Source organism: Phodopus roborovskii, unplaced genomic scaffold (assembly GCF_943737965.1).
Source record: "Phodopus roborovskii unplaced genomic scaffold, PHOROB, whole genome shotgun sequence".
Classification (NCBI taxonomy): domain Eukaryota; kingdom Metazoa; phylum Chordata; class Mammalia; order Rodentia; family Cricetidae; genus Phodopus; species Phodopus roborovskii.
The window spans coordinates 4,513,823-4,585,467 of record NW_026126583.1 but is presented as its reverse complement, the minus strand read 5'-3'; the positions used below and the strand labels follow the sequence as shown (position 1 = coordinate 4,585,467).

At 45.3% G+C, this 71,645-nt stretch overlaps 1 protein-coding gene across 7 annotated transcripts; it reads left to right on the top strand.

The window, feature by feature from the left end:
* The first annotated feature begins 22,796 nt into the window (after nucleotides 1-22,796).
* Nucleotides 22,797-68,772, top strand: Zcchc2 (zinc finger CCHC-type containing 2). Of its 7 annotated transcripts, none has more exons than XM_051203887.1 (14): nucleotides 22,799-23,906; nucleotides 34,562-34,673; nucleotides 37,936-38,012; nucleotides 39,931-40,002; nucleotides 44,880-44,992; nucleotides 49,089-49,183; nucleotides 51,233-51,316; nucleotides 52,709-52,766; nucleotides 56,444-56,576; nucleotides 57,817-57,881; nucleotides 58,252-58,346; nucleotides 61,926-62,054; nucleotides 64,374-65,843; nucleotides 66,762-68,772. In XM_051203887.1, the coding sequence occupies exons 1-14, from the start codon at nucleotides 22,968-22,970 to the stop codon at nucleotides 66,827-66,829; spliced, it is 3,510 nt and encodes a 1,169-aa protein (XP_051059844.1). In that variant the 5' UTR covers nucleotides 22,799-22,967; the 3' UTR covers nucleotides 66,830-68,772. The 7 variants fall into 7 exon arrangements, with proteins under 7 accessions (XP_051059845.1, XP_051059847.1, XP_051059846.1 ...); XM_051203885.1 differs by having other exon boundaries at nucleotides 61,911-62,054; XM_051203886.1 differs by having other exon boundaries at nucleotides 56,441-56,576.
* Nucleotides 68,773-71,645: the final 2,873 nt, after the last annotated feature.

Genomic DNA, 71,645 nt, shown 5'->3' with positions numbered 1-71,645 from the left:
AAAGATGAGTTCTCATAGACCAAAGATCTAAATCTGGGAACTCCCAAAACATACAACCAATTGCTATTGCCCTTGGTTACCTCCAGAAGTGGAAGGGGAATCCCTATTGTTGAAGATACCATGCACTTCAGACGTAGGTCCCAGAGGCCCCTGAACTGGAAATGGCCCAAAAGCCTTCTTCCTGAGGGCTAGTTTTCACAGTACCAGAAGGCATCATGCAAGCTTCCAAAGGAGGGAAGCAAACCAACAGTCCTACCCCACTATAACACCTAAGAACCACAACAATGGCCAGCATCCCATGATAACCTCAAGGGTACAGTAGCATCACAAATACCTTGGTGGTAACCAACAGCTCTCTAATTGTACTTAAGACCTGCTCAACAAGAGGGAAAACATGCCTGGTACCGGAAGTCTGGCCAACTACCCAGGGCTAGTGAACTCATGGATCTTGAAAGAGAACCTACAAACCACCACTTTACAAAACCAGCATAATCCCTAACAACAATCTCTAAGTATTTGTTCTTATACCCTCAGATAAGTGTAGTCTTCACTCCTCATCCACAAAACTTCCCATTGAAACAGAGACCACTACAGAAAGCCACAGCCAATCAAAATGCAGAGTTGTGGGGCCCATTCCCAATAGATGCATCTACAAAACATTTCTGTACCCGGGGCTCAAGGAATATTGCAGAAGAGGGGCAGAAAAGACTGTCAAAGCCAGAGGACCAGGGTGTGCTGTGTTCATCAACAAGGCAAATGAACAAACGAAATACGGTTTATGAAGTCAATTTCTGGCTTGACGACGGTTTGATAAAACACTGCGTGTGTATACGTACGTGTGGGGGGGAGCAGAGGTCAATGTTGGGTGTCTTCCTCAATTGCTCTCCACCTTATTTTTATTTATTTGTTTGTTTATTGGGTCGAAGTTTCTTAGTGAAACTGGAGTTTGCTGATTTGGCTACACTGGCTGGTCAGCAAGCCCAGGAGTCCTCTGTCTCTCTTTGCATCTCCAGTGCTAGGGTTGCAGATGTCCCACCATGACTGGCTTTTTACATGGGTGCAGAGGAGCTGAGTTTACGTCTTCATGCCTACCGACTTAGGGTTTTAACTCTAGTGTGAAAGCCATATGCACTCATCTGACAGCCTGTGAGGTGGAGTTTGCCTCTTTCCCAGGCTTATGCTCAGGAAGATCATGTCTGAAGCTGCTGGGCAGCAAGTCGCAGTTCCCAGTCAGTCCTTGCTCACTCATGGCGACAGCAGATGCCATGTGACACACCACGTAGTTAAGCTCTGAAGTTATAGACAGTACAAACTTCATCTTCAACTCACACACTTCTCACCTTACAATGGACTCATTGAGACACAGCCAAAATAAAGCTGAGAAGTATATAAGATACATAAATAAACCACAATATATCAGTGCCTCATGCATCACTCGAAATTTGAGGGAACCTCAAAAAACGTGTTAAGGGAAAGAAACCAGATTCAAGATGTCACCTAATGTAGGATTCTATTTAGATGGTCCATCGACAATAGCAAAACCCGTGAAAGCACAAAACCAATTTGAGGTTGGCAGGAAATCAGGCTTGGTGGGACCAGCTCCTGAGTGGGTACAGGTTTCCTTTAGAAGTGATGGCAGTATTTTAGAACAAAGTGTGCATATCACGTTGTTGTACTCCAAAGGGTGTATGCTAAAATGGCACTCAATTGCATATTTTAAATGGTTCCTTTTGTGCTGTGTAATTTTTACCTCTTGTGGTAGTTTGAAAGAAATGGCCCCCAAAGGAAGTGGCACTGTTAGGAGGTGTGGCCTTAGAGTAGGTGTGGTCTTGTTGGAGGAAGTGTGTCACTATGGGGGCAGGCTTTGACTCCTCTTTTCTCACAGTGACAGTTGATTTCCTGCGCACTGCCATGCTCCCTGTCATGATGATTATGGACTGAACCCCTGAAATATAATTAAATGTCACCTTAATTAAATATTTTCTTTGTAAGAGCTGCTGTGGTCATGGTGTTGCTTCACAGCGATAACAACCCAACCTCTGTGAAACAAAACAACAGAAAGAAACCCTGGGGCTATGTGCACCAGGTCCTTGCCCAAGAATTGAGCTTGGGGCTTCAGCCGAGCATGTGGAGTTGCCTGTATAGGCACAGCCCATCATCCCACAAACTCTCAGTGGACTCCTTCAAATATAACCAGTGTCTGCATGTGCAGGATGTCTGGCCTTGGCTTGCTGTTTCTTGTGGCTAAGGAAAGGGTCACACATCTCTCTGTCTCCCTTCTCTCCTCTCCAACCTTCTGTTATAGGTCTTCATATGCAGCACCTGCCTGGGCTATGTAATTTGCAGAGTCCAGTATCAGATGAAGCTGTGTGACTCTCCGTTGAAGTTAATAATTGGCCTGCCAGTTTTTGTGCCTGTACCAACTGTTTTTATTACCACAGCTCTGTAATTTATCTTGAAATCTGGAATAGCCACCCTTCCTGCATTGTTCTTTTTACTGTGATTTGCTCTGCCTATCTGCCATCTTTTGTGGTGCTCTATACATTTTAAGGGTTTTTTGTTCTTGTTCTATTTTCTAGAAATAATGCTGAGAGAGTTTTGATTGGGATTGTATTGAATCTGTACATTGTTTTTGGTAGAATGCTCATTGTCATAGCAATGAGTCTACCAATCCACAAGGATGGATTTCATTTTCTTGTGCCTTTCTCAATCTCTTTCTTCAAACATTTAAAGTTTTCCCTGTAGAGGTCTTTCTCTTCTTAGGTTAGGCTGATTCCTCTTTTACTTTCTTTGAGGCTATTTTGAATGGGAGTGTGTCCACGATCTCTGTCTCAGAATGTGTGCTGTTGGCGTATAGAAAATCTACGGAGTTTTGTAAATTGGTTCAGAAGACCCGAACGTGAGACCCATAACTGTAGCTGTATGATGTTTAACAAAGATGACAAAAATACTGGAGGAAAGGGACAAATGGCGCTGAGGAAACGGAGCGCCAACAAGCAGAAGAATGGAATTATAGCTGCATCTATGATCCTGCCCAAAAATTGACTCCAAATGCATCAAAGAGCTAGCCTGAAACACTGGGCTGCTGGAAGAAAACATATGCTGTGCCCTGCATGCCATAGGTGTGGGGAAGGACTTTCTGAGTAGGAACCCTTTTGCCCAGGAACTAAGGCCAACAACCAACAAATGGGACCTGATGAAACTAAAAAGTTCTGCACTGCCAAGGAAACGAGCAATCAAGTAAAGAGGAAGCCACAGGGTGGGAGAGAATCTTTGTCATCTATGCATCTATAGATGATTAATGTCTTAGTTCAGGTTTCTATTGCTGTGAAGAGACCATGACCACAGCAACTCTGATAAAGGAAAACATTTCATTGAGCAGGCAGCTCAGAGTTTAGAGGTCCAGTCCATTATCATCACGATGGGGAGCACGGTGGTATGCAGGAGGACATGCAGCTGGTCCAGTCCATTATCACGATGGGGAGCACGGTGGTATGCAGGAGGATATGGAGCTGGAGCTGAGAGAGCTACATCTTGCAGGCAACAGGAAGTGGACTGAGTATCACACGGAGCAAAACTTGAGCATATGTGAAACCTCAAAACCTGCCTCCACAGTGACACACTTCCTCCAACAAGGCCATATCTTCTCCTATAATGCCATACCTCCCAATAATGCCATTCCCTTTGGGGGGCCATTTCCTTTCAAACTACCACAATTAATATTCAGGCTGTACAAAGAGCTCAAAAGACAAAGAATCAAGAAAGCAAAGACCCGATTTAAAGACAGACTCTACAGGCATTGCACCGAGACTTGGAACACACAGCTCTAAATGGGATGTCTCCACCAAATCCTTCCCCCTCAGAGTTCAGGGAACCCCTTGGAAGAGGAGGCAGGAAGAGTTTAAGAGCCAGAGTGGGTAGAAGACTGGGCAAACAAGAATCTCTACATAGTGTTTCTCAGCATTCCTGAGATCCTTTAGTACAGTCCCTCATGTTGTGGGGATCCCAATTATAAAATTATTTCATCGGTACTTCATAACTCTAATTTTGCTACTGTTACGAATTGTAATGTAAAAAGGCTGTGTTTTCCCATGGTCTTAGGTGACTCCTGTGAAAGGGTCATGTGATCACAACCCACAGGTTGAGAACCACTGCTCCTTATCAACTGAACAGAGCTGAAAGGGGTCACAGAGATGGAAGCATCAGGCACAGGGCCAGCACGAGTCTGCATGAGGTCTCTGCACACATATTACTGCTTTCCGTTTACTTCCGTGGGATTCCTGAGTGTGTGAACAAATGGGTCTCTGATTCTTGTGCCTTCTCTTGGGACTCTTTTTCTTCTGTTGGTTTGTCTTGTCCAACTCTGATGTGATGGTTTTTTATTTTATCTTAATATATTTCATTTTGCCGTGTTTGGTTGTTATCTCTTAGAAACCTGTTCTCTTCTAATGACAGACAGAAAAGGAATGGATCCAGACTGGGAGGGAGGGGGGACGGTAATCAGGATGTATCATATGAGAAAAGAATCTATTTTTAATAAATGGGGGAAATATAAAAATGAAAAGGGCTATGGATCTGAACAGATAGTTCCCAAAAGAAGAAAGGAAAAGGACTAAGAAGTTTCTTCAAAAGGGCTTACCGTCCTCAGTAATTAAGGAAAAAAAAAAAAATCAAAGCAACAGACTGGCTAAAACCAAGAAAGCAACTGACAACAGATGCTGGCAAGGACGCAAGGAAAGGCGGTCCCTCCTTCACCATTTGAGGACTACAAACTGTGCAGCCTCCATGGGAATCAATGTGGAGAACCCTTGAAGAGCTGAAAGTGACCCAGCTATTCCCCTCCTCAATATTCGACTCCCCGGACTTGACATTTTACCCCAGAGACACCGACTCTGCCATGTTCATTGCCGCTCTCTTCCCAACAGCCAGGTAATGGAAAAAGCCTAAAGAGCAGTCCTTCGGCTGATAAACGGATAATGGAAACGTGGTACATACACACAATGGAATACTATTCAGTCATTTAAAAAGTCATGAAATTGCAGATAAATTGATGAAAAAATGTTTTGAGTGTGGTTAACTAAGACCCAGAAACACAAAGGACCCATGTTTGTTCTCTCTCATTTGTGGATACCAGCTTTAAGTCTTCAGATGTGAGTATATAAACTGGAGTCTATAAGACCATGTGTAAGGGGTGGGGTGGGGCGTTTGGGGCACGTTCTAAATAGGGAAATAGTGGGATGAAGGAGATACGAGAAGCGGGAGAGATGGAGAGGCTTTAATTAAGGACAGGGAGGATGACACTGAAGAGGAGAGGGAAGAAAGGATAAATAACAGTAAGGATGTTAGAAAAGCCATTGGGAATCATGTAACTGTATAGTTGCCTAAGATTACACATATATAAGTATATTCGTATATAAGTATATTAATGAAGTTGTAGCACTTGGGGTACAATGCTCACCCTCTAAGATCCATAGACAATCATAAAAATCCCAGGCGTGAGAACCCTCACTTTGAGTTATTGACCAGGGGAATCCAAGAGACTCCCCAAGCAATATAGGCTATTGCTGTTGCCCTTGGTTGCCTCCCAGAATTTGAGGATAAGTCGCCAATTACTGAAGAAGCCATGCCCTTTAGACACAAGCCTCAGAGGCATTGAGCTGATCTGACTTGAAGGCCTCCTCCCTGAGGCCTGGCTTTCACAGTACCAGAACTGCTTTGCCAGCTGCCAACAGAGGGAAGCAGCAAAAGTCCTTCCAAGGTGTGATGCCTATGGACCACAACAATGGCCAGCATGGCAATATATCCCTAAAGGTGATGCCTATGGGCCACAGCAATGGCCAGCGTGGCAATATATCCCTAAAGGTGATGCCTATGGACCACAACAATGGCCAGCATGGCAATATATCCCTAAAGGTGATGCCTATGGGCCACAGCAATGGCCAGAGTGGCAATATATCCCTAAAGGTGATGCCTATGGGCCACAGCAAGGGCCAGCGTGGCAATATATCCCTAAAGGTGTAACCATGGCACTGATGTCTTCATGGTGACCAATAGCTATCAAGTGGACCGACAGTTCTGCTATACACGAGGGGAAGCATGCCTGTGGCTAATGAGGTCGCAGGTCTTAGAGGAAAACCTACTACCAAATTTCCTCAACCAGTGTAATTCCCAATTGCATTATGAACATGTATCCCTAAACCCACAGGCAAGTGTGGCTCTCACCTCCCAAAAGATGAAAAATGAACCGGTAAAACCCCACAACTGGTCCAATGCAGCAAACAGCTGACCGTGAGCTGCCAACTCCCACTTGGTACATCTCCAGCACAACCCCACAGTTAAGGCCCAGGGAACATTATGGAGCAGGGTATGCAAAGTCTGCTGTGTGGCTGTCCTCTAGATATCCCAGGGAGGCTACACCAGTGCAGACTCTGCAGGATAGTTGACTAAACAAGGCCCGAGCAAGGACAATCCCAGCTGACATGCCAAGGTGGATGTGCAGAACCTCATAAGGCCCCACCCCCGATGAACGGCTGCAGGCAGCTAATGAGTGCTGGGAATGAGAGACCCCGTCTTCTCCAGGGATGGATGAACCACCTAGCTGGTTCTCCGATACCAAGTAGTCATCTCTAAAAACATGTGTACAGGCAATGCTAACCAGACTCAGGGGGTTGTATTAGATATGCATATGATTACATATGTGTATGTACGTGTATATATGTGATAATAGCAATTTGTTTCTATATACAAGAATTAAGAAAAGGGGGAAAGGGTCATGAGAGGGGTTGGAGGCAGGAGGGTGGAAATGATGTAATGGTATTTTAATTATAAATTATTAAAACTCCGAGATGGCATTGGCAGAATCTGTTCCCTGGTTTTTTGAGACAGGGTCTCATGTCTGAGAGGCTGACTTCAAATTTCGTCATGTAGCCTATGTTCTGTCAAACTCCTGGTCCGAGTGCTAAGGTTATGGGTGTGCCGCTATTCTCCGCCTCATCGGCCATCTTTAGGGCTGTTTTGAAGACAGGGCCTTGTATGTGCTGTTCCTATGCTCTGTACACCTCCTCTTGGTCTCCATTGCTCTATAGGCTCTGTTGACTTGACCTCTGGGGATGACTGATGGCTCCGAGCCAGGTCCGTCAATATACCCCCCAGCCTTCCCCTTTCATGCATTCCTCTTATTGCTCCTAGGACTCAGTGCAACTCCAGCCCCGATCCCAAACTCTAGTGGCTGGAGAGCTTGCTTACAGGAACAATAGGGGAGGCCCAGGGACCTGCTCCAGTCCCCTGCTCCCTAAGGCCTTCAGAAAGCCTGATGTCTTGATGCCCTGTGCTTCGTCAAGCTGACACATGCTGTTATCGCTCCTCTTTCAGATGAGTAACAAGGTCAGGCAGCTTGTTCATTTCCAGCCCGCTTATCACCAGGGGAAGTTTGACTTCTGATAATGCTCAATCTGAGACGCCTACCTGCTGGGACTCATTAGGGTCAGAATTTTGTTTGTGTTGCGCTGCTGGCTGAGTTTCAGTTTCCTTCCCTGTCCCAGTTAAGTTTCAATTCTGTTTCTCAGTATGTTCTCTTTCCCATTTCTATGGCATTGGCTGCTCCCTTTTGCTGTCAGGGTCCTTTTCTGCTTTTTAGCCTCATTAAAATAAACCAGTTATTTCGAGGCAGATGTTCCCAAACAGGGCCTTTCAGCATATTGAAAGTTCAGTACTGTGTCTGTCTATTCTGATCCAGCAGAATCCATTATTTTATTAGATTTTCTACCTGTTTGTGTACACACTGACTTGCTTCTGGGAAATTCCACAGAGTGGATGGGTTACCAAGAATTTCCAGTGGCCCGGATGAATTTAAGGGCCCACATGCAGGGTTTCCTTTTTTGCCTGGACGCTGAGCTGAGGAGTGTTCTGGCCCTGAGGTAGAGAAGGACCTGAGGTCCCATCCCTTCTCTTGGGGAACAGTTACTCTGTGCTCTGTAGAGAGCCAACCTGTCTCAGGCTCCTGCTTTGAACTTATATGACATTCTCTCATAGCTGCGTATGAGCGCAAATGTTATGTGCAAACATTAATGGAAAGACGATCCTACCTTCTTAGGAAGACTTATTTTATTTCCCCTTTTCTGATTTAGGAGTATTTCCTCAAGATGCAACCATACCTACAAAAGCTTACAAACAAACAAACTTTTTGTGTTTGGAGACAGGGTTTCTCTGCATAGCCCTGGCTGTCCTGGAACTTACTTTGTAGACCAGGCTAGCCTCAAACTTAGAGATCTGTCTCCCAAGTGCTGGGATTAAAGGCATACGACACCACGCCTGACTACAAAAACCTTTTCAATGATGGCTTTAAAAAGTGTTTAAATGGCGAATGTGTACCACGGTGCATGTATGGAAATGAGGACAGTTTGTGGGAGTTGGCTCTCTCCTACATGTGAGCTCGAGGGATTGAACTCAAGTCGTCAGGCTTGGCAGCAGATGCCTTTATCCACAGAATACCTTGCTAGCACTCATTATGACATTGTCATGCATATAACTATATTTTGCCTCAGACTTACCCCCCAACTCTCCTCCCCACATCTCAGTTTTAAAATTCTTGACACCTATTGTTATAGCTTTACAAAATTGATCCAGCAGTGTACAGCCTAAAATGGCCATTTAATGTCAATGTCCCTGGCAAAATCAGTGTTTTTTTTTTTTTTTTTTTTTTTTTTTTTTGTTCAAAAGCAGTATTTGGTTAAAAGCAGTTTGCAGTTTAATTTGTCCAAAATTTCCTTAATTTCACATGTGGGCATCTTTGAATTTAAAAGCCAAGCTACCAGCTTGGCGATGTGGTCACTGCCATTGTCAGCTCCGGTAAGATGAGATCACGTAGAAATACTTAGATTAATAGAAATGGGTTAATATTTAAGACAGAGCTAGCCAGTAAGAAATGCTAATAACAAGCCAACAGCATTTTATCTAATACAGTGTCTCTGTGTGTTATTTGGGGCTGTCGAAGCTCTGGGACCAGGTAGGTGGGAAAACATGCTTGTAACAAATACAGGTTAATTTAAGTGTAAGAGTTAGGAAGTAATAAGCCTGAGCTATTGGTGAATCATTTATTTCAGTCTCTGAGTCAGTTATTTGGTAGCAGATGACTGGGACAGGAGAACTCTGCCTACATGTTAGCATTGGGGAGGATGAGGCAGGAAGATTGCTGCACATTCAAAGCCAGCCTGTGCTACAGAGTGAAATGACAGAAAAAAGAGACTGCACCATTCCTAGGTGGAATGGACAGGTGCGGAGCCCTGCGTGAGTAGTGAGTCAGGGCAAGGATGGTTCAGGTTTAGAACAGGGATAAGAACTATCTCAGACAATGAATAAAACAAGAGCCTGAAGTGCCTATTCTTGGCAAGTTAGATAAACACGTTCTCCAGTTGCTAAAAATGAACTTTCCAAAATAGACAAGTGTGGCAGAGCCAGCCATATAACATAAAATAGCATATCCACTGCATAATATTAACACACATACATACATAACATAAAATTAGCAGTACACTTCACCAAGAGATAATTGCAAGGCAAGAGAAAAATGTATTCCAAAAGATGACATGAAATTATTACCTATTCTCTAAGAAGTAAAATAATAACGCTAAACAAATATCTAAACTTTAAAAACTGCATCCCAACCACAATGCACACTTCTGAGCGACTGACTAATGATGACGTAGTAGTGACCCCCATGATTGGAGAGAGGCCGACTTTCTCCCATTGTAGAAGGTATGTAAGTTCAGTATGTGTGCCTACACAGGGCAATGGTGTTTTATGTGTACATGGATCACTGTCTATACACAATACCTTTACCGCACATAATTGTCTGCACACTATACACAATGAGAGAACTCTTCCATAAAATATGGAGGCTTTATTTCCTGTCTGGAGAATTCTAAGGTTCAAGAGAAGACGGCACTATTCACAGATGCAGAGCACATGCAAAGAATTTTTATTAGAACGTTTTTCTCTCCTGGAGTGAAACCAGGCTCCATGAATATCTAACCCAAGTCCTAGAAGCTGTTTGTAGATTTATAAGACATGTGATAACTGTAGCAGAAAGAACAGGAGGTGAGGTGGGCACTTTTTTCTTTTACCAAAAGTGTCTTCGTCGAGGAGGGTTTACATTTTGCATGAAGCGGGAATAACATTAACTAGACTATGAGGCATTGAAGGGATATAGTATATCTCTAAAGAAACTAATTTTTGTGTATGTGTGTATATTTGTGTGTATGTAGCTGCACACGTGTGGGCATGCATGAGGAGGTCAGATGTAAGTCTCAGGTGTGGTTTCTAAGGCGTCGTCCTTATGGTTTGTTTTCGTGGTCTCTTTAACACTTTTGTGACACTTTATTTGTGTGTGTCTGTGTGGTTACACACTGTGTGTGTATGTCTGTGTGTGTCTGTATACACACAGGGAATAGGCTGTCTTTGTATTACATGGGTCTGGTACTGACCTCAGCTCATCTGGCCTCGTTTGTGTTTTGAGTTTTGATATTATAACATAACATTTTTTCCTCCAAGCCCTTTCATATATATGCCCTTCCTTGCTTTCCTAAAAAGTCATTGTCTAGAGAAGACCATCTCTCTCACTCCCAGCATTCCTCAGTTGCCTATAGTTTGTTGTAAGGTTGAGACTTCATGGGCTTTTCCCCACCCACTCTGGCATGTTCGTTGGTGGCGTACATTTGGGCAGTCACGAGAACTTATGGGTGTGGCTTCTGACATTACTAGGAGACACAGTCTCACAGCAAACCCTGCTCCTCTGTCTCTTATAGTCTTTCTGTCCCTGTTCTGCAATGTTCCCTGAGCCTGAGGCGCAGGCATGTTTTATAGCTGTATCTGATGGGAGTGGGCCCCACAACTCTGCATTTTGATCGGTTGTCATTTTTTATAGTAGTCTCCATCTGTTGCCAAGAGAAGTTTCATTGATGCTATGTGAAAACTACATTTATCTGAGGGCTTAAGGGCAAATGCTTATGTGATTGTTGCAGATTTTGCTGGCTTAGTAAATAGTGGATGTAGATTCTCCATCAAATAACCATGACTTCACCAGCACTGAGAAGTTAGCTGTGTTTCTACTACCAGGCATGATGTCCCTTTTATTGAGTGGGTTTTAAGTCCAGCTAGAGAGTTGATTGTTATTATCAAGACACTTGTCAGTGACCCTTCAGGGTCCGAGCCTATGGTGATCCAAGAGACAAAGGCCACCTAATCGAAACCCCAATACCAGACACAAGAAGCCCTTTCTTGAGTAGTTACCCAGGGCTGTCCTAGAGACTCCCAAAACATGCAGCCTATTGCTGTTGCCCTTGGATGCTCTCTAGAGATGGAAGATAAGTCTCTGTTACTGAAGACACCACATACTTCAGAAATAGGGTCCAGGGACCCCTGAGCTGGAACTAATCTGAATGTCTCTTCCCTGAAGACTAGCTTCCATGCTATCAAGAGGCACCATTTTTTGCTCCCAAAGGGATGAAACCAACCATCCTACCCAATCTCATGCCTATATAACCATATCAACCACCAGCAAGGCTTAGTGTTTAAGAGTCTTTCAGTGGCACCTGGGGCTTGCTGAGTAGGCTAGACTGGCTAGCCGGTGAGTACCAAGGACCCACCTGCCTCGGCTGCCCTAGATCTGGGATTGTAAATGTATACCACCATGCCCAGCTTTTCACATGGGTGCCAGAAGTCAATCCCGGGTCTCCAAACTTACACAGTGAGAACTTACTGACTCAGCTTTCTCCCCAGTACCTAGAAACTATGGCAAATCTTTTCTTCAAAATACATAAAATGGATAGAGTTGTCAGAAACAGCCATCTTAAGACCCTGTGAATCTTCCAGAGTCATACAACAAACTTGAAAACAATGTCTTCTCTTGAAGAGAGATCGGAAGTCTGCTGTTTCAGCCTGGAGCCGTCACTGTCCCTTCAGCCTGGCTCCAGCATATGGCAGTTCTCCTGGGGAAAGTGTGCCGTGAGTTGTACCTACCAGAGAGGTCCAACATCATTCTGAGAAGGCATGGGAAAAACATCAACAACGACAGAAACCAACAGGGCAAGCAAACAAACATAAAAACAATATAAAGATTTCAGCATCAAACAATTAGGGGAAATCTAAGCTCACACCATTGGCTGGGATAAGCACCACACCATCAGACCAAAGAGGAAACGGGAAAACAATGGAGAAAAAGATCAAAGGTAGAAAGGTTTTGAGAGAAGATCAGAATGTGTCAAAACTCTGGGTGGACTGATGAAGAAAACAAACGCACACACACACACACACACACACACACACACGCACACACACGAATGAGGAGCAGCATCACCACTGAACTTATAAATTTAAAAATTAAATTAAAAGCACTAAAGGAAGCTGGGCAGTGGTGACACACACCTTTAATCCCAGCAGTCAGGAGGCTGAGGCAGGAGCATCTCTCCGAGTTAGAGGCCAGCCTGGTTTACAGAGTGAGTTCCAAAACAGCCAAAGCTCCATAGACAGACACTATCTCGAAGAACCAAAAAGGGGGAAAGGGTAAAAAAAAAAAAAAAAAAGTCATGAAGAACTTTATGCTAACAGATCAGATAGCTGAAAAAAAAAATGGACAAATCCCTGTGAAGAAAAAAATTAACCCTCTCAATTCTATAAGAAATAGAACCCCTGAACAGACCCATAGTGAAATAGTTGAATTTGTAATTCAAAATACTCCCACAGTTAAAATCCAAGGCCCAGTTATTTTCCTAGGGACAGATTCTACAAGTCATGTACAAACGAAAAATCGCTTCAACTCTCCCAGAAAACAGAGCCAGAGGGCATATTTTCAAGTTATTCTGTGATCGTGTTACTGTGTACCCAAACCAAAGACATTAAAATACAAACACTTGCACACAATGTCAGAGGAAACAACTATAAGTAAAAAAAAAAAAAAAAATCCCTTGTGTTTTTATGTTCCTTATAGGAACAGACAGCAAAACCCTCAGCAGAATACTAGCATGGTGATACCAATAATGTACAAAAAGATTGCACCAAGTCACACCTGTCCCAGGAATGCAAGGCTGGGTTAATGTCATTTAACACAATATACCATTTAATAAGGTAGAATTTAAAAAGCATGTAACTGTGTGAGCAGAACTAGAAAGCATTTCTTCCCCAAATCCAGCATCTCTATAGGATTAAAAAATATAGCAGAGGCTGGAAAGATGGCTGGAATTTATAAGCACGAGATGCAGTCTCCCAAAAGACCAGAGTTTGGTTCCCAGCAGCCAAGTTAACACTCACAACCAGGGAGCTCAGAGCGTCCCATGCACTTCTCTCCTGGCCTGTGAGTGCCCCAAGCAAACAAAATCCTCATATATGCAAGGGAAAGTTTTTCTAATATTAGGAAAATCATAAAACCCTCTGGCTTTCCCAGAAGTCAGAAGGCCCTTGAGGGCTTGGGATGAAAGCTTCAGGAAAGGTGTTCTGGTTTACAGCCTTGATGGCTGGCTGGAGTCTAAGACAATGGCTTCACAGGATACCATTTCCACATAGAAGGAAGGATTGACACACACAAAGTAAATGAAATATGTACAGATTCACAGAATGGTAAAGCACCACATTTTTCTCTTGGTAAGATTGGGCACAAGGCTAAAGTGCGGGTTCTTGCCATCTGTTTGCTTTGTTCTAGAAGTTCTAGGTAGTTCAGGGAAGACAAAATAGGCCTAGTGATGAGAACTTTATTAAAAGCATCCTTACAGACTTATGATTCTGTATGAAACTGAAGGACTGTATGTACAGGAGTACATATCTGCATGTGCGCGCACACACACACACACACACATACAAAACTACTAGAAGTATTGAATAAGTAAGGTTCAGAATAAAATTTTAGCATGCCAAAAAACCAATAATATTTCTATATAGTAGTAGATAATCCAAAATTTAAACTAGAAATCTATTTATAAACAAAAATGTAGCACCTCCAAACTATAGTGGTGTTACAGTGGTTCTTTCCTGCCAGCCTGGTCCTGCAGCCACATCAGCCCTGAATGAACACACAGACACTGTATTAATTATTAAGCTGTTGGCCGATGACTTGAACTAGCTCTGTCTTGTTATTAACCCATTTCTACCAATCTATGCATTTCCACGGTCTTACCTTACCTGAGAACACCTCACTCACATGCATCCTCTCTTCCCCAGGCTCACATGATGACTCCTCTCTGCCTACACTTCCCAGAATCCTCCACATCTCCTAGACCTACCTATCCTACTGCCCTATTGGCCACAGTGTTTTATTCATCAACCAATAAGAGAAACATGTATATGGAAGCCATCCCCATCAATCGTGAAATATATATTCTACAACAACCAACACTCAGGGGCTTGCATGATGACTCAATGCCCACATGGAGAGAAGAGAAAATCAACTCCTACAAGTTGCCCTTTGACCTCCACAGGCAGGCCATGACATGCATGTGCGCGCGCGCGCGCACACACACATACACACACACACACACAATAAAAAATGTTAAAAAAAAAAATCACCAGTTATTTATCTCAATGGTAAAGTAATTCCCACAAGTGCAAGGCCCCAGAACCTTCTACAAAACTCGGTCACAGAAAAACATTGAAAAGGACTTGTAGGCTAGGGTAGACTCAGTGATAGAGCTCTTTCCTACCCTGCAGGAAACCCCGAGTCATTTCCTAGTACCTTGGGGAGAGGATGAATGTTAACTACATTCAGAGGTATTTCGGCTAATGTAGTTTCTTTGCTCTGTTAGTTAAAAATTTAGTAGTGAATGCATATGGATTTATATTCAGGAAATAAATGGTAAACATTAAACTCTTTGGTTTCGTTGAAAGCATCCCATGTCATTGCCAGTGTACTCGCTGAAGCTTGGTTTTAGGGTGGCCAGTTGGGGTTTGAAGGTCTGGGTTGTTTCTGAGGATAAGACCTAGGGGAAATGATCTAATCCTTCACTTCCTGAAGGCACATGTCTGAAGAGTACTATAAAGATTAATACACGCTCACAAAATTGCCAGTAAATTGGCACTGTCCGGCATTCAGCATGGCCATTCACACCATTGTGGGTGTTCTGTTAAGGAGGAAATGATTTTTTTCCCCCCTTGGCTGTCATTTCCTTCCTTTCTGTGACTTCTTCAAACCCCCAGAGTAAAGAACGCACTGGCCAGAAGGCTTGGGTGAAGAAAACAGAAACCATCACCGAGGCAGCTCTGGCCTGAGCCTTTACTACAAATGACATCAGTTCTTAAGGCCATTGCTCCAGCGTCCAGGCACCAGGAACCATCAGGGACAGAGGTGGTGTAGCTTTTACCAGAGCTGTTGGAAACAGGAAGCTGGCAGCATCCCTTGACCTTAAGTGCTGTGCAGTCAAAGGACTGGCTGAAGCAGAAAGTGTGCTGGGGTGGGCTCTGGAAAAACTGATCAGGTACACGAGTCTCAGTTTACTGTGGTCATCTGCTACACGTGACCAGTTTGATGAGACTTCAGCTGCAGTCCAGACTCTGAGAGGTCAGAGGCCCACAAATGGCAACATGGCCAACGCTCTCTAGTCACTTCTAAATCTTCTGGTATCATCTCCAAAGTCTTCTCATAGACCCAACACGGTGCTGCAGGCTACCCAAATCTCAGTGGCAACAAGGACCCCACCATGAGCTTGCTAATCTTATATTTGCAGTTAAATCTGAGAACCAGGAGACATGTGTAAATGAAAAAGTTTTCATTCATCTTACGCCTATCTCACAAAAACACAAGAGAAAAATTTTCTAAGAGCGGTAAGACCTTTGAGACTTAGACTGAAAACTCTATCAACATTGCAAAGAGTGATGGAAAATTTAAAATACCTCTGTGGCCTGTAGAAAAATGAACCTTGATTTGAGGTTTAGTAACAAAATAAGTATCTGTTAATGTTCAAATAGAATCTGACTGTAAAGTCAGTATCACTTGTTGAACTAAACTCTTAAGCAAATGCAGCAAGAACACAGTTTATGTTTGCTTAGCTTATATTTGCATAGCTCCAGCTGATTATGATAATCAGTTGAAAATGTAGACTATATCTTTCTAAATAATAAATAAATTGACTGACTTTAATTTTCAAATGGACTAAATAGATTCACCATTTATCTTAGAAAAATTAAAAATCAGTTTTATTTTAAGAGTACATTTTTATCTTTTATCATTATTGTGAGGTATGACACTCAGAGGACAACTTGCAGGAGATGGTTTTCTCATTTTAGCATGAGTTCTGAGTTCTGGTGATCAAGCTCAGGACATCAGGTTTGTGTGGCAAGTGCTTTTCCCCAAGACATATCCCACAGGCCCCTAAAGGAATATATTTTTAAAGCCATCAGTTACATATATACAAGTAACATTACACAGGCCACAATTACATTTAGGAATATATTACATACATTTATGCACATAGCAACTTTTAATGAAAAAAGAGGTTATGAACTTGAAGAGAGCGAGTAGGTTATATGAGAGGGTTTGGAGGGAGAAAGGGGGAGGGGGAAATGATGTAATAATAACCTCAAAAATAAAATAATCTTTAAAAGTAATCAGGTTTACTTAGGACTTCGGTAAACCTAGTTTTTATTTTCTTTGTGCCAAGGTTTGTAACCATTCCTTTAAAAATTGTAAGTAACATTTAAAACTCCATATTAAAAAATTCTGCCAACTATTTTTATAAAATAGTGTGTTTCAGTTTTGGTGTGGTCTCAGCACTTGGGAATATGATCAAGGTCAGCCTCATTTACTTACTGAGTTCCAGGCCAGCCAGTGAGACTCTGTTGCTAGAGCTACCTTGTGAGACCCTGTCTTAAGAAAAAGGAAGGGGTCCATGTATCCTAGGCTGGCTCAAACTGACTATGTAGCTGAGGCTAGCCTTGAAAATTTGGTTCTCCTGCCTCCCAAGTGCTAGGGTCACAGCTGAGTGTCACTATGCCAGGCTTTCTGCCATCCTGGGGGTTGGATCAGGGTCTTCATGCATGCTAGAGAATTACTCTCTCAAGTGAGCTACATTCCCAGCCTGTCCCAACTTGTAGTTTTCTTGTGGTATTGTTTGGGATCAATATTATTTACGTTAATAATGGTATGTAATTTCAAAGAACATGAACAGCAGGCTGAGTCATCATTAGAGGCCACATCACTTACCCAGTTGGTAGTACTCAGAGGGAATGCTCACTCTGACTTACCTACAAGGATCTGGTAAAACAGAATGTTGTTCAGTTCCAATATGGGAACAGCCCTGCCATGATGGTAGGTATAAGCCTCAGTAACTCACAAGGACACTGGAGTCTTAGTTAAGACTGATTCCAAATTACAATTACAGTGTGAAAATCTGACAGGGGAAAGAGAATTCTTTGAGAGTAAAAGACAGACCAAAAAGAACGAAGTCTTCTCCAGGGCAGCTAGGTGTTAACAGTGACAGAAAGTTTCATCCATGGATGTAGGAGCTATCCACACCAGAGGTGAGGACTCAACCTTATCCTGTGCACATGCTGTCCATTTTCTAGTTTCAGATGAAAAGCAGCCTCCTGGATCTCTTTTGAAAGGCAGATAAAGCGATCAACTAATGAAGAGAATTGAATTCTGGTTGTCCAGGCAGGACGGCATCCTATTGGCACTACATGGTGCTTTTGTGCAATATGATTTTCTCCAGTCTCCCTTAAGGGTTCGGCTGAGAGTGACCTTGCTTGGACTTGGCTCTGTCTCATGTTTCCTTTGCAACACATTGACAAACTGATTATTGGGACATCTTGGGATTCTGCAAGTCATGTCCAGTTAGTTCTTTCCGTCCGGCTTTACTCCCTAAGTTTTTTGAAAGGTCAATCACTTGAGGTAACACATTCAGAAAAAACAGCTCTCCACCTCTTCAAGCCCCTTTATAAATCTTGTATCTTGGTTTTGAAGGGACTTGGAGTAAAGTTTTGTCCCACTTGGAAAACCAGTTAATGTGTTAGGCTACATTTGCATGGTGGATAATTCGGCAAAGTGCACTTGAGAACAGAGATACATTCTGGGAAATGCATGGCTAGCTGAGTTTACTGTCTGAATGCCACAGAATGCATTCAGGTGGCTTCTTAACACAACCAAGACACACAATGAACATGAGTCTGGTGCAAGTGTGCTACAGCACTCTTTTGTGTATAGGCAGGACACTCCAAAATAGCAAAGGATGGTACACGCACCAGGAGCAATCAATCCCTTACCATCTTCAAGTTCATGAACACTACATACAGCTTATGTGTTACACTTTCATATGGTGGGCAGCACCATATGAATCATCACAAGTAGGTCAGGAGTGTATTGTACTGCCATTACAATGGCTGTGAAGTTACTAAGTGGTAAGAAGGTTTCCACTCCATTATAATCAGGTGGACATGGAATGACTGAATCTTGTGTCAGTGAAGCGTGGCTCTGTATTGTTCTCATGAACCCTTTGGATGTATACTTGGGGTCTCTAGTCTCTTCATTTTATTTTGAAAAAAAAAATCCCACCAACAGAAAAAAGAAACAGTACATTGTTTGCCCCTCTTAGATTGCATTAATATTTTATCACACTTACTTTGGCTTTTCTATTAATTTTTCCTGTCTTATCTGCTTATAAAGGTAGGCATTCCAACCTTTCGCGTTTCTGTATTTCTTGCAGACAGGTTTTTCCCTACAAGCCACCTTTGTGGCAAAAAGTGTCTAATAAGCTCATAGTCAAATTATCTAATTGCCCCCTAAATGCCTTTTAGGTTTTTAATCCAAGGAACCAATAAAATCAAGCATTACATCTAGTTGTTATATCTATTGAGAATCCTTTCATCGAGAACACTACCCTGTATTTACTTTGATATTTTTAAATATTGAGGTCATCCCAAATTACATCCCAAAGTCTACGCTAATTATATTTCCTCATGATTAGATTCACTTTTACATGAATACAAGATGTATTTCTAGTAGCAATTTTCACATGACAAAAGAAAATATTAGTGTTCCGTTGTTAACACTATCTGTGACATCCTGGCTTTGACACCATTCAATAGATTTCTTCCTATAAAACATATATTCTTTGTTTTAAAGTAGCTTTTGGATTTACCTACTTTATGTATGCAAATGTTTTTGTCAGCTCTCCATGTGCCTGCTCCCTGGTTAAATGTTGTTAGACAGGAGTCAATGGAGAGTAGTAAGCAGCTATGAGGGCGATGGAAATTGAACCTGGGTCTTCTGCAAGGACATGAAGAGCTCTTAATGGCTGAGCACTCTCTCCAGCTTCTATTTTCTAGCTGAGGTGATGGAGAACATGTACTTTGTTTCCCAACAGCTTTGCATCCAATAGTAAGCATGTCAAAACCAATAGTTACAGTTGACAGTTACAAATGTTACCTTCATATTCTCTGCCTTTTCCAGTAGCATTCCCCCCCAGCCACACCCACTCTCTTTAACCCCCAAGGGTTAGAGTTTTTAATCCATTAATGCTATTGCTTTTTTTTTTTTTTTGACACTCAAAATTCCCCAAACTTAGTAAGTTGGAGTTCATCTGCCCTGTGATCCGATCTTTTCAAACTAAGTAGCAGAATTTTAGATTTGTAGATTTCTAACAGAAGTCAGTAATTTGAGAACTTTCCAAACCAAACCATTTTAGTATCAAGTTTTCTTTGCAACAGTCAAAGATCATGGATTCCATTTTCCCAAAGACTTCAGTGTGTACTGTTTGAGAGCTAGGCATTCTGGTTAAGTTAGGCCCGAGGAATCTTTCAGGGAAAGTCTCAATTCAGTTCAAGGCTAGGCTGCTAGCAAGGATGGCTTCCACCAGAGGTTTGACACAGAGTCCTAGGCTACCAGTGAAAATACTGTCACAGAAACAGTACTTGTGATTTTTTTTTCTCAACTGCCTTAACTTTCAGAAACAAAAAGTTACCTTTTACATTTTAAAATGTAATTTTAAGTTGTACTTCAACAAGTAATTAGCTTGTGTGATTTTAATGTGTTTTGATGGAATTTTCAAATGTGCTTTAAAAATTACCATCCACATATAATGTTGTGTGTGACCTGGCTGAGCAGAAAATTACTTCTGAAATATACTCATGACAGTTTAAATGATAAAAGGGCATGCTAACATACAATGACATTGACATATGAATGTGTTTCCTTGGCATCCATGTTTCCCTTCCTTCTTTGTGACAGCCCCTGATGTCTTTTCTGGGGGGGGGGTCCTTACAACTCGGAAGAAGTTGAGCCCACCTGTCTGGATCCAGAGATTGATCGAAGGCGGACACACAGCTTGAGCAAGTTAAGTAAGGGATAGCCTCAGGCCGGGTCAGAAGATACTGGTCTACACATTCAGTCTTTCCTGCTAGACATGGACAAAGACTCAGTGCCCCGACACTTCTGACCTTTACCTCTGTTCTATTGTTCATTCATCCATTTATTTCACAACCGTTTATGAACACCTATCACATGCTAAATGGGATGAACAGGTTAACAGCTGGTAAAATACGAAGTTGAATAAAACATGGCCAAGTCAATTGACATTTATATCCCGGCCAAGTGTGTTTGGTGGCTCACACTTATAAATCCTACTACTTGTGTGTAGGCGAATCCATGGATGCCTACAACCAAGTTTAACCATCACAATCCCAGGATGAAAAATTTGTATACAAACCACATACCTACCATTACTATTGCCCATCTGATCCTGATTACACACAGAATGTAAAACATCTGGGAATTTAGAGCAGGTTTTTACAATCAGTTGGGAGAATGTATTTCTAGAGTCATTAGAATCACCAGGGTAGTTTCCCCCTAAGTGAACACACTCCTCTTTTGCCCGGGGCTCTTACAAGCAAGGCAGACATCCTCAAGTGTGTTCTCTCGCTTATCACAAGTGAGAAAAACCACTTCAACCTGTGTGTGATTTTCAGGGTTGAGAGAGGGCCCTGAAACAACACCCTGTGGGGATAAAATCCTCAAGCTGGTGAGGATAACCTGAATCATTAAACTATTATATATGCTGTTTATAAGTGTTATTATCAGTTTGTGCTGGCAAAGCTACAAAGATGAAAATCATCGTTGCTAATTGCAGATTTAACTCTGATGAAACATGGATTGGGCATTGTGAGCCGATAACAAGGAAATGTAAAGATGCAAACAATGTAAAGCCTGGGCCACGTGTAAAACTCCGTTTGGAGGTACAGTGTTTGTTCATTACACAGGGTGTCCAAATGCAGGGTGTGGGCTTGCCACAATATTTGTCTCTTACTGCAACCCATTCTAAGCTTCAGACACGTGACCACGAGCTCCAGCAGGAATGGTAGATTTGAGGTCAGTTGGTAGTTGAAGTTGACATTTTACTCTACTTAAGTTATACCGAAAAAGCACAAGGGAACAGAAAATTACATGACAGGGTAACTTTTGGTTATTTTTGTCAACCTAAAATGTGCTGTGTAATTCTCCATTTCCCAGTTTTATCCCTGAAGCTGACTCAGGGTTCAACTCAGCTTTGTCCTGAATGGTAAAGTTACAGCGTTGTGAGATAAGGGTTCTACACACCCTGTAGATGTGTCTACACTCTGAAAAGGGGCCAGTGTGGATTTCACTCTTCTCACACTCCTAGTAAGAGTAGTAGTATGAGTTCTTAATTTAAAACAGTAGGGAAAAACAAACAAAAAAAATTGCCCTTTTATTATTACCCTCAAAAAGAAAAATTAAAATATGTAATATATATATTCACCGAAAGAGACACATTTTGGAGGTCTCCAAACCTTAAACATGTAATATTAAAAACTTAAAAGCCTTGTCAAGACCGTATCTTATTAAATTCTTTTGAGTTACAGAAAATTCACACCAGCACTAGAATTTCCAATGTTAGCGGAACTAAAACGTAGCCAACAACTGTTTCTGAAAAATCATAGACTTGGGGCAGGAGGGTGAGGGAGCTTAAACTGAACCTTGCAAGCCAGAAGCAACCATTAGGCCCAGACATCTCCAGCTGCAAGGTCCCCTCCGCTAGTTTGGCGGCTCAAATCCACACCTTGCAGCCAGCCTGAGCGTGGCGCTCGCCGCCCCGGACCGCTCCGCCCCGCATGCCAGCCCAGCTCCGGGACCTGCGTCCGGGCGTCCACACCGACAGTCCCGGTAAAGTTTTAGAATGTGGGAATTTCCGAAGGCTGACACTCGCCAAGTCCAGCAGGAGGCCGAGGCTCGGAACCCGCCGGTCCTGCTCCCGGGCGGCGGCTCATGCGAGATGGTCAAGCAGCCAGGCTGGGCCCGATCCAAGAAAAGCCAAGCCGATTTTTCCCCTGGGACGTGAACCTCGCACGCCTCTCGCCGCTCCGGCCGAGCTCACCCACCGTGGTCCTAAGGTCCTAGGGTCCCAAGCACGCTGGGACCAAGCGTTAGGACCGCGGGGCGGCCGCCGGAGCCCCGCAGCCTGGCAGGGGTTGGGCGTGGCTTCTCGGAGAGGGCGGCTCCCGGGAAGAGGAACGGGCGCTTACGTCACGCCGGCTGCGGACGTTGATTGGCTCGGGTGCCGTGCGCGGAGCCCGCCGGCGTCCCCGCCCAGCCCCGCAGCTCCTCCTCCCCTCCTAGCCGCTCCGCCAGCGCTGGCTCGAGAAGGAACCGCTCAGGCCGTCGCCGCCCGCCGTGCGCGGACGCGGAGAAGGCGGCGGAAGGAGGACGCGCTCGTCGGCTTGCTCCTCCCGCACCCGGCTCCCAGCAGGCGCGGCGCCCACTGGAGGAGCCGCCGCGGGCACGCCCCGCCTCCGGCCCGGGACGACGACACCGGCCGGCCACCGCCCCCTCGCCGGCGAGACCCGCCCCCGGCCCGCCCCGCCCCGGCGGCATGGAGGGGCAGCGTTCCTGACGGCCGCGCCGCCGCCCGGGCTCTCGGCTCCTCCCGCCGCCCCCGCTCGCTCGCTCGCTCGCTCGCATGTCCGCGCCGCCTTAGCCGAGGATGCTGAGGATGAAGCTGCCGCCGAAACCGACGCACCCCAGCGAGCCGCCGCCCGACGCGGAGGAGCCCGAGGCGGACGCGCGGCCCGGAGCAAAGGCGCCTCCGCGCCGCCGCCGCGACTGCCGCCCGCCGCCGCCGCCGCCCACGGGCCTGTCGCGGGGCCCCCCTCCGCCGCCGTCACCGCCGCCGCCGCCGCCGCCGCCCCGGGGGCTCGAGCCGCCTGTTGCTGACGGGCCGACGGCGGGCGCGGGCATGCCGGGCGGCGGCGGGCACGCGGCGGCGCTGCGCGAGCAGGAACGGGTGTACGAGTGGTTCGGGCTGGTGCTGGGCTCCGCGCAGCGCCTGGAGTTCATGTGCGGGCTGCTGGACCTGTGCAACCCGCTGGAGCTGCGCTTTCTCGGCTCGTGCCTGGAGGACTTGGCGCGCAAGGACTACCACTACCTGCGCGACTCCGAGGCCAAGGCCAACGGCCTCTCGGACCCAGGGTCGCTGGCCGACTTCCGAGAGCCCGCCGTGCGTTCGCGCCTCATCGTCTACCTGGCGCTGCTGGGATCGGAGAACCGCGAGGCCGCCGGCCGCCTGCACCGCCTCCTGCCCCAGGTGGACGCGGTGCTCAGGAGCCTGCGCGCACCTCGGGCCGAGGGCTCGCCGGGCAACGTGGAGGACGAGCCGGGTGGCGATGGCGGGCAGGACGCGGAGAAGGACGGCCTCGGCCCGGAAGGCGGCGGCTGCGCCGAGCTCGGGACTGGAGGCGGGCTTGGCTTCAGGGCCCAGGAGGAACTGCTGCTGCTCTTCACCATGGCTTCGCTGCACCCGGCGTTCTCCTTCCACCAGCGGGTCACCCTGAGGGAGCACCTGGAGAGGCTCCGCAGCGCGCTCCGCGTGGAGCCCGAGGACGCGGAGGTGGAGCCGTGCAACTTTCCGGGCTCCAGGGCCCAGGTAAGGCGCACTGGGATGCCAAGGACTGGCTGTGCGGTCGCAGCCCCGGCCCCGCCCTCGGAGGTCCCCCCCCCCCCTGCACCCAGCTCCGACCCCAGCCTCGTGCAGGTGTCTGGGAATGACCACGGCGCGACTCTCGGCCCAGGGTGGCCCTCGTTTCCCTGGGCGACTCAGTTCCAGTCACCCGCCATAACAGAATGCTCTAGAAGTCTCCTCTACGGGCAAGAGTTGCCACGAAAGACGTGGAGCTCCCTGGCCCGACACCTCGGATGAGGAGGCTTGTGGGACATTTTGGGCTTTGAACATTGTGTGCGCTAGGTGCAAGGGGAAAACGAAGCGCTAGAGGGGCCTGTCAGCGCCGTCTAGCCCTGGGTGGTCCTTCCCTACCCTGTCAGCCTGCTTAAAACCGCCTTGCTCCTTGGCACTCCCAGGATACTGACCTTGCCTATGCATGCCATAAGGGACTTTTCATGCTTAGCGTGTGCCAGTTTAAAAAGTTTGGATAGGTCTTTTGGCCTCTACTCAGAGAACTTTGTATTTCCTGGGGGGGGAGGGATGTATGAAGAATTGACTGACCTATGTCTAACGCTGTTGGTCATCTGGGTATAAGGCCTGGGATCGCCTGGCCAAGCCTTTAACAAATTACAAAACAAGCTTTCCTAAGGGGCTTGACTTCTGCTTCCAGATTTGGGTCTGGTGATCTCTTAGGTCTTTACGATAGGCGTTAAGGTCATCTAAAAGTTATGAAAACACCACTGCTAGTACCCTTCTCGCAAGCATTAAAGATTTTTTTTTTTTTTTACAGAGTTTTGAAAGCAATTTCATTAGGCCCAATAAACCTCGTAAGGATGGCGATTTAATGGAGGAAGGGGATAGGTTTCAGTTGCAGTAAAAACTAGATTAAGTTCTTATTTTGTGGATCAGAGCTTTTGAAAGATATTGGTTTGGATGTCATGCTTTTCCATTTTAGGAGGAGGATTTCCCTTCGCTCTTTGCTTGAAAGTTAGCGTGTATTTGAAGTCATTCAATATCTAGAACTCAAATTGAGCATTGCGTTTCAGGACCCAGGGCGTTTAGGATCAATCTCCGAGGGCCTTAGAGACAATCTAGGCCAGGTGCTTCATTTTTCCCCATGAGACTTTCCTAAAGTGGTGACACGTTTGTGGGTTTTTTTTTTTAATTTTATTATAAATCTTACAAAACCCAGACGTAGTAAAGCTAGTACTTTGTGTTTTCTTGATTGTAAAATCATCTTCTAGTGTCTCTATTACCAGCACACGTGTGTGTGATGATGGTAAAAGCTTAATACGCCCTTCAGCCTACGCCACTGAGCTGTTAAATTTAGAACAGAAAGCATGAACTCTGGGTTAATGTGTAAATGTTCTAGCATGCTTCCCTGTGACAATATAAAGATAACCTTGGATTTGGTCTGATAGGGATGCCCCGCAGTGGGACAGTTTACATCGTTCCAACTCGTACTATACCAGCACAGGTCCATCATGGCAGAATTCTACCTGTCTGGAGTATTGTAAAGCAGGCCGAGGGGACTGGTGTGTGCTAATCAGAGTATTGAGATTTTTATCTTGACTGCAGTGCATGGCCTTCTCTGGCCACCAGTGAATGCTGGCAGGAGTGGAGAAAGATTGGGCGACCTGCCATTAATTTCAGCACATCACCACTTCTAAGGAAGTGGGAATAAAGAATAAATCCTACGAGGATTTGTATGTGCTACACGAGACGCTGGGGCTATTGCTTAGCACTTGGCGGAGTGCTGAGCATGTCTCTCCCATAGTTGTCTAGGGTTGATGAACAAACCGTTGGTGTCTGATGACACTGCTAGGGTCCCACCTTTTGGAGGTGGGGAGTTAGTGTGTGGTCGGCAGGTCCTCCAGCTGACATTCGAGCGGATCTTGATGCTCCAGGCTGCCCGGTTTTGTTTTTTTTTTTTTTTTTTTTTTTTTTTGAGGCTGCTGGTGCAGGTGGGCTGCTGTAAGTGCGGATTCCCGCGGTCCAGCCCAGCTGTTGCTCGGCCCTGGATGAGCTGAGCGCTCGCAAGGCAGAGCGCGGGTGGGATGCGGCGGGGAGAGGGCGGGAGCGCGTGCCGGCCGCCCGTGGAGGCGCGGGGTCCGCCCGAGGGCGCTGGGGTCGCGCGCGGTCGCGGCCCACCCAGCGGCCAGGCGGGGCTGCCCCTCCTCCGCCTGGCAAGATGGCGGCCGCGCAGCCCACGTGACCAGTGCCGCCCCGCCCTGGCCCCGCCCTGCCCTGGCCCGTAGCCTTGGCCAAGGGCTGGTGGTGGCAGTGGAGAACCACGTGGGCCCCAGGTTGGTGAAGGCTTAGACCTGGGAACCTAGGTAAGGTAAAGGAAGTTCGCGGGGCTGCATCTGATTGCCCCCTAAGTAACCGGTTACAGGTATGCAGCTTCTCATTGCTTGGGGACCTTATTTGTCTTTTATTAGTGTTTGTGACAAGGGAAGCCTATTTACCGGTCTTCCTCAATGGATAAAGAAAAAATGAACTCCTACAATAGTGTACCTAGTTTTAGGGTTGTATCTAGTAACTATTAGAGCAGATTTGATTTTTTTCAAACTAGTGACATTTATGGGTAGGTCATGTACTTTAATGCCAGGGTTATATTCTGTGCCTGAAGGTGACTAAGTCCACAAGCTATCCCTAGGGTATGCTTATTAGTCCACATCAGAGAAACACATACAAGAGTGATTTTACTCCAAGAAGTCAATTGTAGCTTTTAAAATGGGATTTGGATAATTCTGTAGTATTACATTGTATTAAAACTTGAGTATTGGCTCTCCTTTTAGGAGACTTGCACATAAGTCTCAATTTCTTCCCAGCTGCAGTGGACTGCCAATAGCTTGTATACGATTCCACAGGTAGGCCACGGAACAGAAGTAAGAATACTCATTAACCGTGTCCTGGGGAACTTGTGTAGTTCTTGTTTGAGTTCCAGGAAGTGGAAATGGCTGAAAACACCTGATGTTAAACATACATCTCTTCTATCAGAAACCATAAACACTTAGGGACAAAAACCCATGTAGCTTGATTATTCATCGAAAAGACAGATATGCCTCCTGTGCTGGAGTGATTATAGGCACTGAAAATGCTGTTCATGACCATGCACTGCCCAATTTTAGAGGGTTACTCCTTAACTAGCAATGCAGAGAAACAAACCACATTGGTTATCATGGGGGTCCATAGTGGCTGGGATTGTGGGTTTCACTCTTTTTTGGTCATTCTTGGTGCCTGAAGCTTGGTTGTTTGACCTGACAAATAGTACTAATATTTGAATAAAAGGTTAAAATGTAAATACTAAGACATTAGATCGGTATCTAGGCATCACTTGAACTCATAAGCCATACTTGAACTCATCAAAATAAGTGGCCGTGGGTCCTTTACTTATTAAAATCACTAAATTCAGTGTGTGGGGGGGAACTTTTGATATTGTTCCTTTTAATGTAAATATATAAATTAGCTGTAGTGTCTTTGTCCAAATATTTCTACTCATTTTGAGATACAGATTATATATGAGTTGTGATGGAACCGAGAAAGAACTGTTGACAATGATTTAGCATAAATTGTACTTCTCCAAGAGAATGTGGATGTGTTGTGCCAGTCAGAACCCACAGAGAGCAGCTACCTGGTAGTTTGGATGCCAGGATTCTGTTGCTGTATTAGGCACAAAGATACATTTGTAAGATATGGCAGTAAAGAGAACAGCATTTTGTTACTTCTGAGACAGACTTTGACCCTATAACCCAGGCCTGCCTCAAACTGAAGATCCTCCTATTGCTTCAGAAATATGGCTAGAAATCCTTTTTAAAATTCACTAATAATACATATTTGTACTCTTTTTTTAGACATTGCTAGAACACATCTTACAGTGGGACAGTAAGTAGGGCTTTCCTGAGGTTTTCTTACATGTTGGAAGAACTTATAGGAGTGTGTACTAGCATTTGTGCTGGGTCTGCCTGGTAGATGGTGGAATGCCAACATGTGTCCCAGGCATCAGTCCGCTGGGCTGAATGGAGGAGTAAAAACAGCAGCTGTGACATAAACTGTTGGATGAGGCTTTTTGTAACCAGGCACTCATTATTTTAGTTAGCAGATAATTACCAATGAATGCCATGGTTTCCTATGCAGTGATTTTTCTCCTGGGGTGCAGGAGGTGTAAAAGGAAAGCAAGTGCTCTTCCTCCGGCTAAAAGACCACCACGCCTGCATTGCCTTCTTTACTTGGTGGAGAGGGATGGGGGTTTGTATAGTAGAGATCTCAGAGACAGAGACAGGGAGAGAGAAGGGGCAGGAGAGCATGCTGGGCAAAACCAGTTTGGGGGGGGGGTGGGCTTACCTAACCAGCTCAGGGACATTAATCAGCCAACCTAAACCAGAGCTTCAGTATTGTCTCTAAAACAGGGAGAGTAACTTCCTTCTGAAGTTCTGGTGATTGGATTAAGTAGCAAGTTGCAAAATAATTCACATATTTTGAACACATTCTAGTGCAGTTTTCTTTAACATGGTGTCATGACGTTTTATTTTCAGGAAAGTGAGGTCTTTTTGTTTTTTTAATACTTAAAACCCACAGAGTAGAGTGCTCTTTTATTGCTGTGATTCTAAGTAGATTGGGTTTCAAGAAGGATACATTGTTGAAAAGGTAATGTTTTGTTTTCAAGAAGGATACATTGTTGAAAAGATCATGTTTGAGAGATTAAGGAAAGCTATTCTTAATGCTTACATTGTTTTAAAAAAAAAAAAAAATCTTTCAAAACCCCCAAACTTGAATTGCTGGTCATTTCTTTTAGTATTGAATTGGATGGAGGGACAGACATATTTTGAGTTTCTACTTCCATTGTCGTCAGTTTTCACATTTAACTAGGAAATTTTAGTTTAAGTTTGTGTGGAATAAAGAAGGCTTAGTGGTACATGCCAATGAGCTAGCAATGCAGGAGGGTTAGGCAGGCTGGCCTGTACTAGAAGAGCCATTTTATGCTTTGGGGAAGTTACACAATTCATTAGTTCAGAGCCCAGGTTGGGATCTGTGCGAACTTAAGAGCATTTTTACTCTGACGCTGTTGTATAATTTTTTTAGCTTGTCTAATATTTTCCATTCCTTGAGAAATGTTAATCTAGCCTTTGTTTTCCCCCAAAGCCAGTCCTTGTGGCTCATGGTTGCAATCCCAGCATTTGGGGGCCTGAAACAGTGGGTTTGAGGGTAGTCAGGGCTTTATATGGAGACCGTATTGACCCCCCCCCAAAAAAAAAACCCTCAAAAACCCAGAAACAGAAGCAAGGGGCTAGTCCTCTGCGAGTACACTAGTTTTTGATGTTACCGCCTCTGTTTTTATGATGGAGCACTGTGTGGCAGTGCTCTCCTAAAGAATTCTCTGCCCTGTGGTAATTGACCTTAGTCAGTGTCAGCAGTCTCTGGGGAAGGAAAGCCGCCTGTTGGGGATAGACGTCTGACCTTTGATTCCCCGCCACGTGGCTCTAGCGGCCTCTGACGCTCATTCATGGGGAGTTTACCTGAGGTCTTTCTCTATGAGTATGTTTCACCTGTCAGATGTGTCTGGTGCCCGTGGAGGCCAGAAAAGGCACCGTTTCCCCTGGAACTGGAGTCACTGGTGGTTGTGAGCTGCCTTGTGGGTTCTGAGAACCAAACCCCGGTCCTTTGCCAGAGCACCAGGTGCTCTTAACCACTGAGAGATCTCTTCAGCCCCCGTTTGAAAGGGTCACCCTCTAGTGCCCAGTATATGATTGCAATGTTTCCTCCTCTTGTTTCCTATAACTGTCCTGAAGATGGGTGTGGCATGAGGAAATGCATGAGATATTGGGTTAGTCAAAGAATGGCTAACACAAGAAGAGATTGTGGTGGATGAACAGAGATCTGGAGACACAGTAACTGTTGGGTGACAGAAGTCTTTGAAGGTGAGATTAAAGGGCTGGGTTTGCTTGGGTACCAATGAAAACAATTGTGTGAGTCTGTGCTGGATCTCCTGGAAGGTCACTGCCACTTCTAACTTAATATGTGTAAAAACAAGACACTTGAATAAAAAACATCCAGACTCATTCATTCAGTGGTGTAGTTGTACTTCAGTTACCATGCAGTTTGATTGCCCTAACCCTTAATTGTCTTTCCTCTTCATCCTACTCTGTCCTTTGGTCATGAAGGACTGATGCCATGTTCTTTTGGATCTTGGTGCAAGATATTTACTATAATCCCCACACTAGTTCCCATGGTTTTAGCTTGTCTGTACACTTTTGGGTACTGCCACCAGAAACATCTTTCTAAATCAGTCTTTAGTCATACTACACTTTCTTTCCGTGACTGGTGGCCCCTGGGCTTCAAAGGTCTTTAACTCAAGTCCCAGCTGTCCATTCTTTCTTCACTCACCTTGCCTTTCATTCAAGGCAGGGTTCATGCTGGCGCCTTTCCTGTGATGTTCTTAGACTACCAGTCTTCTGCGAGTCTTGCAATTCAGAATTCCACTAACACGTGTTTTCCTGGAGTTTGGGTACTTGTAGAAATTTTACTACTATTTCAAATTTATATAACTGACCTTCCTTGCTAGGTCTTTAAATGATGTGTCCTAGGCTTTCAAATATAACTCTAAACGAATTGCTTTAAGACTGGAAACATTGAACAGTGTTGGTTCTTTTTTGTTGGTCTTATTTGTGCTGGTGCATGAATGGGTGCAGATGCATGAATGGGAAGGGATGCTTTACTAGTAGGAGAGTTCATAAGTATGGACTAGCCTTATGTTCGGATACTTGACTGTGCAGTCTCCTTCAGTGTTTGGGCTCGGCTTGTGATACGCATTAGAGGGAGAGCCTTGTGCTGGGAAAGTTGAAAACCTGACTTTGGTCACTGAAATGAGCACTCTGTGAGAGGTCGTGTGGGATTTTTTTTATGCTTTATTATTAAGGCAGCCTAAATTGGGATAGTTTCCTACAGTAAAATTGATTTGTTTTAAATGCTCCTGGAGGGGAGAGTATGGTTGTGTGTGAACCAAAGGCTGTGGTGTTTAGAGTACTACTTGAGAAAAAGTCCATTCTGCAAAGAGGTCATGTAGCGCAATGATGAATAGAAAAGCTATTGCTTTAGGGAAAATGGTTTGTTTCCCTTGGTTGGGAATAAGTGGCTGTTCTCACATGTGTGCTTAAGTGTCTGATCCTAATACAATTTCCAAACACTGGATACACTCAACTGCCTGTATATCAGTGAAGGCCCCCCCCAAATCTATCAGCTTAAATTTCTACATGTTCCAAGAACTCTCCTGGACTGAAGATAGAGCTGTGGCTCTGCTATAGGGCCTAGAAGTCTTGGTGGTGCCTGGGCTGTTGCGCTCTGAGTTTAACTTGCTTCCTACTTAGGATTTCTTCGTCTTGTTCTGCCTTCTCCTCTCTCCTGGAGTAAGTAAGGTTGTAAACATAAAGAAGTTGGAACATAGGTGTGACCTGAGCTAGGGAGGGGATGTATGCATGTCTAGGTTGTCACTTTGCCCCAGAATGTCTTTGCTGTGGGATTGTATTGTCAAGGTCCACTTTGTTCATTCCTTGTACAGCAGCAGAGGACTTTACTACATGTTGGTTTCCTGTGTCATTCTGTGTTCAGTGTAGAGTGTTGTCATGGCGCACCTGTCATCTTTATAGCTGGCACTATTATGCTCCAAGGAGCAGAAGCATGAAGGGTTAGTCATAAAAGGAAAACATCAAGGCCAATTCTTGGGTAAAACCTGCTGCCTTTATCTCCCACTACCTTCTATAGTATCAGCGTTATTGTGCTGGAGCTTTCTTAATGGTTCAGTTTAACACGTTGAGTCACCCCCGCCCCCAACCTCATGGAATGATAGCAACAATTTTAATTTTTAAATTAGCAGTAAGTGCACAGAGTACCCCAAGGTAATAGTGACAGTGACAATGTTCTTGCCATCTTGTCCCCCTCCAGTCCCGCATAGCTTGCCATTATTATCCCAAGTATCATGTTGAGAAGAATGCTCATATAATGAAGCTGTTGTCGCCTTGTCTGGTGTGAACTGTGATGGCAGAGTATATGTGGCCCACAAATGACCTCCCCTTACTCTCTTCAGGAGTTGGTGTATTTACCCCAGCTTTAAAGTGGTCGGTTCTGCCACCCCCTTGCTGAATCATCCGTATTTCTAGTTAATAAGCTACCAGAAAGAGTCCGTAGTCATAGCAAAAGTCCATATTATGCCCGTTGTGCTTTGTGTCCATTTTATAGTTGCAGCTTAATTAAGGTACGAGGTGTGTGTGTGTGTGTGTGTGTGTGTGTGTGTGTGTGTGTGTGTGTGTGTGTGTTCTGGAATTTGCTTGTATAGGATGCAGTGGGTGAATTCTCCAGGCACTGTCTTTGATGGAGCTATTAGACTACTCTTGCCTCATGTGCCATTACCTACCGGGTACAACAGAGAGGCAGTAAGTAATTCTCATCTTTTCCTTGGTTTATTTCTTCCCCAAAGGAGGGAAGGGAAGGAACCAGAACTTAATGGGGCGGTAGCTGTCGTCCCTATATATACAGTGACTTCAAACAGTACTTCTCAGATATTATGGCACCTTTCCTCCACTGAATGCCATGTGTCACATGTGAAGACAGTGAGGACATTTGGTGCTAACAAACTCCACAGTTATGTTCTCCATAGCTCATTGTGAACTTTAGAAGCAGTTTCTAGATCTAATGTGATTTTCACAGTATCGGTGAGACTTGGGTATTCCTTGGATTGGTGGACTTAAGCCCTCTATCTAGCACTTAAGCTCCTCAGCCCCCTTCACTTACTTCTGAGGTGGGGTCTTGCTGCTAAGTTGCTCAGGCTGGCCTTGAACCTGAGCTCCTTCTGCTTCAGCTTTCTGTGCAGCGAGGGTGGCAAGTGTTTGCCACCATAGCCGACAGTTTTGTTCTTAAACTTTTCAGATGCACGATGCAGTTGTGAAGCAGACTACTTTCCCATGGCTTGAGTATACTGCTTGTGGAAGCAGTGCTAATTTACTCTAAGATATCGGTGACAAAATTTGCTGCCTTGCTCTTTTTAGAGTGTCTGGTTTGGTGGCATTGATTAGAACACACCTTCACCACTCCTCCCCTCCTATTTAAACAGTAACTGTCCTGTTAGCTAGAAGGGGATCTCACTGTGGTTTGGATTTGCATCTCTTTGTAGAAATGTTATTGTTGCATACTTTTCATTTGTTTATATTTGGAAGTATATAGTTTTTAAACCAATGTAGAAAAACTACAAGAAAGGGAGTGAGGGCAAGGAGATGGTTCGGCGGTTGAGAGTACATACTGTGCCTGCAGAGGACCTGAGCCAGTGGTAATTCCAGCTCTAGACACTCACACCTTTGGCCTCCCCAGGCCCTGTTCTCATGTGCACATGCCCATCCACACAGACATGCAACTAACAATGAAGTCGTGGGGAATAAAAAGGGAAAGCAGTGATTGAAGCGGCAAGCTCTTCTGGGTAGTAGCTGTTTGAGTTGCGAAGATTGGAACACTTCTTTCTGCTTTTGTTTGTTTCTGATGGAACCTCGGACCTTGCACATGCTAAGCTGGTGCCCTGCCGCTGGGCCATTTCAACTTCACTGTGCTGCTGTTGAGTTTTTAATTAGCAAAATCTCTGGCAAATGCTGGCTGTAAGAAAGATTGTATGGTCTGAGTTAGGGTGAATATGAGTTTATGGTTAGACACTGGTAATATTGCAAGTTGGTAAAGACTGTAGGCCAAATGTCTCAGCTGTTGGCACTGGAGATCTGTGCTGTCCTGATGACATGGTGCCTTGTGTTTCTACAAGGCACATGTAAAGGTGTTTAGGGTAGTTTATTCACATAAGACACGCTGTCAGCTGGAATTACACTCATTGTCAGACCAGTCTGGAGCATAGCAGCAGGATGACATCCTTACCTGAGATCTGTGGGAGGTTTGAGGGCCTTGATTCGTGCAATTTCTCTGCACGATGAAAAAAGTCGGTGTGTTATTTACTGTGTTCGGCTCTTGAAACTAGTGACCTTGATAGGAGTAGGAGTTGAGGCTCTAGGTGTGATAGAGAAATGGCAGGCCTATAGCACGGCTTTAATTCTGCAGAGCTGTAAGCTTGGAGAGCTTTTTATTACGGACACACACCCATAGTTCACTAGCCATGGGCCAAGTAGAAGCAGGGTTAAGCTCCCAATAGTTTCTGAGTTGCTTGACTTTGATGGTAAACTATTCATACACAGTGTTTCTTAGAAAGATTTAATATGTGTTAATAATCCTGATAGTGTCACTAAAACCAGTCAGTAAATAAACTTTATGTAGTGATTAACTACAAAATACAAATGCACTTACCTTGGGAAATTAACGTAAGTGTACCATTCATTTTATATGTCCTTTTGATTCTGGTTTATGTGGAAACCACTGGCAACTCTGATTAGCAATTTGATTTTTGTGTGTTAAAGTAGCTGGGAAAGTATAAATACTTGAAAAGATTATTACTGTTAAATAAAAATAAGCGTTGATACTGCTACTTGTGACTAACACTTGTGTCTCTCTACCCTTAATGTTTAATCACTGATAAGTAGAACAATCAGTATTCATACTATAGAACTTGACTCAGAAATTTTCTGTGATATAGGCTAACACATCATCTTCTCTTCTAGAACGACTCTGCTTGTGGTGATTATATACAGAGTAATGAGACTGGCTTAGTAGAACAAGCCCAAATACCTCAAGACGGACTCACTGTGGCCCCTCACAGAGCTCAGCGAGAAGGTATGCTGTATTTGTTGTGAACTTAATGTAGGACGTTGTTTACACTGGTTAATTCAGGGTTTTGTTGTTGTTGGCTTTGCTGCTATTGAGGGAGGTGGGTAGGTGGTTGGTAGTTGAGACAGGGTCTCACATAGCCCAGCCTTAACTATGTAACTAAAGCTGGCCTTGAACTTCTGATACTTCTGCCTCCATCTCCCACATGCTAGAGTTACAGGCCAGTGCCACCAGGCTTGTGTTAGTTGGTGCTTGGGAGAGAACTCAGGGCCCACACATGCCAGGTAGGCACTCTTGTCAACTGAGCTGCATTGTAGCCCAATTCTGTTTAATTCTTGACTCTTCTTTTTAGAGAAATCCTAGTGGTCCTGGGCTTTTGCCCAAAAGCAATACTGCCAGTGTTCTAACTTGTGTGTTCTGGAGTCTCCTTGCTCTGCAGCTTGGATTGTCCTCTCAACATGTGCTGGCCTGTGTCACAGACAATTTTCTTTTTGGATGGCTCTTAAACCTCTGTGTGTTTCCGGAGGGCAAAGACTTTCCTAAAATACTTAGTATAGTGTTTTATCTATAGGACGTGGTCAGTGTCTATTAAAAAAAGACAGAAAAGTCAACTGTTTCTAATAAGAGAATGAAGGAATTGTTTAGAAATCCATTTTCCTTGCAGTTCTACAGAGGAGTGCAGTGCGCGGGAATGAAAGTGGATTATCATCTAAGAAGAAATGGGCTTGCATGCATGCTCACTTTTCTTTGCATTTTGCGAGCCTGTAAGCCCATACTGAGAGAGAGAAACAGAGTGGGCAGCCGTGTAGCTGCAGATGAGCCACCCTCAGTCACACCCCTGACTTTGTGTCACTGTGCCTCCTCTAGTCATAATCTTGTTGATGTGTGCTTTTCCTGGGTAGCGCTACGCCTGTTTAGTTATGAAGAAGTATTCGTCTCATTCCGCCTCTGTGGAAGGCAATCACAGCACTTCCCCAGCTGACCTTTAACCATGAACTTCTTCAGTCCAGCTCACTAAACACAGAGGAACCTGATGCAGAACTTGATTTAATGTTTTGTTTTCATAAAAAAAAAAAAAATTAGGGAAAAAAAAAGACTATTTCAAACGATAGAGTTAATTTTAAGGCGGTAATGTGTGTGGTTCTTCATTTCTAACTTAAAAATATGATGTGTAATGCATCTTCTCTGGTTTTGGTTTACGAGGGTTAAGACAGGTAACAGCAGGTATAATAACTTGAAATCCAGGATGAAGCTAAAGCTGTATTCCAGCAAGGAGCCGCAGCATGGCCTTTTTCTTCTTTTCTGTTAAACATTGACCACTAAGGGCTGGGCAGATAGATAGCTCGTTGATAAAGTGCTTTGCAAGCATGAGGACCTGGAAATTAGATCCTGAGCACCTGCGCAGAAAGCCAGGCACAGCGGCACACGTGCTTGTGGTCCTAGTGCAGGGAGACATGACCCGGAAGGTCCCTGCAGCTCACCGACCTGTCAGACACTGAATCAGTGAGCTCCGTTCAGTAAAGTGATGCTGAGAGAGAGAAAGAATATGAACACACACACACACACACACACACACACACACACATATATATATACACACACACAGAATATGAACACATACACAGAGAGAGAGAGAGAAATATGAACACACACACATATATATGTGTGTACACACACACAGAATATGAACACATACAGAGAGAGAGAATATGAATATGAATGGGAGACAGAGAAAGCCAAGAATGGAACCATGCATGCCTGTAGAGATTCTTGTCTTGTTTCTTGGTTTTTGAAACACATCATACTAAATGACCCAAACTGTCCTTGTTCACATGTGCATGCCTTTGCCTGTGCTGTTCTGGGATCAAACCCAGGACTTAGTGCATTCTGGACAGGCATTCTGCCAGTGCAGCTCCTTCCATATTCCCAAGCTGCTCTGTTTCTTAACACAGATTAGTTCAGTAAGGCTTCATTTTTTTCGTCCTTTAAGTGATTTAATATAGCAGTTATTGGAAACTCGGGTCCCCCTATCCCTGTCTGGTCATTCTAACATCAGACAGGTCTGAGAGTTACCATCTGGTATTGAGGATTTTTTTCCCCTCCCTTCACCCTCAGTATTTCTGAAGCACCAAGGAGAGGCTGGCCCCAAGCAGGCCATCAAATCAAACGTTTTGAAAGTTGAACAGAGTGCTGTTCCTGCCCTCTCCCTGCTTCTGAGTGTGTTTCCCTGCTGCATCACTACTGTGTTCTGTGCCTCGTGCTTGTTCATTGCTCACCTTCCATGGTGTTTAGCAGACCCAGTCTCACGCTGCTTTCGCCACGAAAACTTTGTTAAAGCAAAGTGACTCATCCTCTTTGTCATCATTCCCCTGACTCCATCCATCGGCGGTTCCTATCGTCACCCACCCCACACCCACTACATCCTTTCCCGACCTCTTCTCTCCCACCATCTTCAAGTCCGTTATTGCCAGCCTCTGATGTTGCAGCCTCACATCAAGGAAGTATTATCTCCCTGGCTTGCGCCCCAAGCACCTGTTGTCTTCAAGTCCTTGAGCTATTGTGTGTAGATTTTAGATTACTGAAGGAGCTGGAAAGTGAGGGGCTTGGGTGGGGGGTGTTGCATGTTTGTTGGGTTTGGGAATAGACTGCTTATTCTCATGTTCACTGTCACCTGTGTGCACTGTTCCATTCCTGTAGTAACTGCATATACGGCTCTTTCTCGGTGAAACATCAGGGCTCCTTATAGAGCTTGGTTTATACTACATTTCACCAGCAGATATGAAATTCCCTCTGGCCTCTGTGGGGACCAGGCATGCATGTGGTACACATACATCCATGCAGACAAAACACACAAAAACAAAACAAAAAACTAGATATTTTCTGACTTATTACTATCACATATAAATAACTGAACAAGCCGTACGTATTTTGTTGATCTGGAAGTGCTGTATTGTTATAATCTCAGTAAGAATTTTCATTATTATCCTTAGAGAAAAATCTTCAGTAAAATGTCTTTGGATATTTTGTTGTTCTTGTTGACTGTGTGACACTCTTGGGCATTCAGCATCTTAACATATGTAGGAAACACCCACCCATGGATGAGTGGCTTTTGCTGCGTATCTGGTTGTTTCATGAGTTAAGGCCAGTTGTGAAGGTTAAGTAAGTAGCTTAATTACTGGCATTTGTTAAGTTACAGGATTACTTCAGGTAACTGAATATGTGTGTAATCTCATAACACAGTCAGCATGTGTGTTTTTTTTTCTTTCAGCTGTACACATTGAGAAGATAATGTTGAAAGGCGTGCAGAGAAAAAGGGCTGACAAATATTGGGAGTACACTTTCAAAGTAAGCTATTCTCACCTCCAAAAGATACGTCGTTTGCCACAATAACTGACCTTTAGAAGAACTAACTTCTAGCAGGTTTACTACTTTAAAGACGAAAGACAGAGAGAGATGGTTTTTAAAAGCAAGAACCTTAGACTTGGGGAGACTGTTAAAGGTGCAAGATGTATCTTTAAAAAATAAATGCAAATATTTTCACAACTATTTGCCGCCCACCGACCTTCTCTGTCCTGGCATCACCGCCCTGCTTGCCTATTCCTCGTGGGGCTTTTCATCCCTGCTTTGTGGCTTTGCCTTCTTGTTGGCTGTGAATCCCAGGGTCCGGTCGGATTCTGTTAGTCCCAGGGTAAGCCTTTCCTCCTGCTTCCCTCTGCTGCAGCTTCCCTGTGGAGCCTTGAGAGGTTGGGTCACATGCACTCTGAAGCTCCGTGGGCTGAAGCCAGGGTTCTCTGCAGCCTCACTCCATTTCTTCCCGCTGCCCCTCTTCTCACCGCGGGTGGAACGTTCTCTCCTTCCTCTGCAGACTGCTGCCACTGAAGCTCCCACCAGTCCTTGAGTAGATCAGCTCACAGAAGCACTCATCTTCACCCCCTGCCATCCTTCGGTGTCTGCCTTGCTAGTGCATTTGCTGGATGAATTTTAAAATCTTAACTTCTACTTTGAAGGAAGACAATCCTTGACTTTGTGGTTTCCGTTTCCAGTTTCCACACCTCACTTTTGGCACATCTGGCTCTCTGCCCTTGAAACTCTGCATGCTGGTTTCTCCTTTAGTTGTTGGGTGCACAGCTTGTCTGTAAGACCTTTCTCCTTGCCCTGAACCAAAGCAGCTAACATCTGGCTCAAGTGCCCCCTCTCTAGAGAGCCGCCTTAATACCTACGGGGCTGGTCTTGTTTCAGGCCCAAGTCCCCCATCTCTGAAGTAATGGTGACTGATAGAAACTCTTAGGTGTCCCTTGGTTTTGTGTTACTCTAGCGTGAGACTGAACTCATTTAAGAAATGTACTAATGTGGTTTAATAAGGATCGGGAAAAACAGGCTGAAGAGATGTTTATTCAGGGAGAAGTAAATCACAACAGACAGATGAACACCAGCAGGTTCCTCGTCCCAAGGATGCCTCCAGATGCTCTCTGTCCCTGTCCTGCGGTAGAGTGCTCTGGGACCCCTTCCCTAGACCTAGTTCCCCAGGTCACATCCGCCCCTGTCCCCACCCCCCAATGGGTGTGGCCAGTGCCACAGGTGCAAAGTGAATATCTCACTATAATGTACCAACCAACAAACAGGGCTGCTAGATGGAATTCTGTAAGCATTATCTAATTGTGACATATAATAGGTAAGAGTTAGATATTAACACATCTCAAGTAGTAATTAAGGTCCACAGAATTCTTAAGTGTCCAGGAGCCAGCACAGCCGGGTCCAGTCCTGGATCCTGTGTTCACTGTGGGTCACACTTAGTTCATTTTCTCCATCTGAAAATAGATGTAATCAGATTTGCTGTAACATTTGCAGTCAGAAGATAAATGTCCCTCAACTGTAAAATGGTATTGCCAAAGAGGGGCAGTGACCTTTTCTCTTGGAATACATCAGGGGACGGGATTTTATCATTTGGCTCTACCCTGTCATAGTATTATCTTTGTACTTAACCAAAGAAGCAAGATAGTTCTGAAAAATTAGTTCCTGAAAATACTAAAATAGAGTTATGTTTTAACACTGTTTTTTTTTTTTTAAAGTACAATTTAAAAGGATTGGAAAGCTTTTTTGAGTAGATTATCAATGTACAACTAAACACATTTATAGAAACTATGATAATGCTAATTGCTAATCTTAAAATTTAAGTAAGGCCTTTTGTTTTACACATGGCTTTTTCCCCAGCCAGTTCCTGCCTAAGCAATAACCATACAATATGTGTGTTTTCTTAAATCAGGTAAATTGGTCTGACCTTTCTGTCACAACAGTAACAAAAACCCACCAAGAACTACAGGAATTCCTACTGAAGGTAAAATTATAGATTTTGTTGTTAAGATTTGTATATGATATAACGATTCCTAAAGCTTTAGTGAGAAAGGAATCAGCAAGAAAATGAAAACACACATAGGTTGACTCCAGGCTGAAAGAATGTGAGTTGTAGAAATGTTACGTTGTGTATCTCTTACAGATGTTGCCAGCATATATGGTCCCCATGCTTAGCTCCCTCTAGAGATGTCTCTTACTAGGGCTCTTCCCCCAGGCAGTGCGCTGGCTTATTCCCTATGGTACCTACCACTGTGATGGGCTTTTCTTAAGTCTTGCCCCTTTTCTTCCTGGAGTGCATTCTTCTCCCACCGCATACACAACAATGAGAAGATGTGGAATCCTCTCTTGCAGGCTTGTTTTGTGCACAGCCTTACCTGTTTCTTTGAATAAAGTTTTCTGGTTTGATTTAGTGGAAACATGAAAGAAATAGTAAAAGGGAGAACTGGTCTATGTGATCACTAAATTACTATTGCTCAGTAAGCAAATATTTTACAGTTTTTTGTTAACAGGGAGATAGAGCTGAAGAATTCAGAAATGGGAAATGTCCTAACTCGGTTACCAAGTTTTGTATGATGGTGTCATTACTGAACTGACAGCACCTGACACTTGAGGATTTTGCTGGGTTTCACACATGTGTCTTCTGTGAGGTTTCCCTGAGCTCTGAGGACAGGGATTAGATGGAGCTGTGTCTGACTGTGGGTATGGTTCCCCATCTGCTTCAGGAGGAAGTTTCTCTGATGATTACTATACAAGGCACTCATCTAGGAGTGCAGCAGAATACCCTTAGAAGTCATTTCACCGGTATTTGGTTTTTGGTTTTGTTTGACCCGTAGTACTTAGTTTTACATAGGTTTCTGGGTTTTCCCAGTTAAGGGCTGAGAACCTGTGCCTGTATGTAAAGACAGGTGGGCTTCATTCATTTCTGGTCATCAGGGCCTGTGTCCCTCTCATAACCGATCAGTCTTACAGTTTGGTGGGAAAGAAGACAGTGACAGGAGGGTGGGTATTCTGAGCACCGGCCTCTTCGGCCGGAAGGGACAATCAAAAGGGCATGGGGAATGAGAGCCAGGCAGCATCGCAGCAGGGAAAGTGGCCTCTGGTGGCTTCTGATGAGTAAGCCAAGGGGCTGGACCTGCCCTCTTCCCTTGCATGCATCTGTGAACCTCTTCTCTTGCCACTGGCTGTCTTGTGTCTTGCTAGGATACATCCATCCAGGTTTAATGTAAGTTAAACAAGCAGTTATGAGCAGTCACGGGCTGCATTTGGCAACAACAGGGTGCTTTTGTTCTCTGCTTTGTTCTGGTTTCTTCTTCAGCAGGCACAATTCCAGTGCTGGAGTGAGCTCCATGGGACACAGAGCCCGGCTGCTTGACGCCCACTTGTGTGTTTGGTTGCCACCTATTTGTGTGTCTTCCTGCGGTTCAGGGAGCAGCATGGACCCCTGTGCCGGGCCTTGGCCTGTCTTACAGCAGTCTCCTTCCTTCTGTGTCTCCCTAAGCTTCGGCAGCGGTGTGTCTTGACAGATCATTCTTCTGTCACATCCCAACAGCAAAACCCCAAATGTCTAACTCATCTTCAGGGTGGTGATAATTAATCCCTCTGCTTAGCCCGCATTGGACTAAAGCGCATCTCTTAAATGTGTGAGCACCACTCTTACCTGGGATAATGCTCACTTTGTTTCTAGAAACCTTTTGTCAGATATGCTTCAAGTTCCTGCTCCCATCTTTACCGCTGTGTGTAGAAGCGGGGAGCAGAGCCCACCCTCCTCTCTGAGCACCTGTAGTGACAGTGAATGGGCGTGGTTTCTGCTGAGCTGCGTGACAGTTTCCAGAAACCTGGGGGGAGGAGGGGTGCTGAGTGCTGACTTCAGAAGAACAGCAGCTTCTGGCCTCCGGTCCTGACCCTTCCAGTTTCGTTTTTCATGTTCCACAGCAGCTCTGAGTTTTCATTTCCTTTTACTGTCGTATCCACAGTTTTTGAGTACAGAGGAGGAGTTTGGATGCTTGCTAACTCCTTGAGTGAGTGAGATGCACTGCACGTTGTAGGGAGGTTTTATAAATGACTACAGGAACAGCTGTGGATATGTGACCTTCCTCAAGGACAAACTGCAGTCCTTTGTAGAGAGTATACTTCAGAGCCTCGGTGTCTTCACACCAGGGCAGAGCACTCTGCTAGCTGTGCACAGCAGTTTCCAGATTGAGAGCAGTCATGTCTGCTCAGGAAGAGAAACTTCTCCAGGGCATCTGGAGTCTACTTTAGGAACCCCTGGACTGAAGAATAGGATTGGCAAGGCGTAATTGGATCAACCGTACCATGTGGCTCAGAAACCAAGCCGGAACCCTGTGGTTGGGCCTACAGTGCTTTGGGGCTTGGTGCCCAAGCTGGGACTCACTCCTCCAGATGCTGACAGGTGGCAACCTGGCTCTCAATTCACTGTCTTGACATCACTGTTGGGGCTATTGAAGCTTGGCAGCAGGGGGTCAGTAGGAAAGACACATTAGGCATTTATAGCAGTGTAAGTTGATTGGCCCCTTTTCAGAATAAAGGACTTCAATGAGGGCCTGCCTCATGGTGCCCTACTTCATGAAGTGTAAGGGAAGAGGTACAGGCTTTCATTTACATGGAGATGAGACTGATCAACTAAGGTTATGTTCATCACATGTCGTGATGAGCTAGTTCCAGCAAAGCTTTGAACATTTGCAGGCTGCTGATACACAGGAGAGGATGGCTGACCATACAAAGACTTGGCAGTTAACAAAAGGCGCTGACAAATATAACCCATTAGTGGCGTGACGTCAGTGATGGTGTCGAGGAAAGTTGTCATCCAGGCTAGCTCCAACGCCACACAGCACAGGATTAAGATGGTTAAAAGTAAGGACACTTATCCCATGTGTGCTCCGGGAACCTTTCAGGGGTCTCCTTGAGGTGCAGGCTGCAGATTCCCTAATGTAAATCAACAATTTATTCTTGCTAACTTTGTTAACGAGAAAAATTAAAGATAACTGCACACTAGGCTTTGGCATTTTGTGTCTAGATCCAAAGCCTTTCATTATTCTGAGATTGTGCAGAGACCAACGCAGGACTGCTAGGTTTGTTACAACGAAGATGCAAAGAGGAGAAAAAATCCAACATAGAATACAAACGGCGTTCTTTAAAGCTTTATTTTTAGCAAATAAACTTCCCTTCCAACTGAGTGGGCCCTGGGGGAGAAAGACAAAAACAACATGAAGATAAAGTAGCTTACATACTGAAGGCTGCATGTCCACACTCAACGCAGTCATGCTAGCATTGCCGCTGACTTGGTGGCACTCTGCATGGAGCCCTCAGCTGTGAGAGCAACTGTCCGTGGCTTAGAAATTGGCGTTGACTTCTTAGTCAGTGTACTGGGGAAATAGCTTACTTGTTCATGTGTTTGTCACTTAAGCAAGAACACCCACGTAAAAGCTGAGTTTAGTTAACCATGTCTGTGGCCCCAGTATTGTTGTGTTGAGGGACAGGTGGCCAGCCAGTCTAGCTAATCGGTGAACTCTGGGTTCAGTGAGAGAGACCCTGTCCCAAAAGGTGAGGCGGGAAGCGATAGTGAAAGACACCTGGTGTCACCTTCTGGCTTCCTCCACGGGTATATGCACTTGCATGCATACATACATGTGTACGTGCATACATACTTACATGCATACATGTTTATGCATATACATGTACACAGGTGTATTAAATAAAGAAGTTTTTTTAAAAATTACTGTTTAAGATTAGTCATAAATACCTACGGTCAAAAATCTGTATTAGTATGCTTAATGTCAAAGTATCCATTTTGAAATTAATAGTGTTTATTTGGAAAATGTGATGATTCAGAATTTGTTTCTTCAGGCTGGTAGTTGGAGGACATGACTTCCATAGTAGGGTGTGGATGCCATTGCTTTTGTGATTTCCCCAGATTGATGAGCAGACATGGTCCAACCATGCCACGCCTTAGTCACTGTGCCCAACCTCAGTCGTGGACTTTTAAGCCTGTGGCTCTTACAGTTACTCTTAGTTCAGAAGTTAATCACAGAAGTCAAAAATGAATTCTTGAAAAACTTAGTTAGTTTTGGAACTTATTTTTTAGGAATATTTTAAGTTAAATAATGTGATAAGAGTTTGGTTTCATTAAAATTTTTTTCTTGGCCAAATGATACTCTCTTAGAGATTCTAGCACATTGTTTATAGGACACAACCATCATGTTGAAGAACACTCGAGGAGTGTGTTTTGTTTTGTGTTTTTATAATTGTGAGTCGTGCAGTGTCTGGTACGTGCAGAGGTCAGAGGACAGCTTCGAAGAGTTGCTTCTCCCGTCCACTTTACCTAGGTTCTGGGAACTGAACTCAAGCCTTGAGCAGCACATACTCCCACCTGATGAGCCATCGCCAGCTCTGATGGGTGTTTTTGGTGAAAACAAAATTGCAAGAATTTGACCCAGGTTTCATAAGTTTGTTCTTTATTTCGAATATAGCATTTAATTGTCCAACATTGTGATAACTATAGAGGCAGAGGTAACAACACTTTTTAGAATAGTGTTCCAGGATAAGTGCTAGCTGTACTGTGAGAATGCTCAGTTTATCTTGAAGCTCTGTAAGGATGGCAGCTGGAAGGGGAGAGTTGCCTGGGATGTGAGGTTCGCATGCCATACACTGAAGGTGTGGTGAACACTTGGGTTTCCCATACACTAGGCAAGCCCCAGGAGATCTGCTTCCTGTGCCCCTTCAGCCTGGTCCCTGGAAAGAATGCTTGAGGCTGGCTAATGAGGAGAAGGCATTTCTTTTATTTATATATTCATATGTTGGAGTGAAGAACTCATCATTGGATATTGTGTTTTTCTCTTGTAGCTTCCTAAGGAATTGTCTTCTGAGACCTTTGACAAGGCCATCTTAAGAGCCCTGAATCAGGGTTCTTTAAAAAAGGAAGAGCGGCGGCACCCTGACCTGGAGCCCATCCTCAGGTAATAGCCACAGGTGCTTAGGACGGGCTGTTGAGGGAGACCAGAGCCCCTTCCTCTGCATAGGCCTGGGCTCACAGCAGAAGGTAGCAACCCTGTTTGTCCCTGTTGGTTCTTTTAACCTGAAAGTCTCGTGCGTTAACCCTCTTATGTGTTTGTTGTTTTTCCTTGTCTGGTAGCTAGGCTTGGGAGAGACTGAGCAGTGTAGGGGTGGAAGGTAGAGACCTTCCTCAGCACATGCTCACTGACCTTTGCCCTCCTGGTGCCCTCGTGAAGTTGTTGCACCATTGGAAATGTATGTGTTGCTCAGATGAAGGTTAAAAATGGTCTCTTTTGTATTTAAACCCTACCAGTGTTCACCCCCAGAGCAGAGCCGTGCCTCAGGGGTTGGGGGCCATCATGACAGTGGATGATACAGGGTCCTCCACTTCCCCAACAAATGTAAGAGTGTGGGCATAAACACGTTAGCCTGCTTTGTGATGGGGATTTGAAGGGTGTCTTAGATTATCACTCACAAGGGTTTTGTAGGAAGGGAGAGATTGAAGGATCAAGTGTTAGAGAGGAGAGGGGAGTTAAACCCAGTCGGCAGGGTGTGGTGAGCCCACACCTTTAATCCCAGAACTAGTTCTCACGGGTCTCTAAATTGGAGGCCAGCCTCCTCTGCTTAGAGAATTGGAGGCCAGCCAGAGCGCCATAGTTAGACCCTGTCTTTAAAACAAAAACAAATCTATCATGTGCACAAGCTAAGAGAAGAACTGAGTGAAAGACACTGAGAAGCTGCACAGGAGCAGAGCCTACCTGAAGGTCAAGTCAGTCAAGTCAGTGCGTTTATAATGCCATCAGTTCCCCTGTGGTCTCCAAGTAAAGAAAGTGGATGGCTGCATTTATCCTGAACGGGGCTTTCCCTGGTAGAACACTAGGACGGTAGCTCAGTTTGGGAAAAGTGAGGGTTCACATTTGTAGTGAGATAGCCACCCCTCCCGCACCTGTTGCATTGAGCACCCACACCTGTCCCCAAGCCCCAATGGGCCCGGTCAGTGCAACAGGTACGGGCGGGGTGGGTGCCTCGCTACACAGATTTAAGCTGGATTGGGAAGAGTGGAGTGAGTCTGGTCATGTAGAACATGCAGTGCTGAGAATCATAGGAGTGTTCCAGGCCGTAAAGCACAGGAATCACATGGGTTAGAGCCTGGTCATGGCGGTTATCAGCCCCTCCAAGATGCCAAGGAAGCAATTGCTCTTTGACTGGAAACTTAGTTATTAAAAGACTAAGTAAAAGCATGACCGTGTGGCTCAGGGTCAGGCCCCTGTGGTTTGCCTTCCTAAGGGCAACTGTGCCCCAGAGTGTTCTTAGAGGCAGTGTGGCTGGGGGGGGGCGGGGGCTAACGTTGCTTGCTCCCCAGTAGAGACAGGCGAAAATCTGGAATGGGACCTATTTCCATTGAATCACAAAATCCAAAGTGTGACTGGGACAAAAGTGAGTGGGGTGAGATGGGTCCCAGAATCTTTAGCAAGCGGTTCATGAATATTCATGAATTAGGGTGGGAGAGACACTGAACCTGACCGTGGAAGGTGGATCTAAAGGTGAATTAATGGATCTAAACTGGGTGAACCGGGCGGGGTGATGGGCAGAATGGCAATGAAGGGCTTTACAGGCACATGAGCGCAACCGAAGAAAGCTGCAGCCTTGAGTTTAATAACTAGTTTGTGAAGTCTCCGATGACACAGTGGACAGGGTTAGTGAAAAGGCTAGGACGGGAGCAGAGAGCATTCTGGGTAAGAACAGCTGGATAAAGGTACCAAATCATTGGATTCTTGAGTGCCTGTGTGCTCAGACTTCAGAGGGCTTGTATACTTTCTGGAGCCTTGAGAAAGTGGGGTGGCAGAGGATTCTGATGCAGCAAGCTCGGGAGATGCTAATGGCTCACAGAGAGCCACTGTAGCTGACATAGTACTGAGAACTACATCTGGCTGAGCCAGAGGGCTAGGGTGTATCTAGCAGCATGAGCCTAGGGAATGAGCATGGAGCAGCCGGATGACAGACAGCCTCTGGCGTGTGAATGTAGCAGACAGGCTGTGACCCGTAGGAGGACCTGTCTGTGTCCCTGTCTGTCCGCCGCAGCACGTGCTGTGGCGCTAACCACACCATCTGTCTAGCTAGGAGTGGACGCAAGCCCCACTGTTGGGCTTCTCGCTGGAGAGAGCTGCAGCTCCATTGCTGCCTCAGAGCGTGGTGCTTGGTGTACAGTGGCCATCTTCGGGTCCTGTGGTCTCACGATAAATCTATCAGCTGCTCAGTAAAGACCATGAAGAAAGTCAGGAAAGGAAGAGAAAGATCCCCCTTGCCCAGATAGTATTTGTTGACATTTTAAGTTTTTTTCTTTGCCTGTAATTACAATCTGCGGTCTAGTTACCTCTCAAAGTTAGTCCTTTAAAATATCTTTGTCTTGTTTTGTGACAGTCACACATTCTCATCCTGGCTGGCCTGAAACTTACGGTGTAGAGCGGCGCAGCGCCAGACCCTAGCATTGCCCCTGCCCCTGCTTCTCAAGGGTTGAGATTATGGGTTGCACCAACACCTTTGAACCATTTTGCGTGGCTATTCAGTCTGTCCCATCTGCTTGGTAGCCCAGTGCCTGTACCTTAAACGGTCCCAGATTTGTGGTTAATGGCTAAGGAGAGATTGCTTGAAATTGCCTTGCTTTCTCCTTTGAGTCCACTTTTTTAAGAACTGGCTGGTTTAGTAGACGGGTAGTTGTCTTGTGGCTTAGGTTTGCTCTTTCTGTCTTCTATAAGGTTGGTTTATGAAATCATTAATTTTTACCTATTTATTGGTATAGACTTTCTTAGCTCTTTGAATGCAATATGAATTAGCAATGGCAGTTTGTCGTGTCTTACTTAGCCATGGTGCTTAAAATGAAATTTCAGATGCTAGGTGTCAGTCTTTGTTCCTGTGTCCTCTGTGTCTTAAGGTGGGAAGATAATTTCCAGGTTGTTGGTTAACTGTCAGGGATAGCTCAGTAGCCATGTAGGAAAAGGACATTTGGAGTGTCCCGCTGTTTCTTACTTCATAGTTAGATAAGCTGGATGTGGGTGGTATGCACCTATAGTCCTCAGCACTGGGACCCTGAGACAGGAAGATTACTTGAGCTCAGGAGTTAGGATAAGCACAGGCAACATGAGACCCCCATCTCCAAAATGGAACTTAGAATATTACTTTTTTTAAATTCTAAAATAAAACAAGCAAGGGGGGGCTTAGGCCTAGCAATGTGGACCTGCAGTCACCCAGGCTAGGCTAGCATGGGCGACTCTGACTCTGACGGAGATCCTATCTCCAAATAAGAATTAGGAAAAATAAGTAAAAAGAGGGCGGGGGCAGCTAGGTTGGCAGGTTCTTCCCTAACTGAGGGCTGCAGGTCTGTTCCCAGCACCCCTGCAGGGCCCTTTAGTTTTCTACGGTGAGTTATTCCTGGTGCGGTGCAGACCAAACCCTCCCAGTGCTGTGGTGGTAACCTGTCACTGTGCTCCCTGCTTTCCAGAACCCCTAACACCACAAGTTCACAGACTCCTCAAAATGTGAGGCCCCTCGATAGAACAGCCACATTATACATGCGTGAGGAGGGGAACTTTTGCAGGTCTTTTTCTGACTAGAAAGGCAGCTTTTAGACCTTCTAAGCAAACAACTGAAGAAACTTTTTTGGGGTTGGGGGTGAGGGGGCGCTGGTTGAAACTGCGCCGTGAAAAATAGATGTTTAGTAGATTCTTGCAAATGGGTTTCGTTAGTTTCCTTGCTCCAGGGTAAGTACACCAGAAAATAATGCTTTCTTTTAGGAAAGGTTTGGCTTACACCTCTGCCCCCTCCCCCGTGACACACACACGCGCTCACACACACACACACACACACACACACACACACACACACACACACGCTCTCTCTCTCACACACACACACACACACACACACACACACACACACACGCCCCTGCCCCGCCCCGGCTCCTCCCCCGTGCTTGAATGCCCCAGTGGCTTACATTGACTTTGATCAGAGTGGAGACTGGGTGTGCACACTGGCAGTTAATGCAGCTCTTCTCTCACACAGGCAGCTATTTTCAACTTCATCCCAGGCTTTTCTTCAGAGTCAGAAAGTTCGCAGCTTCTTCCGGTCACTGTCCTCGGAGTCTCAGCACACTGTCAGTAAGTGCCCCGTTGCTGCTTGGGAATCTGGGACGTGTTTGTGTTTCGGTTTTTTATAGGGTTTGTTGGTTGCCTGCTTTTCGTGTCTTAGCGTGCCACCTTGTTCAAAGTTATGGAATAGAAACATGCAGTTAAGAAATATTTGGCCTCTTTAGTGAACTTTATACCCTGCGGGGGCCACAGAACCAAGCAGATTGGCTTACTTAGCTGTTGGCTGCTCTGGGGCAGGGTGTGCCGTGTCACTTCCTGGAGTGCTGACTTGTATAGTCCCTTAGCCTTTTGACCGTGGACGACTACTTACAAAACACCGCTGTGTCCCTAATCTCAGGAGTATTCTGGGGATACATTTTATTTGCTAATTCTCTGATAAAAACCTTTATCAGAAGCTTGGTAAGAAATGAGGTGTTAATGAAAGACCTTGAGCTCCCGTGGGCCCCTTGTCTGTGGCTCAGCTCTTCCCTGTGCCTGTGGCTTATGTTCTGGTGTCTCTGGCCATCGCTGTCATTGCTGTTCCATGAAGACTGAAACATCACCTCGTGGGAGTTTTCCCAGGAAGTCTTGCTTCTCTGTGCTTTCCTGCCTGAGTGTTCATCAGTCCTGTCTTGTGTTTAGTTTTCTACCAATTCTCCTTAGCCTGGCTTTAATCAGATATGTTGCCCATAATGCTGCTACGTTCCATAGATACTTTCCACTCACTTTAGATGGCCAGTATTTTCAGGAACATTGTTTCTTTGGATCTTTCCTCTTGTTTTCAGTTGTCATTTTTATATACCTAAAGGAGAAAGAAAATACATGCCTCCTCAATTTGAGATATGAAAAAAAGGAGATGAGAAGTATGATTAACTATTCAACGTGTATTAGCATTCCAAGTTTCGCTAACTGCTGGAGTGTCACATGTGGTGGCCATGTGCATGCCTTAAATGTTTAGAACCCTGCTAGCTGTTGGGATCAGAAGCTTAGTTCTGTGACTCGTTGACTGGAATAAGATGGACAACAGTGTGTCTCCTTGACTAAATTTCTGTCTGAATAATGATAGTGCTTTTTCAAGTCATGGTTATTCTAGAGCTCTGTAGACTCAACAGTCAACCCTTCTTCCCAAGTCAAAGTGTTAGATTTTTGTTTTTTTAATAGTATCTACCAGCAGCACCTGGTTCATTCTAAAAAGGCGTTGGAACAAAGTTAAGCTTCTAGCACAGATTATCACCCTGCCCAGGAAAGCTACGCACTTGGGAAGTATATATATACATAAGGCTGTCTCTTGAGGGCTTGGCGAGGTTTTAAATTCATAAGCAATGCTAAGGAGCCTGGCAGATTTTATCTGAAGATTGAACATGTAAATTGTGTTGAATGTACACATCTTGGAGTGTGGGGAAACTTGTCAGCAGTCTATACATGTGTGAGTTGTTTCACTGAAGAATATCATAGTGTTGTCAGGGTTCATTTGCACACTTAATGAAAAAACTACCTTTTGTTACCCTGGGACAGAGGACAGTGTCCCATATGCCAATAGTAACCGTAAAACTCTTAAGTGTGGCTCAAGGCTCCTTGTCCGGGATACACTGCTGTGACTATGGGTCCTGTGGGTCAGCGCTGACCCACAGTCATCGCTCCATAAGGGAAGAGATTTGGGGTTTTATAGCAGTGCAGTATTGCCACAGTGTTGGTACAGGGTTTAAAGAGTACCAGTGTAAAACACACTTGCCACAGTGTTGGTCCGGGGTTTAAAGAGTAACAGTGTAAAGCACACTGAAGTTTAGGCAGTGGACAGCAGAAGCACACTCTCCCTGTGGTCCTGTGCTGAGCAAGCATCCTGGGGCTGAGAGGTGTGGGATGACTTGTTCAGCCAACTGGTGCCTGAGGGAGCAGCTTGCTCAGACTGCAGCCAAATACTCCTGTGCATTCTTGAAGCCCTACCTTGGAGAAAGGTTCTTTAACCAGTAACCTTTCACTCTCCTCTTGTTGGGGCAGAGGGATAATCATTATACTTATTTTCTTTATCTCACCATTACAATTTTCCCAGAGTTAGTAGTATTGAATTATTTCCTGCAGATAACTTACAGTCCTCTCTGAAGACTTCTAAGATATTAGAACACTTAAAAGAAGACAGCTCAGAAGCTTCAAGTCAAGAAGAAGGTAATTGTAGACTCACTAGACTAAGTCTGCATACCCTGACCACAGTCAGAACAGAGTAAGGAGAGCCCAGTTACAGACAGGGGCATTGGGTACGTCAGATGGCACTACAGTAGAGGGCAAAGTCGAGGTTGCCCACTCCATGGTGGTGGCACGGTTGTCTTTCTGTATGAAGTATATGTTAACCAGACCCCATCATATGTCATGCACAACACTCAAGGGATACAGCTGTTGGCAAAATGTAGTTTTATGTATAAACCCAGGGAAAGAAGGTTGTGTTTACTAAAGCAGATTGTGGCTGTACTTTTGAGTAATCTAAGCATGAACCTAATGTATGACCAAGGAGCCCAGGTACTTGTAGAAGACAGTCCACAGGCGAGGTACTAAGAGAGAGACTAATTGCTCACAGTAGAAGGATCCTCCTCCAGAAATCAGTGACAAAGTTGCCCTAGGAATTTTATGGGTGACGCCGCCCCCAAGCCCATGAGCATCCAGCTTCGCGGGTAATTGAGATGGTGTCCCAAGTGCACGTTCTTCGAGCCTGACGCCACACGCTGTGGCAGCGAGAGTGCAGGCATTATGGATGAGATGTAAATTGCCAACATGTTTGCACAGTCTGGCACAATGCAGTGACGCTGGAGAGGACGGCTGCTGCCGCTGACGGTGCGTCTGTGAAACTTGCCCATGAGCTGGCTGCAGCGTGGTATGGAGCCACAGGTGCCAGAGTGTTTCAGCTCAATATCGATGGCTCTGCTGGGCAGGGTTAGAAGGGTGCTTGTGGCATACTCAACCCTCCCTCCACAGCCCTGTCTGAGTCTATGAACGTCCATACACATGCAAGTAGTTAAAATGGAACTTTCCCTGGAGTGCCCCAGCAGCTTAGATAGTAGTTAGACCTCTTTAGAGGGGAGGAGTGGAGTGAAGAGAGGCCCTTACTTAGCCTTACCTCATACATTTTTTTTTTAAAGCAACTGGAATGTGGTCTGGTACATGGATGGGCATATATGTTTCCGACAGACTTGTAAAAATGTGGACATCCTTTTTTAAAAGGGAAATAAAGAGTTTTACCTAAAGCAAAATTCAGTTTGAAGTTAACACACTCATTAAATTTGCATAATATTGAGCAAGATTGGTATGCACATTTGAGGTAGTGTTAGGTAATTGGAGGTGTGGTAAAGAATCTTCTGTAAAACTGGATATGGTAGTGCCCTGGAGTTCTAGCACCCAGGAGGGTGAGGCAGGGGTTGGACTCAGGTCAGACTGTACTGTTAGTGGACCCTGTGTCAAGAGGTCAGCATAAACTCGCAGTCCTGGGTAGGGGACCATCAGGTTTGAGCTGGTTCAGTCTGTACAGCATGTAGTGCCCTGAATTAATTGTGTTTTCTTCTGCCCTAGATGTGTTACAGCACACCATAATCCACAAGAAACATGCTGGGAAGAGTCCGGCTGTGAGGTGGGCATCTGACTTCTACAGCAAACGCCTTTGTGCTCCTTGGAGCCACTACCATTTAGTTCGGCTTCTTGTGTACTTACCGTTGTCTGTGACTTTTTCTTTTTTTAGTTGTCTTGTCTGATGTTCTGTTTTGTGTCCCTCCTTGCTGCCTTTTGGAGGAAGATCCCCTCTGTAGCAGCTCCGTTTTCTTATTCTGGTGGTTACCCCAAACATTTCACCTCATCAAGTCTAATGTAAATTTCTGCTTGCGGTGTGTCTCAAATCACCTGAGGAACTTGGAGCTCCTCTTTTTGCTCCTCTCGCCCCTCAGCATCCACCTGGGATGGTTTTCCTTTTAACCTGATGGGTACCGTATATGGTAATGCAGTTAGCTTTCGTGGTGTGTGTGTGTGCACACGCACGCACGCGTACATTTGGTATTACTAGACATTGGACATACATACTGACAAATGCTAGGCAAGGCCTCTACCACTGAGCTACACTTAACCCTGATCACAGTTTAAGTTTTTATCTGAAGGAAAAAGGAGTAGTTTGCCTTCATTTTTTAAAGTTTGTTAAATTTTTGCATTCATTTCACAAATTGACCACAGTTTCACCTCCCTCCTGTCCTCCTGTTCCTTTCCCTACCTCCCCACCCGCTCCTCCATCTCCACCTCCATCTCCATGGAGAAAGGAGTCAACAAAGCAGTTGCCTGTATTTATAGGAGCCTTTTTACGTGCTAGCTTGGCAGTTGTTTTCAGTTAGCTCTTTGACTGTATACCTGACCGTCTGCTGTGGGTCGTATAGTTTTCACCTATTGTGAACCCCATCAGCCACCTTTGTCTCAGGCAGCGCACATAAAATCATTATGTGATTTCTACTTCACATGGCAACAGTACTCCTCCCCTCACTCAAGTGCCACAAGGCTCCCTGATTTCTGAACCTGGGCCCTTGCTGATTGTGTGGGCGCCTGCTTCCTCTTTTTATAGGCGGTCTTGGAGCTCCTTTGCATATGGCAGGCAGCTGCTTCTCCTCTCTGAGATCCTGTCCTGAGCTGTCCCTTCAGAACAGGCTTCTCCTCTCTGAGATCCCGTCCTGAGCCGTCCCTTTAGAACAGGCTTCTCCTCTGAGATCCCGTCCTGAGCCGTCCCTTTAGAACAGGCTTCTCCTCTCTGAGATCCCGTCCTGGGCTGTCCCTTTAGAACAGGCTTCTCCTCTCTGAGATCCCGTCCTGAGCCGTCCCTTTAGAACAGGCTTCTCCTCTGAGATCCCGTCCTGAGCCGTCCCTTTAGAACAGTCTCTGCTGTTCTTTTGGTAGTTGTTCCTCCTGGTGCTTTGGGGTTTGCTCAGCTGTCTTGATGGACTTTGTAGCTGTTTCTGTATTGATTCTGCTTCTAGACTATAACATTATTTCTTTTGATTTTCCAAAATTCCTAGCTTATGCCTTAAGACATTCCTTGTGTTCTGTTCTGAGCCATCTAGTAAGAGGCGCTGAAGTCCTTATGAGCTGGGCTGTTCATACATCCTGCTTGTCTTTGACATTGCTGTGTTAAATTGTTTTTCTTCTCCCTTATATTTTCTTCTCTCGGTTCTCCTCCTCCTCAGCTTCCGTCCACTGAATCACTCTCCTCCTCTTCCTCCTCCTCCTCTTCCTCCTCCTCCTCTCCCTCCTCCTCCTCAACTTCCGTCCACTGGATTACTCTCCTCCTCTTCTTCCTTCTCTTCCTCCTCCTCCTCTCCCTCCTCCTCAGCTTCCGTCCACTGAATCACACCATTTTGCATTTGAAGATTTTCATTTCATTCTTCTAGCAACTATATATTTTTTTGAAGTCTTTAAGGTCAAGTTTACTTGTATAAATGATTTAACTGCTCATTCTGTCCCTTAAAACCAAAATTAGGGAGGTTCAAAGCCTTATTTTTGCCTTGTAGGAAGTCTGTCTCTCTTTTCTGGGTTTTTATACACGCACTCATGCACGCACGTACGCACGCACATGGGCTCTCAGCCCTCACCTCTGCTCATGAGTTCAGTTTAGGAATTGTCCTGCCTTCTGAGATCAAAGTTTTTCTCTAGATTACCTCAACTTCTTTTTTTTTTTTTCAATAAATTTTATTTAAATTACAATCTGATTTTACATATCAATCCAAATTCCCTCTCCCTCTCATCCTCCCATGTCCCCCACCAGCCACCCCCATACACTCCCCAGGAAGAGTGAGGCCATCCATGAAGGATCATCAAAGTCTGTCAAGTCATTTGGGGCACGGCCTCATGTCCTCCCTCTTGTCTCTAGGCTAAGAAGTCCATTCATACACTAGGGCGATGTGCCACATTTTCTTTATCCATTCTTCAGTTGAGGGGCATCTAGGTTGCTTCCAGGTTCTGGCTATTACAAATAGTGCTGCTATGAATGTAGTTGAACAGATGTCCTTGTTGCATGATTGTGCATCCTTTAGGTATATGCCTAAGAGTGGAATTGCTGATCTTGAGATAGACTGATTCTCATTTTCCTGAGGAACCACCAAACTGATTTCCGAAGTGGCTGTCTGAGTTTGCACTCACACCAGCAGTGGAGGAGTGTTCCCCCTTCTCCACATTCTCTCCAGCATAAATTGTTTTTGATGTTTTATGTTTTAGCCATTCTGACAGGAGCAAGATGGTATCTCAGAGTTATTCTGATTTGCATTGCCCTGATAGCTAAGGATGTTGAGCTTTAAGTCTTTCAGCCATTTCAGATTCCTCTATTGAGAATTCTGTTTAGTTCTGTACCCCACTTTTTAATTGGATTATTTGGTATCTTGTGACTAGCTTCTTGAGTTCTCTGTATATTTTGGAAATCAGCCCTCTGTCAGATGTGAGGTTGGTGAAGATCATTCTCCATTCTGTGGGCTGCCGTTTTATCTTGTTGACTGTGTCTTTTGCCTACAGAAGCTTCTCAGTTTCAGGAGGTCCCATTTATTGATTGTCAATCTTAGTATCTGTGCTACTCTTGAAGATGCTTTCTTTTTTCCATTGTATAGTTTTAGCTTCTTTCTCACAAAACGGGTGTTCATAGGTGTGTGGGTTAAAATCAGGGTCTTCAATTTGACTCCATTGGTCTACGTGTCTGATTTTGTGCCAATACCAGGCTGTTTTCAGGACTATAGCTCTATAGTAGAGCTTGAAGTCAGGGATGGGGATGCCTCCGGAAGTTCCTTTATTGTGCAGGGTTGTTTTGGCTATCCTCGGTTTTTTGTTTTTCCATATAAAGTTGAGTATTGTCCTTTCAGTCTGTGAAGAATTGTGCAGTGACTATATTTTTAAGTGTTCAACCCCTACAGTGTATCCCCAGAAACTTCATTGTCTTGGTGCTTTGGCCCGTGCTGTGGTCTGTATTTGGAGGGTTCCCAGTCACTCTGTATTGGTCCTTCATGACTGTTCATTCAGTTCTCTGCAGTTCTTACCTCATCCAGGCTGTGCAGTGTCTCTGAGGTGACTGCAGTGGAGCAGGGACACCTCAGCCACACAGACACTGACACCAAGTTAGATACTCACTTCTTAGAATACACGTGTTTCATGCCGATGTGCTCATCGCTAGACACTCCAAGAGCAGAAGCTGAGGGATTAGAGAAAGGGTTCCTGCAGCTTCTTCATTGCGGTGGTGGGACAGGTGATGTTGTGGGACACACTTGACACTGTCATATGCTTTCTTTTCACTAGCAGTATTGGGACAAGCTGTTCTCCGTTGGATGGGCTTACCGTGCAGTATGCAGAACAGAATGGAATTGTGGATTGGAGGAACCAAGGCTGTGCCACCATCCAGCACCCAGATCACTGTGTGACCTCTGTTGACCAAGTATGTGTCAGGTTGGCTTTGGCACCATTTGGTTAAAGTGTGTCCACTCTGTGTTTCCTAAGAAATGAGCACTGTAAGGGACATTTCAGTGTGAGGCTTTAACCTTACATGTGTTTCCTCTGGGGTCTGAAAGGGTGTGATTGTGTAAGACTAATGCAGTTTAGTAAGGTACATGAAGCCTTTAGTTCTAGGGGTTCATTAAATTGTTCCAATTTACTGTTATTATTTTGGTCTCAAAAGGATTATCCACCTGTCAGATCACTATCTTGACATGAAGATAGGAATTTTCAAACTAATCTCTCCTTATAAATGTTTAAGCAGGTTCACCCACTTTCTTGCATGTAATAAATGAATGCTTGCTTTCTATGAACAGCCATGAGGAGAGGAGAATGCTGGTGATGCATTTAGTATAATATACACCACCGGGTTGCCAATATATTCTTTCTGGAAGATTGATATGTGCAGTCTATTACATTTCTGACCAATACACAGATCCACATCTTTTTTTTAATGGACAAAAGCATATTTTGAGAAATTGTGAATTGCCACTGTCATAATTAATGGTCTTCTTGTTAAAGCCATCTCGGTTTTCCATAACCAATACCAATCCCTTGGTCATAACCTGTTTTGGACAGTAGTCTTCCTAGTCCATAGAAGTAGTGCCCAGTGCTCAGCAGAGTACCTGGAAACCCTGTATCTTCCTATTCATAAACTTTACAAGTGGGCCCAGTGCAAGTTAACAACAGTCACTACTATTGTAAAGTACATTGTAACAGTGTAGTGTCATAATTTGTGTGTTTGTATTCATGTGCTTAGCTGCTTTCAGGAAAGTAGTGAATAGTAGTTCTGTTAGGCAAGGGATGTATGTGAGGTTTCACCATGCCGTACTCAGAACAGGAACTTAAAACAGGGCATATTCACTTCTGGAAGTATCCATAAGTATCCATTAGCATGCTTTTGAATGGTTGATCCTGGACAGTCAAAGTGCAATCGAGGAGACCTGCTGTCAGATGAAGGGAATCAGATCTGTTGTAAAAAACGGTTTTCTCAGATTAATATGAGTCTTTGTCATAGACTATGTACATTTAGTGCTTCTGTAGGTAACTTCACAAGTGGGCTGGAAACGAAAATGTGTCAGTCTGTGGTGGTGAATAGTCTTTTTTAGTGTTTGATAGTAGAATAAGGATACCTGTAGCAATGTTTGGTGTAGCTGAGGTCTGTTTGTTTTTATTTCTACTAGCTCTCTGCTGAAAAACAGAGCTTGTCTTCAGTAAACAAGAAGAAAGGAAAGCCACAAATAGAAAAGTAGGTTCAATTTCATGTTTGCAATAATGAAAGTTAGGAAAGACAAGCATGTCTATGAATGTATTTAGTTTATATCTATAAATAGTGTATTCCATTGATTTTTACCTTTTAGCTTTGGGATTAACATTTGTAGTTGAAATATCACCATGCATGTGACAGAAGTAAAGCTTCCATCAAAGGATGTGTTTGGGGGGTGGGGTGGGGGACAGCATGCTCAGAAGCACTCTGAATGGTGACACTCTTAAGTGTTCTTGGAATTTGTTTCAAATTATACAAAATCTGGAGGATTTTATTATTACTGTATTTAATGTTTTTGGTAGAGGGCATTACACAAGTGTTGATTTTATGTTTGTGTGTCTGTTTGGTTTAGGGAGAAAATTAAGAAAACCGAGAACAGATTGAACAGTAGAGTAAATGGTATTAGACTCTCTGCTCCTCAGCATGCTCATGGCAGTACTGTGAAAGGTAAGGAAGGGTTTCTGTCCAGTGATCAGCCTCAACATCTGCACTGCAGCATCTTAGAGCTGTTGTCAGTGTGTACAGCAGTTTCCAAACGATCATTTAGGGCCACACCAGCTATGGCCAGTCTCCATTGCAGAGCAAGCTGCTTCTGACATCAGGGCTGTGTGGACCACCCTCCAGGAAATCTAGGCACACTCTTGTCAGAGTCCATTTTAGAATGTTTCTGACATTTTTTTCAATTTAATAACTTATTTATGGAGCTTTGTTGGACTGGGTGGTTTAGTTTCCATTTATCTAACGTCTTTATGGTAGAGACTTTTAAGTACCTCTGTACTTAGGGTTAAGGTTCATCTGATGGAAAGCTCTTTGTCTAGTTCATGGGTTGCTTTTTGTGTTTTATTTGCCTGTAGTATTAATTGTAAAAATAGAAAAAGAATCAAAAGCCACAGACCTCTCAGAAAATATTGTATGTGTGCACCTGACACTTAACTAGTCGATTCCACAAACTGTTGTGGTTTTTTGTTGTTGTTGTTTTTAAACCTTTCTGACCTGGCAGCACATTAATTTGTAATATAACAGAAGTGACAAGAATATTTCTTAATTAGGGTATATATTCAACTACACGTTCATAGAAACACTAAATTGTATAGAAAAACAAATCTCAAAGTCATGCCAGTTTACCGTGTTAGCTAAAGTGAGAGTGACTTCTCTGTTGCCTTGATAAAGCGCGACCAGGCAGCGTGGCAGCAGGCAGGCGTGTGCTAGAGCCCTAGCTGAGCGTTTACATCCGATCCACAGGCAGAGAGAGCTAACTTCGAGTGGTGTGGGCTTGTGGGACTCAAGCCTACCTCCAGTGACACCTCCTCCAACAAGGCCACACCTCTCAACTGTTCCCAGACAGTTCACCAACGGCCCAACCATTCAAATGTATATAAACCTATTGGGGGCCATTCTCAGTGAGACCACGAGGAAAGGGAAAATGACCTGGAAACCCCCGTCTTGCCTACCTAAGGCTGTGGTGTAGGAACATGTGGTGTCTGATGTCCCAGACGGTGAGCCAAAAGTTTGTGTGCTGGTGGCTGACTAGAAACCACTCCTGCCAGGGTTGCTGGGGTTCATGTCTCTGCCCCCTGGCTCATTTTCCACAATGCTTCCATGTTTGTCTTCAAGAACAACTCTCCTGGGCAAGTTCTGTCTGCACCACCTGCTGCGAGGTCCCCTGCCTCTCATCCCATACCCCTGCCTCTCATCCCACACCCCGCCTCTCATCCCACCCACCCCCGCCTCTCACCCCACACCCCTGCCTCTCATCCCACCCCACCCCACCCCCCCGCCTCTCATCCCACATCCCCGCCTCTCATCCCACCCCCCTTGCCTCTCATCCCACCCCCCTTGCCTCTCATCCCACACCCCTGCCTCTCATCCCACCCCCCCGCCTCTCATCCCACACCCCCTCTCATCCCACACCCCTGCCTCTCATCCCACCCCCCCGCCTCTCATCCCACCCCCCCGCCTCTCACCCCACACCCCTGCCTCTCATCCCACCCCCACCCCACCCCCCCCGCCTCTCATCCCACACCCCTGCCTCTCATCCCACCCCCACCTCTCATCCCACACCCCCTCTCATCCCACACCCCTGCCTCTCATCCCACCCCCCCGCCTCTCATCCCACACCCCTGCCTCTCACCCCACACCCCTGCCTCTCATCCCACCCCCCCGCCTCTCATCCCACCCCCCGCCTCTCACCCCACACCCCCGCCTCTCATCCCACACCCCCCGCCTCTCATCCCACCCCCCACCTCTCATCCCACCCCCCTCTCATCCCACCCCCCCCGCCTCATCCCACCCCCCTCTCATCCCACCCCCTCTCATCCCACCCCCCCTCTCATCCCACCCCACTCCACCTCTCGTCCCACACCCCCGCCTCTCATCCCACCCCCCGCCTCTCATCCCACACCCCTGCCTCTCATCCCACCCCACCCCACCCCACCCCCGCCTCTCATCCCACACTGTCTGCGAGGTCCCCCTGCCTCTCACCCCACACACTTCTGAACTGCTCCCCAAGGTGTTTAAGTATCCACAAAACGTCACATGGACTTTGGTCAGAGCTATCCATGGATTTGGTTCTGTGTCTCTTGTTTCTTAGATGTGTGGCCTATTTGGGGGTTGTTTGTTTTGGTTTTTGGGGGCTTTTTGTTTGTGTATCTAACTAGATACAGATCTGTGTATCCATATTTTTTTTTAAATCAGGCGGGATGATGAATAAAGTGTACTTTGAGCATCTTGTCTCACTGATATCTCAATATAAAGCAGATGCATGCAAACCCCAAGCTAAGAAAACAAATCTATTTATTTTCCTCTGAAGTGTTAAAGTGCCAACAAAGAACAGACTTTAAGCATTCAATAAACTGGAAATAATTCTTTTCTTCCTGTATGGCGCAGCTGCTGGGTGAAATGCAGACCCTGTGTTAGAGCTGAGATGCTGGGTCCCTCTGATCAGTGCATGTTCAGCTTTAAACAGTGTAGTCCATCCTAAGATAGGTGTCATTTCCTTTTAATTTTTAAAATTCTATTTTAAATTGTAATTTCTCCTTTGACTAATAGTATATTCAGGTATCTCAGAAATATGAAAAGGAACAAAATAAAGATCTCTCACAGCTCCCTTCCATGCTTTCTGCTTCCAGAAGGGCCTGTGCTGTGAGTCATCTCTGTTGGCAGTGTATTTTCTTTGAAAACTTTGTCTCAAGTGGTAGGGATGGTGGCACACTCCTGAAATCCAAGGGCTTTGCAGGCTGAAGCATGAACCTTACCAGTTCAGGGCCAGGCTTGACTACTCAGTAAAATCATATCTTTAACTCTGTTCTGAAGAGATGCATCCATTACCACACAGAGACCAGTAAGAACTTAGGCTTTGGGGACTGGAGAGACACACAGGCACAAACAGTTCCTTCTGTGGATCTGTACAGTAAGCGTGTTGGATGCTGGCTGTATAACAAAAACTATGTTAGCAATTGGGTTTACAGAAGTGAATAAGAAAAGGCTGGACTCATGTATGGGTGATGCATACTAGAATATTCTGTCCTAGTGTGCCCACAACAGATATAGCTGGTTCATACTTGCCTGTACTGCAGGCATCCCTTGTCTTGGCATAGGAGTAGCCTCTGGGTAGAAATTCGGGGGCTACCTACACTGCTGGCTGTGAGGCATGTTGTTGCTTTAAATACCCTGGCACAGCTAGTGATTTTTGCAGACCACGTGTTAATGATAGACCCACTCCTGGAGGATTTCTTTAGGAAACTCTAGGAAAATAGACTGTAGACTTGGAAGGGGGCTCAAAGTGTTGATATTGGGCTGACCATACAAGAAACTAATTCTGATTAAGTTAATAAAATTGACTTGTCCTTCTGTGCCTATGTGTTAAATGTGTTACTTATCAGCTGCTCAATAATGAATTTTAACACAGGTCAAAGACAATTTTTAAGTGTTGTAGGAAAAATCATTTATAGCTACAACTAATTTCTAATGGTTCCATTTGAAAATTAATACAACTATTTAATGTAACTTTAGAGTTGTTGTTTTTAGATGTGAATTTGGACATTGGATCTGGACATGACACGTGTGGGGAAACGTCTTCAGAGAGTTACAGCTCTCCGTCTAGTCCACGACATGATGGAAGAGAAAGTTTTGAAAGTGAAGAAGAAAAGGACAGAGGTTTGCTTTTAGCAGAGGGATAAAAAGAGGTGGGGGCGGATGACGCTGTTATCTCCTAAACGACCCAAAGTCGTAGAAAACTCGTTGTTGACTTAAAATTTGATATTAAATGTATTAATTAATTAATATGAAATCCAGTAGACAGGGATATTGCAAAATGGGCTGGTCCTGTGGATGGGAAACAGGCAGGGTGCTCACGGCAGCCACTCTGCTCACATGGTGGCTGGTTTTGTGGAGATAGTGTTTGCGGGAAACTCTACTTAACGTCTCTCTAGTGGTGTGTGTGCTACTGGTTTTCAAAGCTACTGTTGATTGACAGGTAAGGAGTTGGATTAGGGTAGTGCCAGATAAAGGTCATAAGGGCCTCTGTTCTTAAGAGATTGACATTGCTCTTACACTCTGGGATTGATCACTCAGGCCTTCGGGTAATTTCCACCTTTCTAAGAAGGTTGATTGTAACATTTTCTGCTGTTCTCATTGGAGAGCCTTACTCTCCATTCTTGTCTGACAGTAAGAGCCCCTTGTAAAACCTGGTTTGAGGATGATGTCCTTTATATGTGCCAAGCACAACTAATGGCCGACATGGCAGTGAAGGTACCGGGCTGAGCGCAGTCTCAAACGGTTTCTCTGTTAAAGTCCTTGCACCATGGTCTTTCAGCCAGGTGTGGTTGCTTGCTGCACAGTTTTACACTCACTGGGGCCTCGGCTTCTGTGTCACTGTGACAGCTTGTCTTTGCAAACAGTTGAAAGCCAGTCTTTACTTTGTGGTGGTTTCATAGTCCCATCAAATGAATCCTGCAGTGGTCATCGTTGCTGATGTGAGGCCACACTGCACTTAGCACTTGTGTACCCTCAGAGCTATGGGACACTGAGAGACCGTAGACCGTGCCTTGTCCAGAATAGACAGGCTTTCGGTGTATTTGTAGTACACATTGTACTTGGTTCTGTGGAGTGTACAGATCATTCTGTGAGTCTGGAGCAGATTTTACCTGGTTGCCAGATCTGTGGATAACTTAGCATCCCCTTCTTGTCCTCAGACCTGTAAGTTGATAGTCCTGTGTGGAGGACATTGTCCTTTATTCATGTTAATTTCCCTGAACACAAGACCCTTAACGGTGCTCCCAGGCACACACAGGGATGGAAAGCTTTGAACATTTCCCAAGACTTGAGTACACAGAGGTCTTCGGAAGCATGTGGCTTTGTTGTTGTAATGATGCTCTGAGACTTTGTGCTTTCCAAAACATCTACCTGATCCCTGTAGTGCTCCGGAAATCGTAAGGTCGCTGTATTCATATGGAATTTAACTGACCATCTAAAGATGGCTTCTGTTTTCTTTTTGGACTTGGCATTTGTTAACCCTGCACTGATGGATGGTACACAGCCAGTGCCTTGAAGAGGTTATTAATTTAGGGAAGTTCTTTTCAAAGTTTTGTAATAAGTAGTATAATAATTATCTGTTAGGGGACATATTTGCTGGAACCGATTACTCTCCCCTCTAGTATAAATTGAGACAGTTCAATTAATAGCACTTGGTATTCTGTGTCAGGTGGGCTCTGTTTAGCTTTTCTTTAGGAAGGATGGTTTGAAGAATGTTTCACATTGTCACCTACATGTAGCCAGTTCTTGCCTTAATGAACACTAAGTGCCAAGTGCAAAACTGCTTAATTCATGAGCAGAAAGATGGGTAGGGTTAGGACTGCATCTAACTGAGTGAGCTGTGTAGACTGAAATGCAATATTCACCATGTTTAAACACAGCACCAGGAAGTACCTTGGCTCCTTTGTGCCCTGTCTGGAAGCTGGAGTTGGTTGGAACTGCTGTGTAGTTGTGGAGAAATGGTGGTGCTTTCTTTCTTATCCTGCCTTTTGTCTTCTAGAGTACTCATTGTAGGACTAATACAAGTAGCATTAAGTGTTCCTGTTGAGCATATAGTGGTACAAATACTCCATTTCCCACCTTAAAAGTATTTGAGTTAAATATTGTTCTAATCATGCTCCTTAAATTGAATCATTTGTGAGATTAAATTCAGAATCAGGTTTTTGATGCTACAGAATTAAGTAAATTACTTAAAATCTGTATTTAACGCTTTCCTCAGTAGTAAGGCAGCGGTGCATGCATGTCTCTTGTGTTTTATACTCCAGTGACCTTTTATTGTCTTAGAGATGAAAGCATACTGAAAGCCAAAGATGGAACAGAAGTTAGCGTGGGCAGTTAGAAAATGTGATAGAGCAGCTCATCCCAGATACACGTAAATCTTAGTTCTGCTAAGAAACATCGGGATTCAGCCCTGGGTAATCCGTGCTTGCCTGTTTTCTTTAGACACTGACAGCAATTCTGAAGATTCTGGGAACCCATCAACAGCCAGGTTTACAGATTATGGCTCCATCAACCAGACTGTCACTGTGAAGCCACCTGTTCAGATTGTCTCACTGGGGAGTGAGAACGGGGGCCTTTTAGAAGCCCCATTGACCTCACACAAGTACCCACACATCCCCTTCATGCCAACTCTACACTGTGTCATGCACAATGGTGCCCAGAAGCCAGAACTTGTCATCCCTTCACCCAAGTCTACAGATGGCAAAACAATAGGGATGCTTGTTCCTAATCCGATGGCTATCTCTACAGTGATGGAGTCTACGAATTCAAGCCCTGTTGGAATCGTCGGCCCAGCGGCTTCTGGAGAATCCGAGAAACACCTGGAACTGTTGGCGTCCCCTTTACCTCTCCCGTCCTCCTTCCTCCCACACAATAGTGCTCCTGCCTTGCAGCTAACATTGCAGAGGCTGAAATTGCCACCACCACAGGGATCTTCTGAGAGCTGTACAGTTAATATTCCACAACAGCCAACTGGAAGTCTGAGCATCGCATCACCAAACACTGCCTTTATTCCTGTCCATAACCCAGGTAGTTTCCCGGGATCTCCTGTGGCTACCACGGACCCCATCACAAAGCCTGCATCCCAAGTGGTAGGACTAAATCAAATGGTGCCTCCGATTGAGGGAAACACAGGAACAGTCCCTCAGCCTACCAATGTGAAGGTAGTTCTCCCAGCAGCTGGCCTCTCAGCTGCACAGCCACCAGCTTCCTACACCTTCCCAGGCCCACCCCTTGCTGCTAGTGTGCTCCCCACCCAGAATTCCACTTCTGCCCAGCCAGCAAGTGCAGGCATCAGTCAAGCCCAGTCTACAGTCCCTCCTGCTGTCCCTACCCACACCCCAGGCCCTGCCCCAAGCCCCAGCCCTTCCTTGACACACAGTACTGCTCAGAGTGATAGCACATCTTACATCAATGCTGTGGGGAACACGAACGCTAATGGGACCATAGTGCCACCACAGCAGATGGCCTCAGGTCCTTGTGGTTCTTGTGGGCGAAGGTGCAGCTGTGGGACCAATGGAAACCTTCAGCTAAATAGTTACTATTACCCCAACCCAATGCCTGGACCAATGTACCGAGTCCCATCGTTCTTCACTCTGCCATCCATTTGCAATGGCAGCTACCTCAACCAAGCACATCAGAACAATGGAGCCCAGCTTCCTTTTTTTCTGCCTCAGACACCATATGCAAATGGACTGGTGCATGACCCAGTCATGGGGAGCCAAGCCAACTATGGCATGCAACAGATGGCAGGATTTGGGAGATTGTATCCCGTGTATCCGGCACCTAATGTAGTTGCCAGTGCCAGTGGCTCTGGGCCTAAGAAGAATGGGAATGTGTCATGTTACAATTGTGGTGTAAGCGGACACTATGCACAGGATTGTAAGCAGTCGTCCATGGAGGCCAGTCAACAAGGTAATCATTCTCTCTCCCAGAGGACTTGTTTTTGAGTTCCCCTGTTTCTCCTCCTCTCTTGATTATGTGATTCTGTCTTAGCAGAAGGATCCATTTGTGTGTGTGTTTACAGAGGCTCTATTTCCAGTGACAAATCAGATCGCCACCAGAGAAATTAGTGTAGATCCATCTAGGTCACATAGCACAAGGTCAGAGGACGTTGAGTTTGTCACTGGGGAATAAACACCAGAGGCACTTGCTTGAGGGTTCAAGGCTATCGTGGAAGTCTAAAGTCTGTAGTGTTAAGGCCCTTGCTTGCAGGGCTGTATTGCAATCCTCTTTCATAGGGGAAGAAAATTTTCAGTTATTGAAAACTACAGTGGAAGCTAGTTACCTGGCACCCAAGGTTTTTAGTCTGATTAGACTCGGTGTGTAGCCAGCCGGCTCACATTTGTGCCCATGCTGCCCTTATGTTCCGTACAGTGAGGAGAAAAGTTCCAAGAGGCCATTGAATTCGTACAGGAACAAAGTGATGTGAGCGCCAGTTTGGGAGTAAAGCTAACAAGAGTTTAGTTGAACAGTGCTGACGCCAGAATAAAGAAGATGCACTTAAACAGGTGTGGGTACAGGGCCGGCTTCAGTTCTGACCACTTCTCTCCCGTGTGTTTGGCCTTTGTCATTGTGCCAAATCTGAGCAGAAAAGGTATGGCATAGGAAAGTACTGGGCACCCTCAAAGGCAAGTCCAGTAAATAGCTTTAGGCTGTACTTGGAGCACAAGCTTGCCGTTGCGTTTGGGAGAGTCACTTACCTGCAGTTTTGGGCCAGAGTTAGTGCCGAGGAAGGGCCTTTGAGGTATGCCCATTTGCAATCTCATGTAGTGGTTTGTGATGCGTGTAGTCATAAGCGGTGACTTAGCCGTTCTGTCTTTCCTGTTTTAGGCACTTACAGACTGAGATACGCACCTCCCCTCCCCCCTTCTAATGATACGTTGGATTCTGCAGACTGAACGAGCAAAGCTTGCCTACTTAATGCACTCAAGTGCGGGGAGTCATGGGGTGTGGAGGGGAGGAAAGGAAAGGTATTTTGTTTCTTTGTCTGTACATTCCCTACATTTCTATGCAGTTGGGAGTTTTCATTCTCTGTATCAGTGTCCAAAATAAGACAGAATGCGATGCTCCTGAGCCTCGGGTCCTCTGGCTCAACAGCAGGCTTGTATGATATATGTAACTTAAATTTCAGACAAACTCATGAGAATCGTTGACGTGTGCTTTTTTACACTGAATACTTGCTGTGTGCCATGTTTACTGAATCTTTAAACTGTGTACTGACCTTACTTGTTTTCACAACACTGGGAACAGTCGTATGGGTTGGGGAAAAGCTGTGCTGCTTGCGGGTTCCTCCCTTTGACCACCCTCTCCCTGGCCCGTGCGGGGGTGTCCTTGTCGCTCGCTCTTCTGTGACCTGCTCTGTGTGAACCAAGGGCAACATGTCTCACCATACATCTTAGAAGTCAGCTTCCCAAGAAGCATGTATATATGTCATAAACGACATCACATAAATACATAGATGCGGCACTTGTCCAAATAACATGAAAACAAGTGGGAGAGAGGAAGTCAGACTGCCGGAGGGATGCCGGAAATTTGAAATGGACAAACTGGCTTTTCTCGAGAGAAGACAGCTTTCCTTCCATCCTACTTTGTAGCCTGTTGCCTCATTCAGAGAGACACGAAGTGAACACTAGTGTGAATGTCGTATTCTGTGTGCTTGTGTGTGTGACAGGCAACAGCCAGTCCTCTGTCTACCACCGCGACCTGACCAGGCACTGCCTGAGTGAAGATGTCGTCTTCCTTCCGCCGCACCAGCTGTCACAGTGTGTCATGTGTTTCCGTGTGTGTGGTCTGTCACATGTGAACAGAAGTCAGGCGTCGGCTCCCTTACCTGTGTCCCCTGAGCAAAGTCACTTTTCTAGCCGTTTACCACTATGCTTGACTATAATGTGAAAGACTGAGCCCCGGGTGTGTTGAGATGGTTTTAATCATGTCAGGGTCTTGTCACTAAGTTTAATGCTGCTGGGTTGTTTTGAGTTTTTGTTTTGTTCTTTGTTTTTTAACTTTTTTTTTTTTTTTTGAAAAAGCCAATCTGTGTACTAAATTGCTTCCAGGTGATTGTTTAATTTCTTGAAGTGCACTGAGGTCATCTGGGAGGTTGGATATGTCTTCGGTGACTGCCACACTCACAGCAGTGAACAAGCACCACCTCCACCCCGTAGTTGTAAGGCTGAGGGGTCAGAGGGTTCCCATTCCTCAGTAAAGAGTAGAAACGATTGGCTTGTGTTGTGGGGAATACCGTTGGGGTGTGGCCGAGGCACTGAAATGTTAGTCTGCATTCGGAAGCCTGACATTGTGGGACAAAGGAAAAAAAAAAAAAAAAAAAAAAAAACTTGAAGAAGAAAGCTAGTTCAACACTTCAAAAGTAGCGTTTATATTTCTAGCACCAATCTACATTCTGAGACTTCCAGGGGTGGGCACGATGGGGACAGAAGGGGAAGTGTGACCGGGTAGACAAAGCTTTAATTTAGAAAGAAAAAAAGTTCAAGTAAAGGAAATTATTTTGATTAAATATATTTTATTTGATCTGGGTATTTTTGGACCACATTATTAAATTGTTAAGCTGCGGTTGCGTTGTTGTTCAGGGGAGAGTAAGCCTTGCACAGGTGTGTTGTGACTCACCTGCCAGGTGTACGTTATGGGGTTTATTGTATGATTTCAAATACTGTACTGTACATAGGAGGTGTGTTACCTTCTCCTTATCTGTATGTTTACCATATACTTTGATATTTGAAATGTTATGTACTGGAAAGGCCACTTATATTTCTAGGACAGATTGGATTTTATGCAACCTTTTTCCTTGAATTAACAGCAATAAAAAAAAATGAAAACAGCTTAAGAATTGTGCCTTATTGCAAGTTTATAAAATTGAAAGTGGGTTTTTGTGGTAATTTTTCAGGTAAAGAATCAGGTCATTTCCCTCCACAGAATTCACCACCTGGATGCTCTTTAGTCTTTCCCTAGTGTAGGTCGTCAGTGCAGCCTCCAAAGAAAGGAAAACTATGCCAAACCGTCTTCACACATGGAAAACTGTCTCCCCAGAAACTAGGCTTCCGGTTAAGGATCCCCTTACCCACAGCACAGAGGACGCAAGTTGTCGATTTTGTTGGTTTCTATTTCTTTCTTTTTTCTTTAGCTGTGGGAGGCACATAACTATCATGGTTTGTTCTTCTATAGTCCAGTTTAAGTCAGAGTCCTAAAACCATCAGACAGCTCTGAGACATTAGAGGCCAGTGTGCTCTTTGTGTTGTAAGGTCTTCCGAAGTGACCCACCCCCGGCCACCCACCCCCCCACCCCCATCCTCCCCCACCCCCATGTACTCAGCATGGGCAGGACACTGACAGGTAGGCCCAAGGGTGTTAGACACGGCAGTTTGGTGCTTCATAGAGCACTGTATTAGTTACTTTACTACTGTCAGGATAAAGCACCGTGGCCAAGGCAACCTGTAGAAGACACCTGTATTTGAACTTAGGGAGTTGGAATCCGTAATGATGGAGGCCAGAGCAGGACGCTGAGGGTTCTTGAACTGCAGACACAAAGCAAGAGAGGGCATTCGGGGAGTGTCAGGAGGCCACTCCCATGGCCCGCCTCCAGTGGCACACTTCCTAAGCTTCCCCAGGCTGGCTGGCAGCGGGAACTGACCCAGGGACTAGATGTTCGGTACCGGAGACTGGCAGGGGGCATCATTCAAGCCGTAGCGGGCACACAGCTTCCCAGCCCCCTGTCCGCGTTCACCTCACAGGAGGAGGGCACCCACTGCCCTCACCCTTCACCCCACCAGTCAGCAGTCTGTGTGTGCCTCTTCACCGCTGGGAAAGCTGTGGTGCTGTGCTCTCTGTGACAGTACTAAGGGCCCCGCTGGGGACAGGTCTGCTGGTCGGGTGTGTGATCCTGCTGCATTCCTGACACTGTTTCACACCTTCGGTGCCAGTGTCGGAAGGGTGACAGTGAGCATCTGGTAACTTGGTCTCTCTCATCAGCCTAGAACCAGGGATTCCAGGAAGGTGTTTTGTGCGGTCCTGGTTTGTGTGTAAGCTTGTTCAGGCATCTGACCAGGTGTGCAGTCCGACTGAAGGCGAGATGAGCTGACGTTCCAAGATTCACAGTATCTCCTTCCAGGTGACACACACGTTCCTGCTGTGCCCGGAAATGCTGTCCTGGCAGTTTCCCAAGATGCTGTCACAGAACAGGACTGGACTCCAGAGGGGTTTTGTAGGCCCTTGGGAGAGGTGCGTTGGAGACCTGGTCCACGGTGTGACGGGATTCATGATCACTGCATGGGGAACAGGAAGCATGCGGCAGAAAATTAGAAGTGGCTGTGGCGTGTGGTCAGGAAACAAGGTTCATAGAAAAGGGTGTCTTAAGAGACAATAGGTATGCAAACAGGGAATGTGAGGGAGTGAACTGAAGTTGGAAGTTACTGGGTTTTAAACAGGAAATACCACAGTTGTTGGCTGGGGCAAAGTCCATCTGGCTAGAGCAGAATCCAAGGAGAAGGGAGGTGTGAGCGTGAGGTTTTGTCTTAAAAGGTTCTCTGTGAAGTAGCACCTCAGGCAGAAACTCTGTTCCTGTAAACACGAGGAAGGGACCTGGAAAACAGAAGGAACTGGTTAACTCTGCCTCGTGCCAACGAAGTTTACCAACCTTGAAGAGTTTGTCTCTTTGGAAACCTCCCTGTTAATGGTACCAACCTTGAAGAGTTTGTCTCTTTGGAAACCTCCCTGTTAATGGTAGAGATGCACAGTTTTACACAGCCAACATGTGTGTCTGTGAATCCATCATTACACTATAAAGTATGTCTGTTTAGTAGGTGAATTTAACCTTTAATTTTCATATAAGTACTAATTTTTTTTTCTTCCTGAAAAGGTTCCAGCTTTTAAAAGACTTCGTTTTAATAGCATCTGTTACTCAAGAACTGCATCCACTAAGGCTTGGGTGGCATCTTTATTCAGTCTGTGTGGCGATGGAAGCATCCTAATAGTGAGACAGTGAAGCCACACAGAGAGGCAAGCTGCAGCTAATCTAACCCCTAACCCTTTGGGGACTTCTCAAGAGAATGCAAATGCAGGTACACACACAACACATTTGTTTTCTGAACCGCGTGACGCTGGAGATGTGATCAAATGAACTCTCCGACTTGGATCTCTGATCTTCCTTCTCTTCACCAGGCCAGGATGGCTACAATGAGAAGGGCTCTGGGGCCCCAGAGAGGAGCAGCAGGTGTGGCTGGGACCCTGAGGGATCAGCTGCACTATTGACTTGCACTGTGAAGACAGCAAGCTGTGCTAGGCAGCCCATCCTTTCTGGGTTTCCTACCCCCCATGACTTTAACACAGATGCTTTTAGTTGTTATTGTGTATAAATCCCAGCTACTGTGCCTCTTCGTGTAAAGATAATTTCTTACCAAATCTCAAGTGTGTATAATTGCCTAATGCCACCCTATTGGAAAATGGATCCGCTGTCACAGAGGTGCATAGAAGCATGACAACTTCAGGCTCTTCTGTGAAGGGCTGTGTGCCAAACGGACCCCAAAGGCTCTTCCTTCCCTCCAAGTCACAAGCACAACTACTGCCTTTGTCACCAGAAGCCCTTCGTCCCCCCCAATCCTGTTTGGTGTTGTGGTGAGGGTGGGGAGATGAGGTGGGGTAGGGTTTGGGGGGCTGGAGGGTGAGGTAGGGTGCGGTGGAGTCAAGTGAGGTATTTAAGTGTTTTTC

Coding starts and splice junctions, on each gene's coding strand:
- Zcchc2 (XM_051203883.1), top strand. CDS start 22,968: ATGCTGAGGATGAAGCTGCCGCCGAAACCGACGCACCCCAGCGAGCCG. Junction 38,013..39,930: donor ATTGGGAGTACACTTTCAAA/GTAAGCTATTCT, acceptor TTCTTAAATCAG/GTAAATTGGTCTGACCTTTC. Junction 40,003..44,879: donor TACAGGAATTCCTACTGAAG/GTAAAATTATAG, acceptor TTTCTCTTGTAG/CTTCCTAAGGAATTGTCTTC.